This window comes from Ictidomys tridecemlineatus, unplaced genomic scaffold, assembly GCF_052094955.1.
Source record: "Ictidomys tridecemlineatus isolate mIctTri1 unplaced genomic scaffold, mIctTri1.hap1 Scaffold_3954, whole genome shotgun sequence".
In the NCBI taxonomy this organism is placed as follows: Eukaryota; Metazoa; Chordata; class Mammalia; order Rodentia; family Sciuridae; genus Ictidomys; species Ictidomys tridecemlineatus.
Window position 1 is genome coordinate 357 of NW_027522580.1, and position 72,089 is coordinate 72,445.

Below are 72,089 nucleotides of genomic sequence, written 5' to 3' on the forward strand. Positions count from 1 at the left end.
ATTTCATTGTTGGGCATTTCCTTCATAGCCAACAGATGGTTTTTCACTACACTAGTTTACATCTAGGAATGTCAGGAATTGTCCAACATAGCAAGGATCAAACAAAACTCTTGAGAATCATTTTGACCATAAAATCTTGCTCCATTTATTCTTTCAACAAATATTTATTGATCACCTACTGTATGTCAAATGTTATTTTTGACACTAGGAAGATTGCCCAAAACAAAGTCCCTGTTTTTAGGGTTCCTGTAACCATCCCTAAATCAATCACAGTGAGATGGAAGATAATGGTACATTCTGGACCATTTTTGCCACTTCTGGACCTAGAGTTAGGGTCAAAGCCAATCAAACCACATGCCTACTACACAGTGGTACAAGTTATAGAATAGATCCGTTTGCTTCAAAGAAAAGGAATTCATCTCCAGCTGAGTAAAAACATTCATGGGAAACTAGAATTTAAACTTGATTTTAAAAGTTGAAGAAGTAGAAGAATAAGAAAAGTCTATTTGGGAATTTGCAAATATTTTGATTGGTTGAAATAAACAGCAGTGTTTATTAGTCTCACTTATTATTCTGGTGACGGGTAGTAATAATCAATTAGCTCAATTAATGCATAATTCTATATGAGTTGAAAAAAGAGATCTATACTCAAGTATTTTACATGGAAATAACCTGCACCTTGGGGAGAGTGGAAATTATCCCTTGCAGTCATAAAGTGGGCCACAAATCCAAGCCACAAATAAGATGATGACACTTTTTTGTTTTAGTAGGTTCTCCCCACTACTAAAATACCAATCACCTAAAAAAGTAGATTAGCCATGCCAGTGTTTATACCACCATGTCAGGAAAAATTTTGGAAAACTTTTTTTAAAAACCATATAACTTTGGAAAGTAAAATATCAGGTAACTCCAGGTCAGGTGTGATGGTACACACCTGTGATCTCAGTGACTCCCCAGGTTGAGGCAGGAGGAGGATCTCAAGTTTGAGGCTAGCCTGAGCAACTTAGTGACACCATTCCTCAAAATTAAAAAAAAAGGGGGGGGGGGACTAGGGATATAGCTCAGTAAATGAAGTGGCCCTGGATTCAATCCCCAGTACAACAACATCATCATCATATTTCAGATCAAACCTACAAGGTGTCCCTGTCTCTTTAGTCTCTTCCATGACCAAAGCCTTCATCTCTGACAAGGTCCATTGGCTTATAAGTGTCCACTAAGTACACCTGAAGAGAGGGTGACCTTTTCAGTTCAAAATCATTCTACCAAAAACCCCAAAAGAACAAAAATGCATGTCATACTCATGATAATTGAGAGAAGTCTATTTGAAATAAGGGACACACAAATATACTGAGCTTATTGATAAGTGCCTATGGAAGATTTCACTTTCAGTTCTGAGCTCTGGGTCATTAACTTTCATGAGTAGGGTTTACTTAACATGAAACTTTTAGGCTTAATCACTGAATATAAGATTCCAGAGTCATAGCATTAGGAAAGTCACACTAGGTGTGTCTATACTAGACATAAACTAAATAACCAAGGAAATTGCCCAATTTAATAAATGTGTGAGCTCAAGGAAAAAAGAAATCAGCTCCAGCTGAGTAAAAATGCTCATGGAAAAGGCAGATTTAAACTTAGATTTAGAATTTGAAGAAGGAGAAGAATGAGGAAGGCCTGTTTGGGAATTTGCAAATATTTTGATTGGTTGAAGTAAACAGATTATCAACAGCAGCAATTAGCCAACTGTAGCAAATGTTTAAAAAATTCAGAATTGCAATATTTAAAAACAGAAACACTTAACCTTTGTAATTTCAATAATTTTGCGGAATAGCTTTGCTTTAGGGGATGAGTGCCATTGTTTTGCTCTTATTTTTTCCAAGCTTTGAAGAGTACCATTAAGTATATTTCTCATTTAGTTACACCTGGATTCATACTCTGAACTGGAATCAGAATTCACTTTTCTTAAGACAATTTGATTAGCTTTGAAGAAGGCAGTCCTTCTAGCCTAGAGAACAGAGTTCAGCCTCAACTTCATTTCAGCAAATAAACTGTAATATGATGGAACTCTAACAGCAGGGATAGAATTTGAAGAAAAATATCTCTCTGGAGGAGTGTCATAACTACAATTTCAAAGCTGGTTGGAGAAAAGCTCTTGAAAAACCTGTGAATGGTAGTTTATCACTAAAAGCTATAAAGATTTTGAAAGAGTGATGATAATTTATCCCGATGACCTAATCTCCCCAAAAGACTGGGAAACTGGGGCTGAGATAGTTAAGTAGTTTCCCCAAGGTCATCACACAGCTAATAATTAGAAGGGCTGAAGCTGAAGTACAGGTCAGCAACCTCCAACTAAGAACTTCCACTTCATCATTCTGCCTCTCCAAAACACAAAGGGTTGGAGAAATGGAAAGAATCAGAAGTGATACATATGACAATGCGCAGTAGGAGTCAATTGATGGTGTAAACAGATCTGTGATTATGGTGTGGGGGCGGGCAAAATGAGATGCAGTATCCTCTAGAAGGAAAGCACAATACAGACTCGTTCCCCTAACCATGATTAGACAGAAGACAATTAAAACGCAATGTTTCCTCAGGGGTAAAAGGCATCAATTAATTCAATCAAATGATTGCTTCTTTCTTTCCTGAAATTTTCCATCAATGTATAAAAGAAGAAAATTATACTTTGATCTACAAAATAATGAGAGATAGTAACTTAAAACTTTGTGTAATTCTTGTAAATGCTTTAAAATAAAACCTTCATATCTAAATTTTGTTACTCAAAATTCCTAAAATGTTCTATAAACAAAAACTTTCAAATTTTTTAAGGTAAAAAAGTCTTCTGCTAAGTTGTTTATCACCAGTGTGTTTGTGTGAAAAATACACTCAGCCTCCTACTTTGGGATTAATAATTTCCGAAGCTAGCAAATGTATGTTGGAAAAATTGCAAATATTGGCTTCAGTCATTCATTGTCTTGAATGATAGTGTCTAAAGAATCTTCCTTTCCTCCCTCAATCATCAATGAAAGTTTTTACCAATAAAATTATAGAACTGTTTTGTAGGGGAGCAAGAAGGAGAAGGTGGCAGGGGAAAAGCTGTTTCAAATTTAACAAACCACAAAATTATCTATCCCCAGTACTGCAACCAACCTCTACTACTCTTTCAGCAGATTCCACAATACACCAAAGGATTAACTGTGATGGAAGACTCAAAATAATTGACCAGCTGTTTCAGGAACAGCATGTTAATTCTGTCCCCTTCTTACACCTGAAGAAGTACCAAAAAAAAAAAAAAAAAAAAAAGGTTATCTCAAGGTCTAAAAATTAATGTTCAGTAGGGTTTCAGGGATAGTTTGCTTTTGTTCCACACAAATAGTAGCCTTTAAAATTTTCAAAGCATATTCTAAGTATTATAATGAGATTATCTGATACTTTACCATTTGAAAGCCTAAGGTGTAGATAGAATCATTATATAATTGCAAAAGGATGAACTGGTTGTATTTTGTCAGTATCCTTATTGGATAGGAAATTTTCTGAGAGCAAGGACCACCCATGTCTTATCCTTCTTGTATCCCCAGCACCTGGTACATTGCAGGTGCCCAAAACATGCCTGATGAATTGAACTCAAAAGACCTGTTCAGTTTTCTTTCAATAGTCATTGACACTCATTTTGCAGCTCAGTTTCTTACTGATATAACTGCAAGAGATCTTTTTAAAAGAGAAAATGCATCTAGTTATTTATTCTTCCAATTCCAGATTTTATGAGACTATAACCATGAACTAAATATGTGTAGGAAAAGGCATTAGACCTTAAAAAGGCACATAGAAAATGGTTACAGAACTCCAGATTGTCTAAATCAGGTTTGTTATTTTATCCATTAAATAGTCTAAGCAAATTAATTGGAACCAGACATGTGAAGATTCACAAGGTTTGCTTTTTAGTAACATTAGCAATTTAAAAAGACATTTATGAGTTTCATTTCAACACAACCAAATTAACAATTAAGGGATTCTTGATAAATAATTTTTAAAAACTATATGTAGGTATAAACGTTATGAGACTTTTTCTTTAACAAATGTATCTCACAGTAACAAGGTATTCAATTCCAAATGCCTTGTATAAATAATCTCAATTATCCACATTACTGTGGAAACATTTTATTTAGAACTTAAATACACCAAAATAAAATGCTGTTTTCTTAAATAAACAAATGAAAAGAATAACTATGCATCTCTAAGTAGTTATTTAATGGACATACATTCCAACATTATCTGATTAAAGAGCAATAAAAGCAGCCTAGTCTAGGTAATATCTAAAAGAATATGATGACCTACCTATTTTTTGTAAGATCTCAGTCAAAGGAAATTTTTTTTTGTCAATTGAAGAATGTTTAATTCCAAGAATTAATGTCAGAGGCTTATTAACCCAAGTAACAAAGTTGATATTTCTGAGCTTATATTTTAAATATCATGAGAAATTACATATGTGTGTAAACAAAAGAAGTCAGTGTATCAGCCAAAGTGTTGCATTCTAGAAAAGACTTTAAACCACACAGCCAATATTCACTTTTTCAAGCCAATTCTAGCCATGCAGTTATTCCACTATTTAGATATAAATAAAAGGCTCAGAAGGGAGCAACACTGCCTGGGTCAGCATTTGATAATACAGGTGGAAATCTTTATGAGCAGCTACAAGATTAAAAAAAATAACAATAAGTAAACACCACTTAAGATAAGCTCAAAGATTTCTGTGTTACATTTAATATATAGTTAATACAGTCACATTACAACATTATTCTGCTTTATTATTTTTCAAATCAGTTATTATACCTTTAGAATAATGTCAAAAATATAAATTCCAACATTTAATACTTAAAATGAAGATATACACGAATCATTAGAACTATGCACTAGTTCCAATATTCAGGTCCAGATTCTTTGTGTGTGTGAATGTGTAGAGCAGTTGTTTATTTGGGTTTGATTATTTGATTTTAATTTCATAGTTTTGTTTCCAAATATTTTTCTTTTTCAACATCTTTACTATTTTAATATTGTGCTTCCCATGCAACACTTAGCTTAACTGTTGTTGACCTGTGCAAATGTGTTTCTGATGTCTGTCAGCAAGTACAAAAGCTTAATTTCATTAAAGTATATTATATATGCTCAGGACTGAGAGAACATTCTAAAATGAAGAAGTTTGGCTAAAGTTCAACTGGGCATCAAATAGCACCAGCAAGAATTTTCTTAAACAGATGGTGTAAAATCTTGCTAACACAATAGTGTGTGCTTAACACAGGAATAATATCAGAAACAGATGTGCTCCAAATGACCATGGTACCAAACAGAAACAACAAACATGGGATATACATTAAAAACGATGCCCTTGCCAACCGGGGGAAAAAGAAATGACTGAACAAATGCATGTGCTTGTCAAATAAGAAATGCTACTGATATTTTTTTCCAGACAAACGTTGGCATACAAATATTTTCCCTTTGGCTTCCCCTTATACATTGGTATTAAAATTCTACCAAGGTGGCCAAAATTAAGGATACAATTTTAAATGCACGTTAAAAAAAAAACTAATCATATAAAAGGGGGAAAAAAAGACTTTGATTTAACCTAAGAAATAAAGGGGACCTACGGGTCCCGTCCATCATTTGAGACAGAAAATATTCTCATCAGCCCAAAAGAACCAAATTCTCTATTTTCTTTCCTTTTCCTCCCCTCCTCGCCCAGAAGATCTGTACACACGTGATTTATCAGTTCGGTCCATAACTAATTACCTAACTAATTACCATACCTTTATTAAAAGTACCAAAGATCTAGTGGCTTCTGGTTAGCATAGGAACTAAAACCAAGTGCAAGAAACACGCACCCCTGGGGCGGCCCTTCCTAGGGAGGGTAGAGAGACAGGCTCAGTCCGCTTAGCGCCTCGCCCATCACAACCATCGCTGCAGGCACAGACCCAGCGCGGGGAGGAAGGCGAGTCCTTCAGGCCACTCGGAATCTGCAGCGGGTGGTGTCTCTCCAGCTCCCGCACCCAGAGCGTCACCGCTCCACAGGACGTCCCAGGCACGCGTCGTCCAGGCCTAGTCAGGCTTTGCCCTGTGCCCTTGATGTTTGTGCCCTTGGAGTTTTGACTTTCCTAACAGCTTTCTGTGGGTCGCTGGGGTGTGTGCTTTGGGGCTTTTGAACTGTTAAACACGAAGTACCTACCTATTTACAGGCAAATAAGGTTGGGGGGAAGAAAGGCTTGGGCCTTGGGCATCCTCCGGGGCGCTGACTTTCTCAGAAAAGTCATAACATCCTCTGGCAGCCAGATCTCCTTCCAGGAGAGCAATGTTTTACTTTGCACATCCAAGCCTCCGCCCTGGGGTCACCCACGAAAAAGGCCCCCGGAGAGCGTGGTGATCAGAACCGCCAGGGACACGCTGGGAGCCAGACTCAGCCTGGCCTGGGTGAGCATCTGGGCGTTCAGAATCCCGACCACCCTCCCAGAGTTTGGATTAGTGATGGGGTATGCACAGTCAGGGTCCCCCCACCCCGCCGGCTTTCGGATCAGAACATGCTTTTCGGGGGCTGGCGGTGCTCACCCGGCTTGCCCTGTACCCACGCACCTCGGAACATCGGAGCGCACCAGTTGGTGCACAGATCGTGGCCTGCCAGAGCAGCAGCCCCACTGGCGGGGAGACCAAGGGTCCTGGAGAACAGGGGTCTGAAAGCTGCCAGGACATGCATGGCTCTGGGGCAGTTCTCATGAGGTCCTCTGCAAAGGCAGGCACTGGCCTAGCGACCCAGGCAGTTAGAGAAGAGAAAGGGCGTCAACCCACGCAGGAGGCGGCCTGTGAGCCTGGGGTGTGGAAGTTACCAAGGAAATGCAACAATATTTATGACCAGCAGACTATGAGAAAGTGTTCGCCCAGCACGAGATTTATCCCCTCCCCTTGCAGCCTGCCATCCCTCTAGCAGGATTCCCCTAGTTGAGAGTTGTCCACACAGGTATCTGACAAGAACCAACAGTGCCCCGTGCTACCTCTGAGGAATCTCAGAGGGCTACCTCTGAGATTCCTCAGAGGTAGCAGAGGTAGCCCCCACCTCCTGTCGTCCCCCAGATCTCCTAAGAGAATTAATTCCCACTTCTATTTTTCCAAAAGAAAGGAGCCAAATATCCAACCAGCTAGAAAGGAAAACTTTGTTTCACTTGATGAAAGATCACTAAATAGTTAGACGTAGCACAATGGTTAAGATCTTAGAATGGGTTTCTGTCCACCCTCTGTACCTAATCTGCCATGAAAATTTGAGCCGCTTGTCTGAGCTTCAAGTTCACCATATGTGAAGTGGGCATAATATCTACCTGGTAGATAATGCTGAGGAATGTATGAGACAACATATGTGAAAGCTGGATCATGTTAAACAAAAACAGAGTGAACATCTTTCTTATTAAAAAAAAGGAGGGGTACAAATTCATCTCTAAAATTAGTAAGTTTTTCTTAAGGAAAAGCTTATCTCTGCATTGGGGTGGGGAAGAACAGTTTAAAGAAGCAAGAATTGTAGTTAACTATTTTTTCACCCTGGCCTTTAAAAGACAAGTTTACGTGAACTGGTTCAGTTTTGTTTTGTTTTGTTTTGTTTTTAATGAAAGCATTTTATTCCCTCTGTTATCATCCTTAAAATTACTGACAAAGGGCAGAAGTATTCCAAAAAGAGAAAGAAGGAAAAAACACCGAAAGGTTATTATATTTTAAAGGTATTTTATATGTGTAAGTGTGTGTGTGTGTTTGTGTGTGTGTGTGTGTGCGCGCACATGTGTGTATCTTCAGAAGAAACTGCTGCCTGTTATTTCTCATGACTTTAATATTCAAAAGTAGTAATGAGGGTTGTAGCTCAGTGGCAGAGCACTTGCCTAGCATGTGTAAGGCACTGAGTTCGATCCTCAGCACCACATAAAAATAATCTGATAAAATAAAGGCATCCTGTCCATCTACAACTAAAAAAAATTATTTTTAAAGAAAGTAGTAATGAATGCAAACTATAAAACACTGAGGTGGGTTAAGGTGTTATTCCCCAAAGGTAGTGCAACATGAAGCATTTTTGAAAAAAAATGCCAGTTGTAATCCCTCCTGAAAAGGGGGAATCTACTCCACCTAAGTGATTGGGATTAACCACTCCTAAAAAATCAATTTTTACCAAGCTTCTAAGACTACAGCAATCAAGGCTGAATTTGCAAATCTTACTGTGCTGAAGAGAAAAACAAGTATACAGGATAAAGCCTTCTTGCTTTTCCTCCTTAGAGCTGAGTAAACTCAACACAGCCAAGTTTAGTGCAACTATTCAGTGTTGCAAGGACTCTTCCAGTCTTTTTCCAGGACTTCAGAATCCTAGGCATTGAATCTCAGTAGTGAACCCTGGGCAAAGACCTGTTCCAGCTTGATATAGGCTGAGTCTCAGCAGAGATCTAGCTGAGCTGCAGAAGCACCCAGGAGAATGTAAGAATATGACTGTGTGTGTGTGTGTGTGTGTGTGTGTGTGTGTGTGTGTGTGTGTGTGTGTGAGTATATGCAGATGTGTGATGGGAGGGGCTATCAGTATCAAGAATTAAGAACTAAGAGCCCCTTTCTGGTTTTCCTTCTTTTTGTGGACTGTAAATGAAGGCATATTTCCTGTGGACCCTATGCTGTAGCACCTGTCTCTGAAGACCTTTGCTGCCATCCTGACGGTTCACCCTGGGTACCCTTTTTACCCTGGAGTAAGCCAAAACATGTCAACATCTGACAATATGCACATCATTTCCATGAGTGCAAATGTCTCCAAAGAGGCTTACCCTTCTGGATCCAACACTTTCCTACAAGAATCCTCTATAACCTCCTTTATAAAAGACTCACACTTGGATGGTCTCTTAGGTATCCAGAGTAGATGTCAAATTTAATTGTAAACACTGAGGTCTGAAGGACTCCCAGAAGGGACCCAAATGAAGCACGATACTAGAGGATCCATTGGATGTTATAAGTCCCTTGTCCTAGATGAAAAAAAGTGGAGCCTAGAATTTCCTGCTATTTTGTCAGAATTTCCACTTCTTTCTCTCATAGGCTCTTCAAGGTATTAAAAGTCCTGGGCAAGAAGGTACCAATGAAAAGTAGGAAGCACTAGAAGAAGGTAGAAAAAGAAATGAAAACCTCTGTGCCTCTTGGCACACATTTTCTCTCTCTCATTCAAAAAGCAGAGGTTTATTGTATAATGCCAGGCTTTAAATTGAATTTCAAACAATGGGAGCAGTATGTGGCTCCTGCCTCCGTGATCTTTCTGGCCTAGAGCTGTGGATAGAACTGTTGGAGTGGACTTTCTTCTGTTTGTGTTAGGAAAATTATTTCTGAAGACTTCTCCCAAGCTGTGGCAAAGGGTGAGATGCCTTGGCCTGTGCATAGCCTTAGCCAGGCACTCTAGTTACAGAGTTACAAAGTATTGGTCAAGGCTGAAAGGGAAGTTCCAGAAGTGAGCCAAGGCCTTTGGACCTCTGCTGGCTTAGAGATGGAGGCGTCCTTTGTTGAATCTGGGCATTAGTCCACCAGTCGATAGTTAGACATCAGACTCTGTCATCTACAAAGAAAAGGGGAGAGAAAGATTTTACTGCTGATTTGAATGTTCCACTCTTTCCACCTTGACTGTTTTATTTGACACTCAAAATCATTCTATACTACTAAACCTTGGCCCAGCCATAGAAGAGGTGGGAAAGTAGATGCCTTGTGATTGCTAGTAGCCAAAAGTCCACAGTGGTAGCAAGAGGCTGACTGCCAGACCACCTGCAGTGGAGCCACAAACCCAAGTCACCTGGACTCCATAAAGAACCTTGTCATGAATACCATTAATTGAAAGTGTCTGAACTCACTAAAAACAGCCATGGAGTTGAAACAGCAAAGTGGTTAAAAGTTTGTGTTTGGATTCAAATTCTGACCTGGTCTGGTAGAATAGGTCTTTGGCAAGTTAAAGTGGGATTGTGTAGTGGCACTAATGGGGTGTTAGGCAACAAGATACAGCTATGATTGCTGCCATTTTCTCAATGTTCATGAAGTTGCACACACTTACAGAAGTCCAGCTACCAAGCATTTTAATACACAAGATTAACCCCAAAGTAAATCCGTGATAAAGGAGAAGGTTAAGTTGTTCATTATCCATCCTGTATCTGAGATACCACAGTAGAGAAGGCTTCCTTCTGAACATTCTGCTGGAACTTGGGTTAGAGAGGACTTCAGAAACCAGATCTGATGAACCCTAGAAATGATCAACCTGAATCCTGGCAAACTGAAGACTATTGGCCTACTCTGACTGGGAAATGAGGCCTTAAAGAGCCTCTACATCCAGAGCAGCAGGATGTGAAAAGGGAGGAAGAGGATTGTATTGATTCTAAACCTACTTTGTTGGTGAACAGCTGTTTCAACATCATTTTGATTTATAGGACAACCTATAAGTGGTGCCCTAACTCCATTTTAGATGAAAAAAACTAAGGTGTTAAGTTAAACTCCTCAGAATTATATCACAAGTTTTTTCTAACTTCAAATCTTGAGTTCTTAATGTAATAAATAACATGTTCCCTAGCTCTTAATCCCTGAACTCCCTTAAAGGAAGAAAAGAAGGCAAGCAAGGAAGGGAGAAGGAAGGGAGGGGGAGGAAAGGAAGAAAAAGAAGAAAACACTGCTACTACAAAAGAACTGTCTCCTAAAGCAAAAATCCACATAATTTTTTTTCCATTTAAAAATATAGATTAAGATTATTCCATACTCCCCCTCCCCTGCCACCCACTTTCTTTGGTAAAAGCATCAGTTTACAGGATACATAGGATAAGCAGCAGCCAGACCTGGAAGGGTTGCCAGGGAGAACCAGAAACACCAATGTTGTGGGCGGGACAGCTAGAGCTTGCTGGGGCTCACTCACACTAGTTAACAATCAGGGTGCGAGTTGCCCTATTAAAATCGTATCAAAGCCTGGTAATGGGAAGCCCATAAGGTCTCCTGTACACAGGTCCAACCCAGGAATACTGTCTGGCACCCGTGTTTTCAGCACTCAGGTTAAGTTTGGCTTTTCCTGCACTCTGGCTGCGTTTTAATTAGCCACTCAGGTATCTCCGAGGAACTGGGGATGGGGATCCATCAAGCGAGAAGCCTAAACCTTCAGGGATGGGGTTTCCATCTTCCTAGTTTAGCAAGCCCCAGACTAGATCTACACGGTGTGCCTAGGACGTGTAGGGAAAGGGGGGGCGGGCAAGGAGACCAAGTTGGATATTTTTTTCTCTCCACCTTCTACTTGGGCTTTTGCAGTTATGCGAGGGCAAAATTCTATAAAAATGTTGGAATCAAATTTCCACTGCTGCTGCTTTGTTGCTCATTGAAAAAGGCAAAATGCATACAAAACCGGCAGCTCAAAACCACAGGCGTGCTTAAGGCGAGATTGTCGGCTTGGAAATGTCACAATGAGTAAAAGACGTAATGAATGTACTTTTGCGTTTTTCTTTCTCACTGTACTGTTCAGCCTGGGAGTATCTCAGACTGCCCCTTCCCCTAATTTCGGGCTTTCCAAGTTTATTTCTTCCACCAAGTGGGAATCGCTTCTTCTGACCTCTTCCGCAGCAGACAAGTCAGTTTACTGCGCTCAAGACGGCGCGCACTCGTGGGCTGAAAAGAAACACCTAATACACGTGTACATCCTCCAGGGCTCAAAACCTGACTTTCGGTTGTTGGATATTCCGAATCGCCTAAGGCAACTGTTCCCAGCTGGTTCGCTTGACCTGACTTCGAGATAGAGGCGCCCCTGCAGGGGACCGGGTCTATGTGCTGTGCCTTGCCGAAGGTCTGATGCTTGCCCAACCCGCTCGCCTAGTCGGAAAGTCTACCAAGCCTCCGCGTTGGGCAAGCCATGCGAAGCGAAAACAGTAGGTCGCAGACGAAGGCATTCTCCACCATTCGGCGACCTCCTTCTGGATGAATAAACGTCCTTTCCCTTGGAAAACTGCAGATTGATGAGGTCTAAAAAGGAAACTGGGACCGGTAAGTCCCAAGGTGAGTGGGTTTCCAACTCCATGATCTCTGAGGGGTAATTCAGATTTTGAGCAGCACAAGTTTGTACCTCTAGAAGCTATCTCCTTCAGTATCTTTCCAGACTAATACAATACTTGGGGTAGGCAAAAATCCAGACACTTTCTGAAAACTCTGAATCAAGTGTGACATCCGCAGTTAAAGAACGATCTTGGCTGAGGTTTCACCTTCAGTGCTGGAAGGAGTCAACACTAGAATCAGCTGCAGGCTGCTCCTTCTTACCGGCGCGGAACACTTCCGTACCGCTATGGCATTCAACAGTCGTCTTGCTGGCTGTGCGCTTGGCTCGGTACCTGGGAGGTGGACCCTTAAGGTGGTGCGGCTTGGAAGCACTGTGCCGCAAAGCTGCAGGTTCAGCAGCTGTAGGCCCCAGAGTCTTGGCTGCGACTAGTTTGACCAGATTTTCTCCCAGGCCCCAGCTGTGCCTTGCCCAGGTTTACACCGGTCTGAACCAGGCGAGTCCTCGTAGTGGGGTGAGTGAGAGCTGGGAGCCAGAGCAGGCAGTGATTCAGGGAGCCAAGATTGCCTGAATTCCGTGGAACCTCCAGGTTAAGTTCTCTCAAACGTGTGGTTACTCACTGCGAGGAACTCAGAAGCAAAAGATTCAACCGTTAAGTTGGTGGGGACTTTTTCTACTTAAAGTAATAATTTGCTAATTCGGATCTATTGCTTTTAAATATCGAGTTCCAGAGACCTCTGTCAATGCAGGCTTAATTTCATCCCACTGATGAAGGATGTTTATAAATGGCGCCTGCGGTGCGAGCCGGGTGTGAAAATATCAGTTTTATGCCTTTTGATAAGAATTACCGAGGTGGAAGGCTTATTAGACGATTACAAATTTCGCAGCTGCTCACAGCCCAATTAGGCGGCTCTTCGCGGTGAGTGGAAGCTGTGGGGGTCGAGGCGGGTTGGTGTTCCCACTTTCCAGTCCCGGACCTCCAATCAAGAACTGACTCTAAGGGCTCCAGACCCTTTTCCTTACCCTCGGGTTTTAGGAAGCCACACTCCAGGAATCCCAGTTTACCCCGGAGCCGCACAGTCTGGGACAGGGACAGGACATATTCGGAAGTCCCTCTGGCTATCTCTTCTATCCCACCCCTTCTTGGAAAGATCCAGGTGGTCCAGGGGTGTTGGTAGTCCCCCTGGGTGGGCCTTCAACCTCTGGTATTTATTTGAGGAGAGGTGGCCATCTAGACTTTTCAATTTAGTAGGTAAGAACCAAGATCCCATGTTCATTCCTTTCCCACCCGCAGACACACGGGATGTTTTTTGTTCTGTCCTCGTTGGTTCAAAATTGATCTGAATTGAAGTTTTGGCTAAAATTTCTCATTATGAAGATAGAGACATATCATACACCCATACTTATACCTTCTGATTTTTAGCCCAAGTACCTAAAAGTGGGAAAAGATTCTCTGCAAAGCAGCAGGTGAACTTTTTCTTTGCCGGAGCCAAGGAGGAATGTAGGTAAGAAGTGTGAGGCCAACTCCGAGGAGCTGGGCTTCTATGCAATCCTCTTAGACTGGCCGCTCACAGGGGGTCATGAGGTCGTTGGGCCCAAGACCGGCGGGGCGATCAGCCCTAGCTTTCATTTGGAATACCTGCCCTTTCCCCTCCGCCCACGTCCACATTCAACCCTCACCCAAAGGCTTGCACCTCCCGCCATACAGAAAATGACTCACCACCCGGTAGCCTACCGAGCAAGCTGGGTGCACGAAATTAACACCGCAGGAGAAGTCCGTGTCCCGCAGAGTGCCAGAAGTAAAGCAGACGCCAGTCCTGGCTTTTAGGTCTTCTGCTTATGTGTGACGACCATCCTCCTTTCCCAAGCCCAGAAGGCTCTAAAAATGAATCATTTCCTCCACTTATGCAGAGATAGGAGCTCTTAGATCAAGATTAGTATTTTGAAAACCTGATTGAGAGCCGCCTGATTAGGCGAGGGTGGGTGAAAAGACCGCATAAACGCCAGCGCCCCCGCCCCACTTCCCCCAAACAGCTTTAGCGCTCTTGGCATCTCCAAATGACCCGCGTAAATGATTCTCGATCGTAGACAAATAGCACTCTATAGTACTTTGCAAACGGTTACACAAATATACGGTAATTAAATCTCCAAACTGGACCTCATTTTTAATTTCACTTTAAATGCAATTCTGTGCTATACACGGCCTGATGGCGCCAACTCCTGCACTTTCCATTCGGACCAGCCATCTCATGGAATGAGCTATCTCATGGAAAATGCATTATGTGGATTCCCGCTTGCCCCAGTACTGATTTCTCACTTGATGAAAAACACAAGTCTTTCTGATCCTCACGCACAAGTTAGCTTTTCTGGAAGTCGGTCCATCCCAATCCTTCAGTTCTCTACAGGGTCCCAGGTGAATCAGAGCTTTCTTCTCCCTCCACTCCTCCGGTAAAAGACTTGGTAGAGGGATGGCTGATATGAACTTGTGCACAGTTGCCAAAAAAGGAAACCAATAGCTGTAGGGAAATGTTTTAAAGACCCTCGTGTTTATGGGAGAAAAAAATATATATAATTGAGGAAAAACCAAATTTGCAGACATTTCTTGGCCCCAAACTCTTAACACTGGCTCACTTCATCACAGGAAAATCTGTCTATCCCCATCCACTCGCCTGCTAGCCTGCTACTGACCTGTCGAGAGAAGATCATTCCCATCTTCCTTTTCTACACAAATAAGGCAAGCAAATTATATGTGAGTGTATATATGTTTTTATAATATATATCTAATTGAAGGAATATTACATAATTTTGTTAAGGCCTTTAAGAAACAGAGACTCACAGATATTTTTAAAACTACCTAGCATATACAGAATGCTCTTTTTAATTTTAATTTAATCTTTTTTGTGGTGCTGGGTATTGAACCCACCGTCTCACTGCGAGTGCTCTACCACTGAGCCACATCCCTAGTCCCTCCCAGATATTCTTATATTGCTTATGCTTCAAACGTTTTCTCTTGTTTCTTAAAAAAGGGCGAGTTTGGAAATAAGATTATTTTAACATAATCTCTTACCAAATATGTCTTCATGCACTAAAAGTAACGAAGTAAAATTTATAAATAAGCTGTTTAAAAAAACACACCGTCCAATCCTACTAAATTACTGCATCTAAGTACCCCCACGCTGCCAGAATTCGATGCAGCAGCTAGCTGGCCGCTTCTAGGATTTAGATTCTGTCTAGGATGAGATGAAAGAGCAATACTCATTAGCAACATACTTCTGTCTTTCTTGTAGCCTTGATTTCAAATTTAGTCGCAAACCATAAGCTTTTGTACTGCTCAGATGTTCCTTCTTTATCTTAATCAGAAAACTTTTCTCAAATGGAGCGCGAACCGCTAGGTAAGTCAGCCCCGGGGCTGCCAGCGAGCGGTCGCGTTCCTCAGATGCAGAGGAGAGGAGATGCGCTTTTGGAGAGAATGACTAAAACGTTCAAGTCAGAGACCTTCACTTTCCTTTCTGCTTGCTGCAGAACGGGATGTAACCTGAATCTTTGTTTAGATTTTGCTTGGGGAGCGAGAATTTAAAAGCCAAGGCAAACGCAGAGAGCAGATTTTTAAAAAATCACGTTAACAGACCATCCCCCGTGGGGGGTTCCCCCCTCCCCCCTTTAATACTAAACCTGGAGTAAGTTGGCTTGTCCTGATAAAGATCTTAACAAGTAGAGAAGGCGGGTTTTCCTAAAGTAGGTGAGGCTATTCCTCCAGGAAAACTCCCCCCCCCACCCCTCCCTCTATGTAAAGTTCCACCCTCTGGAAAGCAAACACCCCCCCCCCCTTTCCTGGAGGGGCAGACTTCAGTGGAGTCAGAAAAGGAATCTCAAGTACGATCTGTCAGAGAGCGGTTGCGGCCACTGCGGCTTCTCTGGACGAAGACTCACTTGTGACATTCCTATCCTCCTCGGTGTTAGCTTTTATTAGTTCTTTGGGGCGGGGGAGGGGGAAAGATCTGTAGCCACGGGCAGCCTCTGATCCTCCGGAGTTGGTATGTGATAAGCGGCCCTAGCAGTGCCATGTATTGGAAGAGCGATCAGATGTTTGTGTGTAAACTAGAAGAAAAGGACGTGCCGGACCTGGCAGTTCCCCTAGAGAAGGTGAGCGAGCCGATGACTGGCCCGGCCAGTTGAATTGCAGTTTCCTTGGAACACGAGTTGTTTTGGCTTCTGAATGAGGTTCAGAAACTACCTGTAACCGGCCTCATCTTCAGACCTGGCAATTTTTTTTTTTATTACGTAGTAGCGCTAGTCCGTAATCATTGCCCCCCTCCGCACAAGCTCACTTAACCTGAGGCATGGAGACTGTAATTTGGGAGACGAAGCCTCCAGCCTAAGGCGCTCTCGGGTCCATGTGAGTCGTGCTTTTGTTCTATTTGCTATGGAGATCCGGGAGAGCGGGTCGGGAGTACAGGGCGGCTGTCGGGAGGGACCGTAGACTCCACGAGTTCGGCTGCGGGCTGACACTTGCTCGTCCTTAAGGGCCCCTGGCCGCAGGGCGACCAGCGCTACCTCTGCCCCACAACAAGATACAGGGAGATGTGGCTCCAGGAAGGCCTCGGGGATCCCAGGAAGGGCCAGAAGCATCGTTTTATTTAAAACACCAGTGGAAGCAAATCCCACCGCATAAAACGAGTCTGACGGTTTGTCTGGGTTTGGGGGTGGGGGGACTGACAAGCTCTCACTTCACTCTGGTGGCAAGACCTGTGGGTGCATCGCGATTTCAGTTTGAAAATCGTTTGCAGCCTGTTTGAGGGCCTCAGGAGGACCCGCAGCAGGCACTGATGTCTTTGGACGCTGGCTGGTAACACCCGGCAAAACTGGGGCTTTCCTGCTTGAACTCTTTGTGTACATCTTGGTGCAGCTGCGGTCCCTCGTAGGGAACGCACCCGGGGGTCCCTGATAGGGTCCGCAAGACCCCCACATTCGGGCAGAATCTCGTCTGACGCTTTCAAAGCACGGAAGAAAGCGGAGGGGAAGACGAATGAGAAATACGGAAACGTGGGCCACTCGGGTTCTGGAGATCCACTAACTCCCAGGCTAGAGTTTTCATACTGCGGCAGAAAAAGCCCCCAGAGGCTGCGTTTTCTTTTAAGAACAAAACTCCAGCAAAGGCTTGGAAACACTTTAGTAACGCGCGTTGTTGCTTTAAAACATTCTGACCGAGGTTGGGTGAGTTTTTCTAATGGCACAAATTAAATTCAGCTGGATATTTTCCATTATTCGACCCGCTTTTTGCGCTGGTTAAAAATAATCCCTTAGTAGCTCAAATGTTGACTTACTGAGCAATAAGTGGCAATTTACACCTTAAAGAAACGAGTGTAAATCACTCATGGCTCTAATTGCTATAAGTTTACGAAAGAGCTGCTGGCTCGGTTTAATCTGAAGCATTTTCATTCAAATTGTCATCGGAACAAACACCAGGCTTCTTAAATCCCGCTGTAATTAGCTTTCAAGTATCCTATTAAACCTCTTCACCTTTCGGGCTATCCTATTCAAAAAGCCCCCTTTAAAAAATATATATGTGTCTTGCTCTTTTAATTGAGGTTATTAAAGAAATCAAGTTTCTTTCCCCACCCCCTCCTCAATCGTCTTTTCTTCTCTCCCACTTCACCTCCCCCCGCCCTGCACCCCCTTTAGCCCGGTGTTCCCCGCTTCGCGGTGATTGACGTCTAGAAAGAAAACGCTTTGTGCGGGGATGATTGTTATTAACTTGTTATCCCTGGCGGGGGGGTCAGGGAACTAACGTGCTCGGGTGAGCACAGGGGACCCGGCTCCCCGGGAGCTCTGCAGCTCGCCCGGCGAGCCCTTGGCGTTCGGGTGGCGGCAGCCAGCGGCTGGCAAGAGAGGCTGCGCGCCCTCGCGCCCGCTGCGCTCGGGCTCAGGCGCAGGGAAGGCTGCACGCGCAGCCCGCGCGCTGGGGCCTTCATTAGCTCGCGCCCGGTGCCGAGTCTCTCGGCCGCGTGCACGTTCTGAACTTCTGATCTTGTTTCTCCCTCGGTTCCTTCCATCCCACCCCTCAGTGCCGGGGGCTCATGTCGGACGAGTGCGGGCGGACTGCAGCCCTGGCGGCTGGAAGGACTCGGAAAAGTCCCGGAGAAGACGGACTGGTGAGTGGGGAGGCGGGCGAAGGACAAGGGACAACTGTCCGCGAGCTCTTTCCTGGGCCAGTTGGCCCCACTGGAAGCGGGTGGAGGGCCGGAATGGGTGGGAAGTTAGCTGGCTCAAGTGGCCGGCAGGGTTGCATAGCTCCCGGGGTCGTCGAGGTCAGGGGTCAGCAGCCCCAGAGGGTACGTGGCCAGAGCTGGGACCTGGGAGAGAGAAGTAGAAATGAGACCTCATAGACGGGGTGGGGGTCGACTGGGGGAAGGGAGGGGAGGCGTTGGGGATTCCCCCGTGGGTAGGTGGGTTGCGAAAGGGTAGGAGGGGTCTAGAACTGCCTGCGCGTTTCCTGCAGGTGAGCCCCGAGGGAGCTGGGGACGAGGACTCGTGCTCCTCCTCGGCCCCGCTGTCCCCTTCGTCCTCGCCCCAGTCCATGGCCTCGGGCTCCGGCTGCCCCCCTGGCAAGTGTGTATGCAACAGCTGCGGCCTGGAGATCGTGGACAAATACCTTCTCAAGGTAGGATGGAGCCGCGGGGTTAGCGTGGAAGCTCAAGGGAAAGAGAAAAGCTCCCTGACCGCCCTTTCCATCCAAGTTCTCAGTAGTGATTGTAGACCTCAGAAAATTAGCCCAGTTTAGGGCGACTCATACAGTGAGTCAAGTGTGATTAAAAAAAAAAAAAAGGCTCTTTACATGTTGCTGCAAAATAGTTTATGCGAGACATATCCTGGTGTAGAAATGCCAGTTCCCTGGGTGAATGTACCATAATCAAACTGATTCGTAGACAGACGTGAAGTTGGGGAAACCCTTGCTCAGTTTGAAAGGCTTGCCTTCTCATTTCTTTACCAAGCCCCAAACCATTGCTTTCTTAAACATCTTGGTTTTAACTGATCCCTCCACCCAAGTAACGCCCACGCTCCTGTCTGCTTAGAAGAGTTCCAGGTCAGTATGTGGTAACTGATTTCCCTTTGCAGTGTCTCCTTTGGCGTAAGCCATTGTGAAGTACCTTAAATTATTTTTTTCTGGATACTTTTTAATATAGTCTTATATTTATTTACAGTTACTTGAAACTCTTCCAAATTAAGAAAGTTTATAGGAGCATTTAAATAAAAAATTTTTTTTCAGTACCTTCCTGCTCTTAAGCCCACCCAATGCTGTTGTTATGTCCTCTCCAGTGCTTAAGGAAAAAGATGGAAAATGATGTGAAGTTAGACATGCACACACACGCACACACAAGAGCCTCCGATGAAGTGTTTCAAGTGGTTTCAGAGTTGACTGTCTTAATTTGTTTTACTTTTCTCTTGAAATATTGTGGGGGAATTTTGGAGTAGAAATTCTGGCAGGCCCAGTTATCCATGTCATTGCAGGCTGGATCATGGTCCCAAGTGTCTTAATCCTAATACATTAGGTTTTCAACTTCAATAGCTTTTTAAAACCACTATGTAAAATAATAGTTTCTCTTAAACTGAATTAGTTGCAAACCAGTTCACTTTCTATTCCCTCCCCACAATGTAAGAGGTTCAAAAGGATTAATTATGGAGAGTATGAGTTCAAAAAGTGAATTAGTGGAACTCTGTAAATTTCTGTCATTGCACAAAACTGCTTTATCTGTAAAATGGGAATATTACCCTATACAACCCAGATACAGTACCAAAAAAAGTTTTAAAGGTTTTAAAGTTTTGAAGGAAAGGTTTAAAAATAACTAAGTCTGTCCTACTTGGTGGTTGATCATTATAGTTGGCAAATTAACATGGCTTTCTCTTTAAATCTGCATTCTTAAAATTCCAATTTCAATGTTGCTAAACCTGAGCCTTTTGATATTTTAAAATCATCTTTTGAACCAAAACCAACTGCTTATTTTCAATGAGCCCTCCCAATAATTAGCTGAATTTTTAAAAGAATTTCTCTGAAATATGTTTATGAAGACTTTAACACTTCATAACAGAGAAAATTAGGATGAAGTAACACTAATCACATCCTCTGGAATAGTTTCTAGTGTTTACCTTGTATAAATATATATTTACATATCTTCTTTGTATTATAGACAATACCTGCCATCTGAGTTATGCAAAGCTTTTTTTTTTTTTTTTTTGTAATGAGACAGGAGTCTGCCCAACAAAATCTTCCACATGAATCTTATTCTTGTAGAATACTTATATATGAGTGTACTGGCACCAAATTAAGTCTGATACTGTATGACTGTCTTAAAACTCCAAGTTCTTAACTCCATACCTCCCCACACTTTGATTATTCTTCCAGATAAATTTGAATTCAAACTTGGCATTGGCTAAAAAATAGACCTAGTATAGGAATAGTATTTAAGGGTGTATCTAATAGAAAAACACTGTCTTGTGAGGCAAGTAAAACGGAATTAGAACAGAAAAGTATAAAAGGAGTTAGATATATCTTTGCCCCATTTATTACTTTAGTGTTTTGTGATTTTGGTGGTTTTCTGGCTTGGTCCTACTCCTATGTTTAAGCATTTATGCTGATTGTATCAATATTAGTCATCAGTAAAGGTTTATAGTTTCCAGAATCTTCTTTCTTTACTTCACTTTATTTACTCCCTGCCCCCAAAAAAGGAAGATTAAGGGACTTCATTTTTTTGTTGTTTGTTTTTTGAAGTCAATTTTGAGGAAAGATGCCAAATCAGGTATTAGGTTTAGCTTTTGTAGACCATGGCTCCACCCTAAAACCTTGCTTTAAAGTACAAAACAAAACAAAATAAAACTTGGATGTGACAGAAATACAGAAGTCCCTGAACAGTAGAATACTAAAAAAAATCATCTACCTTTAAACTTTATATTAATTGGCCACATTTTAGGGGGCAAAGAAAAAGGGAAATATATCTTTACCTCCAGGACAGTATTCATCATGGTTAATATTTTAAATTTCAGTTTTCTCTGATTTCCCCCTATTATTGGCTTCTTATTTTCAGTGTTTTCTATCGTGCATATATAATTCTTTTAAAGAAAAAACCTAAAGTATAAAACTTAAAACCTCATAAAAAATGAGCATCTCATTAATGCTTTGGAAAGAGGTATTTCCCTCTAATTAGAAGCCAATAAATCTTTTTACATTAAGTATAAAAGTTTTGTATTTTGTATCACGGAAAAATATGTTGAACAGTACAATCTGACAAGATCATTGGATAGAAAAATCTTTATTATGAAATAGTATAGCAAAAGCCAAACCTCATGGTAATTTACTTTCCTGTTTTAGTCATTAGATCCATTTGTAGGGTGCAACTGGTGTTTTTGCATCATTGCTCTTCTTTTACATGAAATTTAATTAAGCATAAATCTACTTGTTGTGTCTGTTTAACAGAGCAAACCTTATGAGCAGCCCAATTCAACTAGCACACATCTTCATTCTTAAAGGCTAAAATTGTGCTTATGGTATTGTGGCAACAGTGTAAAGTGAGAGTAATTATGATTTGTTTTCCTGAATTGGTGATATTTCTTGTTGCTATTTAGAAAGTATAAAAGTGATGTGTTTTTTTTTTGTTGTTTGTTAAATACCATGTTATATCTTACTACTTGAAGTGTAAATGGAAAATAATGCTGTTTGTTCCCCTGTTGCCAAATCGTTAAGTAGTCTTACCATTGTTTTACTCCTTGGCTCTATTGCCAGGGCTACTGCTTTATTACCCTTTAGAGCTTCCTTAGCAATTTCTGGTTTGTAAGGGAAATGGATTGCCTAGTTTCTTTATTAGTGTGAGTATCTTATAAAGCAATTTTCCACTTTCTTTTTTGCTCTCTTTAACAGGTATACAGTTTATAATTGTTTGGACAAAAAATAGGTTGTTAGTCTTGACTTCCTTAAATACCAGGTTTCATTATAGGAAGAACCTAGGAAAAGAAAAACAAAAAAAATCTCTACATAAGACTTTAACCAAAATGTTTCTGGTGCTCAAAGAGGTGGGGTGAGAAGAAAAGAAAAAGAAAGAATAAACCTGAATTCTTTAGAGGAATTTAAAAAAACATAAACACAAATGTGGCGTATAGTAGTGTGATTTTCTAGTTGGAGTCTAAAATAGACTCTATCCAGATGCATATTTATATAAATGACACTGTTTGGATGGAAACATCCAGAGCATATGTTAAAATATGATAGGGCCAGTGTTGCCTCACATACAAAACAGTGAATGGGTTCTTCATTGTAGTGTCAGATTGCTTCTCATCTGCCCTGCTTTCCTTCCCAGGTGAATGACTTGTGCTGGCATGTCCGGTGTCTCTCCTGCAGTGTCTGCAGAACCTCCTTAGGAAGACACACCAGCTGTTATATTAAAGACAAAGACATTTTCTGCAAACTCGATTATTTCAGGTACATGGTGAATATTTTTCTTAGTATACAATTCAAGAAATTTTATGAAAACAATTTTATAATGATTTCACCTGTTGGACTTTTTCTTGTACAGTTTTATTTATTGAAGCCCTATTTTTTTCAAATGATGGATTTCAAAATATTGGGGTGTAAATTATATTAAAACACAATAAGTATGTTTATATGGCTTTTAGGAATTTAGAATACAAAAGTTAATTCAAAAAAGATTTTCACTCTGGAGAACGAAAGTTTTATGTATTACCAACAGAAGCTTTGCTGTGCATGGGTATAAAGTATAAAATACAAAATGACTTATTGTGACAAAGTTCTTTCTTTGGGGGAAATGATAAGATGACATAAAATCATTTCGGGGGGAAAAAACTGAAAAAAAGCTTTGAACAATTTACCATAGAAGGATCCCAGTTATACACCTATAAGATGACAAGAGTTTGGATACTGTGATCAAGTACATTGGCCAGAAGTACATTGGTCAGGATTGTAAGTACACTCCATTGAATTATTCTGCCTAGAAATTCAATTTCTTTGTCTGTTTTTGGATCTTTAGTTTGTGAGATTATATTTTCACAGGATATTAAATGTAACATTTTCACACTCTGATCTCCTTATAATTGTTTAAATGTAAAGTTTTTTTCTAGGATATAATTCAATTCTTTATGGACAAGCTGTTGGAAATTGAAATGGTTTGTAAGCATGAATTTTGAAATTACTATATTTCTTTTTATTTGCATTTGCAAATGAAGAGGAATGTTCATTGTGAAATTAGTAAATTAATACTATGTAGCAAAGTTTGCAACACTTATTATGTTGTCATACTCCATTTATGGATGTTATATTGTTTATGGAGTGTATGTTATACTGTATACGTTATACTTCATTTCAAAAAGTGATTTCACCTGTAATCCCAGTGGCTCCAGAGCTAAGGCAGGAGGATCTCAAGTTCAAAGCCAGCCTGAGCAAAAGCAAGGCGCTAAGCAACATAGTGAGACCCTGTCTCTAAATAAAATACAAAATAGGGCTGGGGATGTGGCTCAGTGGTTGAGTGCCCCTGAGTTTTAATCTCTGGTACCCTCCCCACAAAAAAAAGTGATTTTTAGACAGAGTGTTTAGTGATTGATTTGAATAAAATTGCTGGGTGATTTGAAGCACTTCGTAATACCCAGAATCATTTATTCTATGAAAATCACAGAATTTATGATCACTCAAAATGTATATTTCTTATTAGGTTTACTCTCCATTTCTTCTACAGTAGTAAAGTTTACCTTTCTCTTTCACTTATGATATGCTGATCTTACTTTTTTTTATGGTAAATTAAAGCCCTTTGAAATACTTGGTTTTAAGGTTGAAAATCTTGTTCTTCAGGACTTTTAAATACTTCATATTTTATTATATTCCGAAATTTATTTTTAGGATTCAGTTTTAATATTTTTTTTTAAATAAATAACATCTGGTAGTTTCTCCAAAGACACATCCAGGAGGCGGCGCATGTACATGCCCTGCTCTAGTGTGATCTGGGTTGCGGGGGCTGGTGATGGTGACAGGAGTCATGACAGCATCCAGTCACTCAGCCTGGAAGAAAAAAAGAAATATTTACACCTATCTCTGGCATTCTGTTAAGACTGATTTGCATCTAATATTTAAATATGTCTCCGAAGTTCTAGATAATGTTTCTTCCCTTCTGTGGATAGCAATGCCTTAGCTTTTCCGGGGAAGGATACAATTCCAAGTTTTCTTCTTCACCCACTAGGATGAAGAATTTCTATTCTGTGTATCATTTGATAATTTCTATTTTAAATGTTCTAATATCTTCTTTATGGTATTTTTATGGCATTTTCTAATCTCAACTTCCCAGTTTAAGATTTGTTTTGCTTTTTGATGCTAGAGATGAAACCCAGGACCTTGTGCATGCTAAGCACATGCTATACTACTGAGCTACACCCCGGCCCTGAACTTGGTTTTAAGAAGTCAATATTTATATCTTGAGTTTGTATACTTTTGCACTTTTACTTTTTCTGTCCATTTCCCCTCCCCCCACCTTGTGTATTTGTATCTTGAGTCTCTAAATAAATTTATAAATGCTTTGATATTTGACCCAGTAAGAATATTAAAATTCATGTTTTGTTTATTTTAAAAGAAAATTCAGTCTTCATTTACAGCAGTCATGAGGTTTTATTTTTAAAAATAGATCTGAATTGTGATCTTAAATCTTGATTTCTTACTATACTGACTTTTAGAAAATATTTTTATTTTTTTCAAAATGTTTAAATGCCAGTGGAGTATATAATGTGTTTAATATTAATCTGATAAATATCTCATGAAAGCATTAAAATCTTTACTGTTCTGCCCTTCTCTTTACTGTAGAAGGTATGGAGCTCGCTGCTCTCGATGTGGGAGGCACATCCATTCTACTGACTGGGTCCGGAGAGCCAAGGGAAATGTTTATCACTTGGCGTGCTTTGCCTGCTTTTCTTGCAAAAGGCAACTTTCCACGGGAGAGGAGTTTGCATTGGTGGAAGAGAAAGTCCTATGCAGGGTGCATTATGACTGCATGCTGGATAATTTAAAAAGAGAAGTGGAAAATGGTAAATATGTACTTAAAATACTTTTGAGTCTTTGGGGACAGTGAATACAGGGATAAAAATGATTTTTCCCAAAGTCATCTTAATGCATTATTTTGTGCAAAGTATAATTGTGGTAAAATTCATTAAGCACTCTTCTGTTAGTGATGGTCTCCATCTGTTTATTTATAGGAGAAACCATGGTGTATGTATAAGCTTTGTGCCATATTTTCAGGCAGCAGATTTTAGTTAAGGTTCAGGTTTTCTTTTTGAAAACAATTATTTTGTTTTATTTGCCTTCCAAAGAATGGGCCTTAAATGTGACTTCTAAATTTTTGTACTTTTGACTGAAAACATAAGTCTATAAGTGGAATATTGTTTCCGCAATATGTTTACAGTGTGTTTTAAAACTTAAAGAGATTTTCAATCTAGAAGATATGTACAGTTTCACAATAAGCCAAGAGATACAAGAAAGCTATTACTGCATGATTGGTGGACTGATTTGAGTTACCAATATGTATGGTACATTTTTAAAATGCAGGTAATGGGATTAGTGTGGAAGGTGCCCTCCTCACAGAACAAGATGTCAATCATCCAAAACCAGCAAAAAGAGCTCGGACAAGCTTTACAGCAGATCAACTCCAGGTAGATGTGACAATGAATTTAAGATTTCTGGAGCCCTTCCCCACCAAGAACAAAATTCCAAAACAAAAAGCCAAATTCATGATGCCTAAAAACATTCATGTTTTCTGAGAGGTTATCCTATGCTTTTTTTTTTTTGAGAACTTAATGAATGTATGAATATATACTTATTGCCATGAAATGTTTATCAGTATTCCAACACACTGTGTGTATAGTCTAGTCATGCAAGTGCTGTTTCCTTGGAGTCTTTTGGTATCAGCAGCACAGTAGAAACAAAATGTTGATCTGTTCTGATTTCATGATAACATCAGTCTAATCTAGCCATATATGTTATGACATGTAATCACAACAGGAGACAAACTATTCTGAGACTCTTAACAGAAAGAGACAGCATGTAGGTCTATGGGACTCTAATGTGTTAGTCTTTTTAAAAAAATTACAATGAGCCTCTTAATGGACAAGATTGTTATATTTTTTGAGTAAGAAAGAATTGAGTGTTCCTTGAAGTAAATAGTAACATGCTGCTGGTTGACTCCAATCAAGTAGTCCGTTTCTTGTTTTTAAAAGGTGTAGAGGAAGTAATTATATAATTTGATGTTAAAGGTTGGCTATACCCCTGAAAAGGATGGGATTATTTTCAGTTTAGTTGTCCTAAATATAATTGTTGTAAATTTGGTTGATCCAAATTGTCAAGAAGATAAAAGTTTATATTTAAGTCTATACATATGATGATTATTTCTGGCACTTTTTCAGATAAGAAAATAACTTTTTCTAAAAGATTTATGTCGCTTAGGTTATGTGTTTTATGTTAAGGTAATGTAATATTTATTGGGCACCTACCATGTACAACTGGGTACCTTAGACACAGCATCCATTTTAGTTCAGACTTCAAAAGACATTTATGCATTTGTTAATGAGTGAAAGTAATATTTTGAAAAATCATATGTAGCAAGACTTGCTGGTATTGAAGATGGATGCCATATAAAAGTGTTTTAAGAGAGAAGTTTTTATTTTGAGAATGATTACAAACATTCTGAGGGAACTTGGCAGTGGGAATGACTTGAGCATTAAAATCTAGGACCATTCAGAAAAAAGTTCCAAATACATCATTGTTTTGTATTTCTTAGGCATAAAGTTACTTGATCAGTAAGTAATAAATGAAAGATAAGGCAATTAGAAGAAATATCTCTGTTCAAACCTTGCTTATCTTGCAGTTTCCATGAGTTAAAATGGAGATCACACAAGTCCTTAGAGACCCAGTTGCTAAAAAGTGTCTGGGTTAAAGCAGAATCTCTAATACAAATGTACTGTTTTTAAAGTGGACAGTTCCCATGACGAATTGTCTATAATTTGAAAAATTACAAAGGTTGATAATTTTAATTTGAAGTAAAAATTTATTTATAATTGTGTGAATTTGAAACCCCTGTGTATAGACATAAGGGAATATCTGTGAAAGCCTTGGTATGACAAGTCCTGTGCCAGGCATCTTATCTGTATTATCTCCTTTAACTCCTATAGTTATTCCTTGATGTAGGTAGCCTCTCCAAAAGATTCAGGAACTCCCCTGAAGACAGACCTCCAGGAGAATGGTAGAAAAGACATCTGAATCCTGGTTCCCTAATCTGGTCTTTTTGTTTGGTTTGGCTTCCCAGTAGACCATGAGAGAAAAATGTGCCTTAGCAAAACTCCATCTAATGGCAACATCAACAGCTAAAACAGAGTGGGATTCTGGATCTTATGGGTAGTCTTACAGTTTTAAGTTGTTGCAAATGTGCGTAAAATATTTAAGCCTTGTGTTATAGAAAAATGTGATCAGAATTAAAAGCGATTAACATGTATATTAGAATCATAGGTTTTAAAAAATGAAAGCATATTGATATGCTTTCAAAGGATGTTCTCATTTACTCAGTATGTAATAGTATTTATCTTATGCCAGGGATGGCTGAATCAAATGAGATACAATCCTCTAGAGGTTCTTTATAATTTAGGAATATAGGATAGCTGTGGATAAAAATATATATATATTTATATTTACTTTGTCAGAATCTCTAATTGTCGATTGTTTTACCTTTCTTTAAGAAACCTGAATATATTCAAGTATTTTTGCTTGAACTGAGCAAAACAGTAAGATACTATATGTGCACAGTAAGTCAAGACTGTCCATACAGTGCCTACAGTGCACAGAGAAGAGTTAAAATAGGATGAATAAATAATTTCCTGAAATTCTTTAGAAATTCATGGAGAGAAAAATAGTTTGACTCAAAAAATACATCTGCAAATACATATCAGATATTGTCTCTTTATAAAAATGATATTTAAGAAATTCCTACTAATGTTATGATTTTCCTATTATAGTTACAAATATTGGCTCAAAGATTATTACTATTAAACATGCCAAGTTTAGCTCTTACTTTAATTTTCATATCAAATTGGTCAACTGTTACTTTGTCGACTCCTGACATTGCCATAAATCTCTTGGCCTTAAAATAATGTGTCTATAGAGACTCACCCCTAGACCATGTTAGAAGAACTTGAAAAAAGGAGTGGAGTGGGCTTCAGAAGCATCTGGAGAATGGTGAAACTAAAGTAGAAATTAAAAAGCCCTTTTATTTCTTTTCATGAGACTAAATACTAATATTATTAAAAGGAAGATCAATAAGTATTTCTTAAGAATATTCCAATTCTAAATGATCACTGTTGATTTGTTTTATTCCTTGATTGAAAAATTGCTTTATTAGATATAATTTGGTCTCATTATTAAACTTGAAAACTGGATATGCATTTGTGAAAGCATGCTGTTTATTTTTTAGAGATTATCAGTAACGAGCTTCTTAGCAAACACCCAAATACTTGCTCAGATTTTTCATTTTGAAAAATTAAAACACAAAGACATGATTAATTTGGTCATTCTGTTTGTTTTTGGGATGGTACATGTCAAACTATAAACACCAATCCTCATTCATATAGGAATATATTAAAGTAACACATTTGGAGTAGGAAAGGAATAATAAAATGAACTGAGTGAGATTATAAACATTTAGGCCATTTTGCCTATAGTTATGTTTTATTATCAGTGTATAGGTTGAGCATAGCTGGATGGGAAGCCAGGAATACGTAAGTCTAGAAGAGCCACTAATCAAATCTTTTTTTTTTTTTAATATTTTTTTAGTTGTAGATGGACTTAATACCTTTATTTTATTTATTTTATGTGGTGCTGAGAATCGAATCCAGTGCCTCGGATGTGCTAGGCAAGCACTTCACAACTGAGTCACAACCCCAGCCCCTCAAATCTTAATTGAAAATATAGCTTGTAACCTCAGAAGGTTTCCTGGACATTAGCCTTTTTCTACAGACTTTAACCAGATTTTACTCACTGTAAGTCTCATTCTGTCATGAACTCCCAGTGCACACTGTGTGACAGGAAAGGAGTTAACTTGGCTGTAGCCCATGAGGGTTATGAAGAGTAAGTCACTGCCCTTGTCCTCAAAGAGCTCACTTTCTGCTCTGGACAGTGAACTTGCAGATGAATTATTTAGCTACCCTGTGACAAGTGCAGATGCAGATGATAGTATTACACGAGGACAATAGTGGAGAACACAGCTGATTTGCCAGTTGGAAAGAGCATTGAGGCGAGCTGTGCTCTATGTGCTTAGGTATTTTGGGCACTCATGCCCCACACTGTAGACGTGTACTACATGTTGGATGCTTCCCTGACTGTTTGCAAGACATCCTTTATGTTTTATAATCCTCCCCTCAGCTGATTGACTTTTAATAATTAAATTCAAATATCTTACTTTATTCCCATAACGATTCCCTCTTCTGGAATAATCCAGAGTCCTTGGCTTGTGCTTGTATTCTGATATTCCCTACTCTCCTCTACTTTTCTCCCTTTACTTCTTATTTTAGGTCATTATTGGCATGTCTGTATCTTTCAGGAAAATGAAGACCAGGGAAGGTTTTCTTCATATCTCATAGCACTTGACACAGGGATTCCAATCCAAAAACTCCCATCAGAATCACCTGTGAATTGTTTCAATATAGAGATGTTTAGATCCTGATAAATTCTTTTTTTAGAGAGAGAGAGAGAGAGAGAAAAGAGAGAATTTTAATATTTATTTTTTAGTTTTCGGCAGACACAACGTCTTTGTTTGTATGTGGTGCTGAGGATCGAACCCGGGCCGCATGCATGCCAGGCGAGCGTGCTACCGCTTGAGCCACATCCCCAGCCACTGATAAGTTCTTATTCAATGGACTGATGATGTCTTTTTTTAAAAAAGATCTTAAATAGTCTTTTGCATAAAGTGAATGATCCCCAAATGTTGGCATCATTACAACCAAGCGGAATTCATCTTTGGAGCTGTTCACTATCTACAGATGCATGAAAATTATATTACTATAATTATAGATATTATACCTGTTTATATTATAGATATTGTACTTGTTTAGCTCAGTAGAGGTGGCAGATAAATGTGATATGATTTTTATATTTTATTATGTTTTCGAATGCTGGGAAGTTTAACAGAATGAATAAAATAGTGAGAATTCCATACTATTTATGCATTTCATTTATGGGTTCTAAAAATGGAAGTAAGAAAAGGTGAGTTTATTTCTAACAGCATAATTGAGAGACCAAATTTTCTGTTGAAGTGGGTTATTTTTTAAAGAGCTCAGCATAACTTTTGCATAGCAATTCACAAAATATGCCTTTTCACTTATATATACTTCCCATATTGATTTTCAAGTCGTAGAGTATAAGTATCACATTTTCTTGTGCATATCTTATCTTTTCTGTCATCAAAATTTAGATTGATCTGTGTATTTTTAACTATTTGCTATGTACATCTTTTATAAAACAGGTCATGCAAGCACAATTTGCTCAGGACAACAACCCAGATGCACAGACCCTCCAGAAACTGGCAGAGAGGACAGGCTTGAGCAGACGTGTGATACAGGTGATTATGTTAAAGGTCAATCAAGAGATACAAAAATTTCCAATTCAAGATCTTTGAGTGTGCATTGTTCTTTTGTGAAGAAATCTTATAATATTACCTTCCTGCTTTAGGTCTTTTCACACTCTAAATCAATTTTTTAAAACCTGATAAGTAGTCTACCTTGGGTCAGGCTGCCTTTTGCCAAATGACTCTTTGCATGTTTTCATTCAGTGCTCACAGCAGCCCCAAGATCCTCGGGCTAAGAAAGAGAACTGAAATTTCAAGCACAATCTGGTTCTGAATTCAGTGTTTTCTACTTTTTTTGACTGTGTGTGTATGTGTGTGTGTATGTTTGTGTGTGTGTGTGTATGTATGTAGGTGTATGTATGTTAAGGGTATTAGTGGGCTTTGCTAAAAGATCCAGGAAGAGGGAGTTATGTAAATGAAGCTAGGGAGGGATGAATTAGAGTAAACTTATTAGAATGTAGAATTGAGGTTTAGAAATTATGGAAGATGAAATTGTTGTAGTTGCAGAGGCCTATGAATGCAGAGTTCTTTTTGGTCAGAAAAGGGCCATTATTTGTGACTTGAGGAAGAGCTTGTGACAGCATATGAGAAGAATCAGAATCCAGAGAAGACTAGTTAGAAGCAGACAACTTAGTTGGGATACCCAGCAAAGTAGTGATTTGGGGGGGGGGTGCTTGGGGGTGTAGAGTGAGTTAGTGGGCCTAGGATTTGTTGGAGAAACATTTTATTAACTAGAATTTGCTCAAGAAATGTCAGGAGCTGGATGATAGGGATACCAGAAAAGGACTTGGGGACTATAGTAGAGAAGCAGAGAGAATCAAAATATCAATAGGATTGGTACTCTTAACAGAAATAAAGTTAAAAAAAAAAAACACCTGGTTGGTTGTTTGGAGGAAGATGAAGTCCCTTTTAGTTGTGTTAATCATTCAGTGATGGTGGCAGTTGGATATGAAGACATGTATTTGAAAGGATGAACAGTACTAGAGCAAAGAGATCCTTTGGGTTAGATCCTTTAGAAGGAGATCATAGAGCATAAAAAATGAGCTGGGAGGCACCTGCCTGTAATCCCAGCAGCTTGGGAGGCTGAGGCAGGAGACTCCCAAGTTCAAGGCCAGCCTCAGCAATTTAGCAAAGCCCTAAGAAATTTGGTGAGACCTCATCTCAAAATAAAAAATAAAAAGGGCTGGGGATGTGGTTCAGTGGTAAAGCACCCTTGGGTTAAATCCCAAAGGTGATTGTACCAAAACAAAACAACAACAACAACAAAAACCGAAAAGGGTGGGCGTTAGAAAACATGTCAGAGGTACTGCCATTTGAGTGGCACATAGTATTACTTAGAATCAAGGAAGGAGCCTAGTGGAGAAGCAGTGGGAAGCTTGGAGAAGAGTGGCTGCTTCAGGAAGGAGGCAACCAACTAACAAAATGGTATAAAAAGAATAGTGAAGTAGAAGGTAAATAATACTTGAGGTTCAAAAAAGTTTAAGGAACTAAAGTAAAATGAAATTTATTTGGGGGTGGTGGATAAATACCTTCATTGTATTTGTATTTTATTAAGTTGGGAGGTTGATACACAGGTATATATTCTTTGAGAAGCTAAAAATGTTTTACATTAACAAACTGTCTATATAAAGAAGCATACGGGAAAGACCTAAGAACACTGCAGCTTCTCTAAAGATTAATTCCCCAGTGGTTTTAGTTGACTGCAGTATGAGGCTCTCTTGGGAGGCGAGTCCCACATCCTCTGCACATTTCAGATGTTCAGAGTATTGTGTTTATTTTAGTATTGTGTTTGGCTTGTTAGCCAATCTGGAAAGAATGCTGCCTTTAAGAAAAGCTACCAAAGTAATAAAAAAAATCTTAAAGTTGCTATAATATTGAAGGCAATAAGGATAGTTAACTGGAGATGGTCAGGAAATAGGAAAGGAACAATTAATACAGAATAGGTATCTTTAAATGTGTATAAAGATTGGTCTGCAAAAGAATATTAAAAAAAAACACTGATGTTCACTCATAATGAACTTTTTCATGTAAAAAAAAAGACTCAAATATGGTATGGCCATCACTAAAGATCATTTCATGTGCTTGGAAATGAAATTTCCTTTGAAGGCAGGTCAGACTCAAAGGTCCAGTGTTGCTTCTAATCTAAGACTTTGCACATTCATAGTAATGAAGGCTACAAGAAAGCCAGATTCATTGACTGTTAGGATTAGACTATTTTGGTCAGAAGCACAATAGAATAGAAGGCCTTCTTAGAGCATTTCTTATTATATTTGAAGGACTAAGGGTCCCAATCAGACATTTGTCTTGTAATTCTCAGGTATTTAAGTCCCAGTATTATGTGTATGTTAACTTGATCTCAAATGCTAAAACTCACAGAATATAGTTTTGATTTTGGCTTTTTAAATGTAAAGATTGCATGTTGGATATTTTTCATAAGCTGACAAAGAGTACTAGCAAGCAAATGTATATATTATTTTTATATATACATATGTATATATTTTATATATACACATATGTATATATAAAAATAATATATACATGTAATTTAAATATATAGTTCTTCACAGTGTTTTTGAAGAATTAAGTACTATGACTTCAAATAGTAATTATGTCTTTCCCCCAACCTCCTTCCTAATGTTGGGCACAGCACTTGAGACACATTAAGGAAAAGAGTTTTTATTACTAGATCTCTGTTGTAATATGCAAACTAGGTCATCCAAAGATGAGGTGGAAGCAATGGTCTGACACATGGAAAGTCTCAACTTCACTAGCTTCAAGTCTGCTTAGTGGGACATTTGTAATAGCAGATTGTCATTGTGCTAAAGTCAGAGAATAAAGATGGATGATTTTTAATACTTTTCATCCAGAGCCAATCATTATTCATATACCCTTTCAGATAAGTTAATTATGAGTTGTATATTTTACAGAAACAGGGTAAAACATTATTGGTGTTGTTTTCAATCAGTGTGATAGGATTGCCCTTCCAAAAGCTGAGATGCACATAATTTTTATTGCTGAATATATTGAGCATTGGATAATTTATTTTGTGTCTAGTTTTTCATTATCTTAAAATGTTGCCATTTTAAAGCAGGGAGCCAGTGGTGCAAGCCAGTAATCCCAATGAGTCAGGAGGACCTCAAGTTCAAAGCCTGCCTCAGCAATTTAGCAAGTTCTAAAGCAACTCAGACCCTGTCTCTAAATAAAATATAAAAAGGCTGGATATGTGGCTCAGTGGTTAAGCACCACTGGGTTCAATCTCCCCACCCCGCAAAAAATGTTGCCATAAGCAACACTATATTTTGTTTGTATATTCAACAGTTTCCTTAGGATAAATTTCTAGAAGTGAGATTGTTGAACAAAAAGATAGGAAGTGAGATCGCTGAATAAAAAGAACATTTTTAGAGTCTTTATGCAAAAATTGCTTTCTAGAAAGTTCATACCATTTTTCTTTTCCAGCCAGTACCTATATACAGGAGTTTTCACAGGAGTAAGATTGTTAAATATATTTGATATGTTTTTTTATATTTTTATATCAATGGAGGGCTGGGGATACAGCACAGTTGGTAGAGGGCTTGCCTTGCATGCACAAGGCCCACAAGATTGTGTTCAATCCTTAGCACCTCAAAAAAAATAAAAATAAAAATAAAAAATAAAACAATAAATGGAATTGAACATGTTTGCTTATTTCATAATTTAAAATTATTTATTTTCAATCTATATTTCTGTGAGTTATTTCTTCTGTCTTCATCTTACTAATTTTTATTAATCCTGTTTGTTGTGTTAAACTTTCATGGTCTATCATTTTCCTTTTCATTTTTTTTCCTACATAGAACTTTGTTTTTATGTATTTAAATTTCTTAATCTTTTGATAGAGAAGCATAGCACAAAGGCCAAAATTATCTGAAAAGTATGTTATCAATATTGGCTTTTGTTTTCTTAAAAATTCATGGTTTCAATGATTTGTACCTAAACTTTATCTGGATTAGTTTCATCTGAGGTAAAGATTTATCTGTATTTTTCTTTTGAATTGTTAACCAGTTTTCCCTAAATCAGTAAGCCATGCTTTCACAATAATACTAAATATCATCTTTCTCATATACTAAATTGTTGTATTTGTCTTTTAGTTCTTGCATTCTAAAGGATTCATTTTAATGTTTTTTCTTTTGCATGATGTCTCCATGACCTGTTTTCACCTTATGTAGTTTATGATTTAGAACTCCAAAATTTTAAATTGTGTTGTTCAGAGAAATTTTTAACTCTTGTTAGCAATTTGCAAAGCAGGAGGAAATTGCAAGTAGGTGAGGAGTCCAAAGGACTTGTATTTGAATTCTGAAAGTGGATAGCACTTTTTTTTGTTTGAATTAATGTTAGTGTAACTATTCTTCCATTTGTCACACATTCTTCCAAATTTCCAATTTATTTCCAAAGTCTGACAATATTTTTTGTTTCAATGAAAAGATAATAATTTTGTTGTTGTTGTTGTTTGTTGTATATTCCATACAATTTACTAGAGACAAAAAGATATTTTGAAGAAATTCCAGGAAGCACAGTGCAAGTTTATGAGGCTGTATGTAGTTCTCTGGAGTGTGTGACTTCTGGAAAAGGCAGGTGGCATCACTTCTCTCCACCCACTTGCCAGGAGGACAGATGTCTTTTGGGTGAGACTGGTGACTGCAGTGACATCATCGACTGTTTGCCTGTGGGCTGACTGGAGAATTTGAGTAGGGTCTCTGTACAGTTATCTCAGGGTCTATAACTCAGAGAGTTCTGGGGATGGCTTCAATTCTCACTCCTTTTCCTTGGTGCATGCCAGAGACTTGTCCTGGAAACCTTCCTTGGGTGCTGCCTTTTAGCCACCTGCTCAGAGCTGCTTATACCATTACATTGTTAACTTTTACTCTTTTAGTTTTAATCTCTTGAGTTTATACTTCACCAGCCTTCTATTTTTGATTGCCAGTGGAAGGGTATATCTTTGAAATCAGGCCAACTTGTTCTTATAAATTCTTTGTAGCCCTGATTCCCTTCTTCCTTCAAGTTCCTACCAGCCAACCCTGAACAGACCAGAGATCTTGGCCATTTCTTCCCTGTTCCCCAAAGTTTCCCATCATAATTCTCTTGACATTTTGATCCCTTCCCTTATTTTTCTTCTTATGACAGAATTTTTTGGAATGATGGCAATTTACATATATATATGTATATATATTATATACACATGTATATGTACATGTATGTCTATGTGTATACGTATATATGTATATATATGTGTATATGGATATATGTATGTATATTTATTTTGCAGTAGCTGGGGATGGAACCCAAGGTTTCACATAGGCTAGGCAAGTAAGTGCTCTACACTGAGCTACATCCCCAACTCTGATATAATAATATTTTAATAGAGCAAAATTCTGTGGTCAAGATTTATTTCATGGCGAGGACTCCAAACAGGCTGATTAATTACTAGTAGCATTATGGATAGTCTAGCCTCCCTTACCCAGACCTGAATGTAAGACCTTGCTTCCCCTGAATTCGCTTCATTTCTGTGGATAGAATGGAAAACAGAGTAGTTAGTGCTTTACGTTTTGTGAACATTTTAATCAGTGGATGTGTTTGTATTTAGTTCTATTTAAATATTACTAGCTTTTTCTTATTATACACCTGTCCTTAACATGCTTCCTAGGAAATAGTCTATGTATTCACTAAGAGAAATTGAACTCAGCAGGTTAAAATGTTAACTGGAATAACTGAATCAAGAGGCTTATAGAAAGCTTTAAGTTCTCTGTAGGGATTTTGATCATTTGAACAAGGGTTAGAAATAAGTCCAGCAGGTGTCTAAGAATACATTTAGTAGCATTTTTTTAAGTTCTTTTAAAAAAGACTTTTCTTTTACCTCCAAATGCCAGTAGTTAAACCACGGACACTTTTCTGGACCTTTTCATCCCTTTTTCTACCCATTTTCCTTCTTCTCAATGTCATTTTGTCTTTTTTTTTTTTTTTAAAGATATTGGTTTAGTACAGAATCAGCTTTTAAAGTAAATCACCAGAGAGCTCTTATCTGAGGGGGAAAATATAACTGTGGTTATCTGGGTTAAAAAGTGTATTTTCTGTCTTCAGAACTTTTTTAACAGGTAAAGTGGTGTTGAATTCATTTTTAAACTGGGTTGGCAATGCACTCAGGGTGACCTACCTGACATGTGACCTTCCAACCTTGACCTACTAACCTTGCTCTTCTCCCCTTAAGGTGTGGTTTCAGAATTGTAGAGCACGCCACAAGAAGCACGTGAGTCCCAATCACTCTTCCTCAGCCCCAGTCACTGCAGTCCCGCCCTCCAGGCTGTCTCCACCCATGTTAGAAGAAATGGCCTATTCTGCCTACGTGCCCCAAGATGGGACGATGCTAACTGCGCTGCATAGTTACATGGATGGTAGGTATCCCAACATCTAACAGGTTTCTTCCAAGCAATCACTAACTGTTAACTTCTAATATTAGGTTATTGATACGACTTATATTTGGAAATATTACCTCAGTAGTAGCTGAAAAATATTATAGGGGGTACAGTAGACAGCACAATTGTCCCCCAATTTTTATTTCTGTTATTCCATCTTTAGGAGACAAATTTGACACTCACTTTAGCTAAAAGTGCAAATATTAATAATGACTCTTACTGCTTGATTTTTACTGTTTTTTTGTTGTTGTTTGTTTGTTTTTATCTGGTAAATATTTAAATAATTTATTTTCCTACAATCAAAGAAGGTATTCACACTTAGATCTTTAGATTGGGGTTTAAGTTTTGTTAAACTTTTTATTGAGGCAAATCTTACCTATAGAGAAAAGTACATGCCTAAGTTTTCAGCTAAATGTGTTAAAACAGTGAATGTGCCCCATAAATACTACCCAAGTGAAGTAGGAGAACATAATTAGCACCCCAGAAGCCTCCCTCATGTCTCCTCCTAATTATTCTTTTCTTCCAAGTAACATAGCTCTGACTTCTAAAGCCTTGCCTTAGTCTTTTTTTGAGCTTTACATAAAGTGAACCATACAGAATGTATTCTTATGTGTCTAACTCTTCAGTTACCTTGGGAGATTCATCTGTGTTGTTGCAAGAGTCAGTGATTTGTTTATCTTATTGTTATAAAGAATTCTACTGTAGGAATCTTAGCACAGTTTATCTGTTTTATGGTTGATAGACATTTGTGTATCCTCTAGTTTGGGTACTTATGAACATGCTGCTATGGACTTTACTGCACATGCCTTTTGGTGCACATTAATTCTATTTGATACATACCTGGGAGTGGGACAAAGGGTCTTAGGCTATGCAGATGCTCACCTATAGTCAGTTCTTCCACTTTTCTGTAGTGGTGGAACCAGTTTGAACTCTGAGCAGCCATACAGAAGAGTTCAAAGTGCTTCACCTCCCCCATAATACTTAGAATGCTATCTATAACTTTCTAATTCTAGCAAATTTGGTGGTGTAGTGCTCATTATTTTAATTTACTTTTCCCTCATGACTTATGAGAGCAAGTATATTTTCTCTTGGGTATCTGTATCTCCTCTTGTGAAAAGCTCACACATGCCTATTGATTTGTTTTTTTATAAATTGATTTTATTCCCTGGTATAATCTGCATACAATGCTTTGTGATAAATATGTATTGAAAGTATTTTCTCCTCAGTGGTTTGCCTTTTCCTCTCTTTTAATGGAATGTTTTGTTGAGTACAAGTTCCTAATTTTAATGTAGTTCATTTCATCTGTGTTTTCCTTTATGGACAGTGCTTTTTGGATGACTTAAGAAATTATTCCAATTCAAAGATAATGAAGATATTCATCCTATCATCTAGAAACTTTATCATATCTTTGACATTTAGATTTACCTTGACATTCATTTATACTTAGAAATAATTTTTGCATGTGGTGTCAGATAGGAAGTGAAGCTTTTTTGTTATATTGATGAAATTTCCCCCTCCTCTTCAGAGCCATTTTGTCTTCAATCATATGTTCATAACTTTTATGCATCAATTTCTGTACACTCTATTCTGTTTCATTATTCGATTTTGCTTTGTATTAATACCTAGTCACATTAATTATTCTAGGTCTGTAATTCTTATTAGCAAATAGTACAAGTCTTTCTTTGTTGTTATTCAAATTTGTTTTGCCTGTTCTTGACCCTTTGTGTTTTCATAAATTTCACCAGCTTGTCAATTTCCATCCTGCAAAGAGAAAACAAGATTTTGAAACAATAATCCAGTAAATATATAGATCAATTTTAGGAAAACTACTATCTTAATAATGTCAATTTCATATCATGAACTTTAATATGTCTGCATATTTAATTCACATTTTAAAATTATTTCTTATATTTCAGAGCTTTTTAATAATCTTGCATGCCTTCTATTATTACATTTATTTCTCAACATTTCCTATGAAGCAGTTGTAGGAGATATTTCCTGTGTATGTAGAAATCTAGGTTATCAGTTATTTCCTTACACTGTACTTTGAAGATATGACTACATTCTTTTCTGATTTCCATTTTGTCTGTTTCGAGTATGGATAGCCAATTGACCTGACATCATTTATTGTTGGTCAGCTCTTATCCTTATCTTGCTCCTTTGCAAGTAAATGGCTTTTCCCCCCAGATTTTCTCTTCATGTTTGGTTTTTAAAATTTTTGTTTTGTGCCTGAGTATGCTTCTTGAATATGTAGTTTGATGTTTTTCATTATGAGACACTCTCAGCTTCTTTCTCTTAAAAAATTGTTTTCTGCCCATGGGGAAAAAAATCAAATTTTGCAATCTTTTTACTCCCCATGCTTTAATCTAGATATTTTCTTCTGACCTATCTTAAAGTTCAGTAATTCTTTCTGTATCTAAGAACCCATAAAACTCATCCATTGGCTTCTTAATTTCAGTTGTCGTGTTTTTCATTTTGAGAATTTCCATTTCTATACAGATGCCTCTTTTTTCACTATCTTCCTTATTTAAATTATTGTTATATTAATTACAATTATGCTAAGTTCATGTGTGAAAACTCCAGCATCGAGGTCTTTTGTAGGTCTGTCCTGTTTTTGTTGTTTCCTGTTTGTTTTCAGTCAAGTCATGTTTCCTTATTTGCCTTGTTATCTTTTCATTGTGTTTCAGATGATGGGTCTGAAAAAAACTAAAAAAAAAAAAAAAAAAATTGAGGCTCTAGATGATATCTTTCACCAGAGAGGATGAGTTTTACCTTGGCACAGTGTTGAAGTAGGGGGAGGTAAATTTAGCCCAATCAGTCTTCATGAGGCTGGTATATTTGTTTTGCTGCTTCTTGAATTTAGCACTTTGGTATTCCAAATAAAAGCCTAAGTTTGTTTTTGTTTGTTGTTTTCAACAACTTTTTTCTCATTAGTGGGTCCTAATCTTTTATTTTTGTATCCTATCATTCAGCCAAAATCTAACTTCTAAATGTTACTTTTATTTTAAAATTGTCCCTTAGCCTCATATTCTCTCCTTCCTCTCTGGTACTTGACTTTGCAATTTCTCACTACTTTGGTATCTTTCAGATGCTTTCCAATAGATTTTTAAAAATATCATCCAGCATTTCTAATTGTTAGGTTTGAAGCAACACAGCCCTTGCTGAAAGTAGGACTTCATTTTAAGTTTTGATTAAATAAAAAAAAAAATCCAAAGCTATACCATTGTTGCCATTTGTTTACACTAGCATTAACTTTGTGTGTGTTCATATGAAAGATTGTGGTACTGCCTGAATCAAATGTGTTTTGGTGTATGTTTGGGGAGGTGGTACTAAGGGAACTTGGGAGGACATTCTGTACAGACTCCTGCATGTTAAAACCAACAATATCTCTGCAGAACAAGCTGTGTGGTTTTCTAGCTACAGTGTAAAGTGCAGTGAATGGGGTATGGATGGAGTACATTAAAGTGGCCAAAGCTTGTGGCCCCAATAAATATTTTAGGGGTAAAATGGATTCTTGTTCAATACAGTACCACTATGCTGAATAAGTTACTGTTCCTGCTGAGGTCTGTGGAATGAGTATAGCTTGGTGCCCTCAGCTGTAATGCATGAAGAAAACACATTGCTTTGAATTGTTTTTGTTTGTTTTTAAATCAGTTTTATTCACTCTTAAAAAAAAAAAAAAACAAAACACCTGATCCTCAAATTTCTTTCTATTTCTATTTTGTAGCTCATTCACCAACAACTCTTGGACTCCAGCCTTTGTTACCCCATTCAATGACACAACTGCCAATAAGTCATACCTAATTTCTTTTTTCAGGGATAAAAATGATTAAGGATATAACTTGTCATTTATTATGTATAAAATATCATTGAAAAGATATTAATGTTAATTTTTTTATTTAACACCAAAAGCATTTCCAACATCACTTTGCTGCCCAGGTATGTATCTATAGTTGGCCTGCAAGACACTTTTATTCTTCATTTTTTTTTTTTTGGTAAAACTTATGTTTACAAGAAGAAAACAAAACAAAACATGTTTTTTTGTATTGTCTGGAAATAGTTCACTCTAGTGTGTATCTGTTAATTTATTTGTCATCAAAAGAGCACTTTGCCTAAAAGAAAGGACTGACAAATGTGCAAAATGTTTACAATCTTTTGTGAAATTGTAGTTTATCATTAGTTTGTATCTGTAAGTTATTGTTATAAATATTACCTGTATTTTTTTGTTATATACAACTTTATACTTTGAAGCTTGTATCTGTGAATTTGCAACTGAAATTATTTTGCCAGTGTTTTCTGAATGAAGGGAGTAAAGCTTCTGTTGCAGCATGCCAGGCAAACACACTCTGGTGTTTGTGGTTGATGAATTATGGCTGTAAATAACACTATAGTTTAATAAGCCCGCCATTCTAAGTTTATTAAACATTTTCCATTCTTGTGAAACTTTCAACCAATTTGTCCTTTTTTGTGTGTGTTTTCAGCAATAAGTTGTTTTTAATGTCTTTAAAATCTACCCTTAACTTTAAAAAGTCATTTTATTTTGAGCTGTGTTGTAAGTGCGTTCTAATAGGAAACTCATTTGTAGATGATTGTACTCATTCAACAAAAGAACACATGAAAACATCTAATTTGGCAAATAGTCTCTTTTAAACTAGGTAATAAACTTAATATGAAGAAAAAAAACATTTTTCAAAATGACCTACAGTGTATTCCCAATCCCGAAATGAAATACAGGCTTTAAGAATCTATTTCCCCGGGGACAAAAAAGTAAAACTGGAAGTATTTGGAGTTCCTAAACAAGGAGTCTTCACTTTTTCTCCCTAGTGAATACTATCTGGGATTGTGGTTCTTAGAGCTCAAATTTAAACCCTAGTATTCTATTCTCCATGATACTGGATCTTTTCTCTGAATTATAGATGGGAGTAATGCTGCTCTCACTAATTTTTATATTTAAATAACTTAATCAGTATTCACTCCTTGTTGGGACAAAAGGTAACAAGAGAAAATTTTGAAAATCTTAAGTTTAAGTTTTTGTTTAACTTGGCAGATTCACATCTGGCTGAGGACTGGAAGTAATATTGAAGTATTTGTAATTCCATCCTAGTAATCATAAATGCAACCAGAAAGCAGTCATGTGGACATACCTAACAATCTGCCTTAAACCAGAAGCAATAAACTTAAGTTTCATTATGGGAAAAGGAGGAAAAGAGCTTTCTAGGTTTTTGTTGTGTTGTTTTGGTTTTTTCTTTCTTTCTTTCTTTTTTTTTTTTGCTTGCTTGTTTTGCTTTTTGTTGTTTTTAAACTTGTAACTCCAGTTGGAATTCTTTTTGACCAAAAAGAAAAGAACATAGCCAAAGTCGCTCTATCTGATCTTGTGAGATTGATGCTAATCTTCCTGGGTTCTTGTCTACCTGTCCCAGACATGAAGTGGTGACATCAGCTTAACTTTTCCAAGATGTCAAGGAAAGCACCTGTAGTCTAGCCAAATTCAGCATGATTAGCAGCTTTATAGCATTTCTCAGCTGAATATAATCGGCAACCTTTAGCTTGGGAGATGTCTGATTATGAGTATTCTTTTTCTCACTTTTTCCTGTGCTCACTTACCCACTGAATCTGTACAACATTTTTTCATGTAACAAACCACATTGTCATACTTTTAGTTTCAGAGATGAACTCCAAAGTTGAAGGTTCAAAGATAAGAAATTTGTGATTTATATATCCTGCTTATTAAAGTGTTAATAATGACAAGAGATAGATAATAGAGTACTAAGAAAGGGACACTTAACAGCAGTATATGGCCATTCTTTTGCTTCTATGGTGGAAGTCAAAGGTGCTAATTTTAAAATATTAGGAAACATTGAAGTTTTCCATGTTAGTATATTCGACATAAGCATGTAGGTATTTATTTGCTTGAAATTGGTCAAACACCTTTTGTTTTTATTGTTAAGAGTAGAAAGACCTGGGTAAAAAGTAGTTCTCTCTTAGGTATTAAGAGATTCATACACTGAAGAAGGTAGAATAACATTTTTGCAATGCAAACTAAGAATTCTATTCAATATCAATAGCAGTCAATACTCCTTAAGTGATTCTTGTTAGAATGAGGTAGCACTAACAGCAGTAATTTTACATTTTACAAATGTCATTCTTAAAATTCCATATACTTCCATACTTATAAATAAGCACATCTGTTTTGCATATCCTCTAAGAAAACATTGTTAAATAGAATCATAGTTCAGACTTTAAAAAGTATTTTAGGCATTTGAAAGCTGATAGCTGTAATATTTCTTGGTATATTATGTATATAATTACTGTAGTAGAATTATGAGATTACATGGGATCTTAGGACATTTTTTATGGCATGGAGGACTTTACCAGTTAGTAAAGAAATGCTTCTGTTTTATTATAACAAGTCACTTAGGTTGCAATACACTGAGTACCAAAATATTTTAGCACAAGAAAAATTCTTAGTTGTGCCAAACACAGGAGGTGAAAAAACTGAGATTAGCATATTGGATGTTTGCTCTTCTGAAATACAACTATATTTTTAGAGAGAGAAATGGATCTGAGTCAAAAACAGTTTAGGTACACTGATTAATGTCTATTAAACATCTACTAGTATTCAATCATGTAATATTATTTTATAGCCTGTTTTCCCCTTTTATAATATCTTTCCAAGTCATATATTCATCTGTAATACTTGATATATAGTATTATGGTCTAAATGTATTCCACCTCTAGATTAATATGTTGTAACAATCTGTAATGCAGTGGTTTTTAGAGGTTAGAATTTTGGAAGGTGACTAGGTAATGAGGACAGAACCCCTATAAATGGAACTAGTTCCCTTAAAAAAAAGACACATGGGAGCTCGTTTGCTTCTTTGTTTTTCCACCTTGTGAAAATGCATAGCAGTTGCCATCTATGAGGAGTGTGCCCTGAACAGATGCTGAATCTGCTGGTGCCTTGATCATTAGGTTGCAATACACTTAGTACCTTGAACTAGCCTTAGAACTATGAGCAGTAAGTATCTATTTTTTATAAATTACCAAGTCCAAGGTATTTTGTTATAACAACCCAAATGGACTAAGATAATATTGCTTTGGATGAGATGATGCATTAAATATGCAGGTGCTTTCTAATTTTTCATTATTAGTATTGTCTCACCATGTGAGTACTTTCAGTATGCCCAGATGCCTCCACTGTATTTTATTAAATAGACACAGCAACCTCATAGAACAGGTTGTTGTTATCACTCGCATTTTACAAATGTGGAAATTGAAAAGTATGTCCAGGGTCTCAGTGACCAGTAACAAAGCCAGGATGTGCATCTAGAAGTTCAGTGATTGTAGATACTACATTCTTGATTCTATGCTTTACTCTCTATTTTAAACAATATTGTGATGGGCATTTTCATAACTACCTTTTTATAAATAAAAGAATGTTCACTTTAAAAATTTTTCACTAATATGAATTCTAAGAAGTGGAATGGATGTGAGTGCATGTTTTAAGTCTGTTGAAATGCATTCATTTCCCCTGTATAATGTTGGACTGTTACACCTCTACCAGCAGTGTTTGAGGTTTTAACTGAACCCTTGTTTATCCTGTCTGCCAGTGAAATTGTTAATATTTTAATTATTCTTTCCATTTTTACAGTAAAAAGATGATATTTTAAAACTTTATTATTTGATATAAGGATTTAATTTGCATTGTAAAAGGGATAAAATTAAGCCCAACAGTCACCTTCCCATGTTTTTTTCCCTTTTAGTTACTTTGTATATAAGATTAAAGCAAACATTCTTTAAAATTTGCTCATTCAGTTGATATCAGTTATACCTAGCACTCTTTTATTCTTTCATATTCTATTATCTTTGTTAACAATTATAGTGGTACCTTTATTACATGCTCCTTTGCATTTTTTCAAATGCTTTTCTGTACATCACTATGTATCCAACAGATGAGGAAACTGAAATTTAGAAAACATTGATTAACATAATTAGCCTTTGGGTTTTTAAAATTTTTTAATATACATTTTTAATTGTAAGTGGACACAGTACCTTTATTTTTAGGTGGTGCTAAGGATCGAACCCAGTGCCTCACACGTGCTAGGAGAGTGTTCTACTACGGAGCCACAACCCCAGCTCCCAATTGTTTTAAATATATATTTTTTAGTTGTTGATGGACCTTTAATTAATTAATTAGCTTATTTATATGCAGTGCTGAGAACTGAACTCATGCTAGATGAGCACTCTACCACTGAGTTACAACCCCAGCCCAGCCTTTGGGTTTTAATATGCAAACACCAGATTACTTTTATAGATATCTAGAGATCTTAGGAGAATGAATTTATAAACCCTTCTACTGTATTGAGTTTTGTGACAAATGGCAAGGATGATAGACTTTCTTCAGCTCAGAGGAAATGGAAAGCACTGCAGGAAACACCCTTCTCCCTTTCTCATTTTGTCATCACGTATAGTACTTAACCTTCAAGTTCAAATTCTTTTTCAAAATGTGGTTAAGAGTGGAGTTGAGGGGTAGACTGTACATTTATTTGTGAGTTTGAGGGGTGGGGGTAACAAAGAAGGAGGTTAAGAAATAGGAGAAGGATAATTGAGTCTGGGAGGGTAGAAACAAAATATCTCCTTGCTTTCCATTGTGTTCTACAATATTTGCTACAAAATATTTGCTATAAAAAAATAGGCCCCAGGTAAGTGCTCAGTCTATTGAATGAGAGTTGTAGGAAAACAATCAGAATAATATTTCATGCTTAAGTCCACGAGGGTAATTTCAAATTTCATGAGAGCTCTTGCCAAATGCTTAAAATGTTCTTTTTCCTTGCCTTTAGCACATACCTTACATACCTGTGGCAGTCCATATATTTTTAATGCTATTTAGCATTGGATGTGAAACACCTAGGCTTATATTTTCCATATTCTCTGACAGGGGTTAACTGTACAATAAGGACATTTAGCCTTTTTTGATGCCATTTTCCTCAATAGCTAAAGGATGAGTTGAACATGGGATGGGGAATGCAAAAGGCATTGTAAAAACATGAGCAATTAATTTGGGAGGGTGGGCTAGTGCCAGGAAATAAGGCAAACTGACGCTAAGCTGCTGAAGTACCAGAAAATTTGCAAGCACCACCCTACCCTAGGGAACTTCATGATCACAGTGTTTTATCCATTTATTTTAGTAAAGTCAGAGATGGAAGGAACATCTAGGCTCTCAAGGGGGAGTTCCCTTGTTCTAGCTGCAGTTCAAATGGAAAACATGAATTACTTTGTGCAAACTCCTTTCTTGATCTTAAAGAGTCAGTGGAGGTGTCACCTGTGATTTGGGTATAAAAAATTATGAATTTAGCTTGCAGAGGTAATTAGAATGTTTGCAATTTATTTAAAACACAAAGGATGCAATATTTGAAAATGGAAACCATTGTTACAAATTCAGTTTCAAAATATTTACTTCCAGGAACCAGGGTGAAGTCTCCAGAGAACTACTACTAGTTATTAGCTCATTTCTTTTATATGCACTGTGATGAGTCTGCTATTTGCCACTATGGTTTTGAACCACAAATTTCATCTTTGGTTGAAAATCCTCCAAGCAAGACCATGTGCAATTCTCCTAGTCATCACTTATCTTTCAGAAAACAGTCTGGTGAATGGTAAAACTGTCTCTGGAGTCTTGGTGGGCAAGGATTTAGCTTCACAGTTTGCAGCAGAGCCTGGCACTTGCAGGAGACCAGTCATAGAAACAATGAAAGAAATCAGGAAAACTGCACAAGACATGAATGCAAACCTATGATGGGCTGCCACTCCTGTTAGGATAGAAGGAGACAGTGGTAAAACTAAGCTGTGGCAGCTACAGTGTGTGAGGAGTTCATAGCTCCAGCAGCCACTGAACTCATGTAGGTAGAGGACAAGATTTAAGGGACCAAGGAGGGCAGAGGAGAGGTGGCGCTAAGCAGTGCCTTCTCTGGGAAGCATTCCCTGATTCTTCCGCCCCCACACCCCACCCCAGTATGGATTCATTGCCACCTTTGAATTCCCAACATTTTCTCAAATGATCTCTCTACACAATGTATTTTATTATAATTTTCCTCAAGTTAGTCTCAAGACTAGACTTTGAGATATGTCAAAATAGGGACTGTTCACATGAGGGTCTCTGGAACCTAGTGCAGATTCCTGATGGAGCTGCCACTCTTCCACTGTGAACTCTCCATGCCATCTTGATAGCAGGCTCCAAAGGTCGGCCTTTCTCATGTGGGCTCCTCAGCCCCACAGAAAGTCTCCGCCTTGGTTTGAGACCTGTTTCTTGTTCTCTTCAACTAAGCAAAACAGACAGTTGGGCCATTATCGAGTAATTCAGGCAAGAGAAGCAGCCAAAGCACATGTTTTTATCTGAGTTACCCAAATTGGCCGACTCCCCAGCCTGCAGTTACTGGGTAATTGCTCAATCTTCCACTTGGCTTTTGCTGTGTAAATGTGGCCACAGAGTCTTTTCATTTCTTCTGAGTGGCTCCTCCCTTCTTCTATCTAGTGCAGCTAACAACATAAGATTTACCTTTCGCCATGTCCACTGGAACTGTTCTGGGCCTTCAAGTCACATGCTCTATTAGTCTTCAGAAGGTACTGACGTGTTTGGGAAAGAGCTTGGTCATTGTCCTGTGTGTTCTGGATAACCTTGGCCAACTTTTTGGAGAGAAACAGCCAAAGTCCTATAGGATGCACACACATAACTCAGTCATAAGTTCAGCAAAATGGGGACATTTTTTCTATTTGGGCCTCAGATACAGAAAAGCAGAAATACCTTTTCCAGTGATCTGTGACTGTGGAACACAGCAGTCAATGGAAAGATCACAGAGTTTGGTTTTCAGGTAGTTAAGGGATTTATCTAAATTCTGTCTATCCTCTTGATACCTATGTGATCTGGAACACATCATTTACCAATTTATTACATTCTGTTTATTTACTCTTGAAATGTGGCTGTAAGCCACTCACCCACTTTTCCACATCTTACTCCCTAGTACAAGTCACCATCTCTAGTTGGGACTGCTGAAATGGCTGCATAAACTGTAGTGATCACCTATAGTCCCAGCTGTTTGGGAGTCTAAGGTGGGAAGATCACTTGAGTCCTGGAGTTCAAAGTCAGCCTAGGGCAACATAGTGAGACCCCAGTTCAAGCAAAACATAACCCCAGAGATTAAAAATAACAACACAGCAATTTTTCTTCCTGTCTGTCCTAAAATGCATTTCACACATCAATTAGAGCTACTCTGCTTAAAAACCCAGTTGGCTCTTTGTATTCAGAAGAAAATATGACATTCTCCCTGCCTTTGAAGGGCATTTGTTTTGGGTGACTGCCATATTACTGACCCCATTACTCTCTAGTTTCCTCTCACACTCCCTGGCCTCCCTCCATGTTGGCCTCTAGAACAGCAGTGATCGAGCGGGATAAAATAGGGTTCACCTGTTGTTTTCTGGCTCTGTGACCTTGTTGCTTTATTTCAGTCTGTTTTCTATAAATGAGCACACCAATACCCATCATGCAGGGTTATTCTGAAAATTAAATGCAATCTAAAACATAACAGCAAGTAGCACAATGTCTGGCATACTGTCAACCCTGTACCAAGAAGTGGGGGCTGTAGAGGTGATGGATGGGGTGGGAGGCTGTGAAGTGGGAAAACTGCATTAGAGTTTTCTCTAAAAAAGAATAACCCTCTCCTCTGCAACCAGATTTTCAATTTCAAACCCCAATTTCTGCTGAAATTCAGCCTGAGCCTTTTCATTTGATGTTCTTAGAAATACTCAAACTCCTTCACTTAGCTATCTAGATGTACTGTTAATCCCTGCCCACAACCCTATTCCACTAAAGCCTGGAGAAGCCAGTCCCTTGAAGAATTGAAGAATTTTTTTTTTTTCATTGGAAACCCAGTCAGTCTTGATTGCCTTCCGTGGTTGCTCTCCAGGTTCTCCATATCACTACTTAGCTCAGGGTCCCATTTAATAAGGATTCCTCTAGTGTCGACCAGGAGCTCCCAGTCTTTGCCAGAGAAATTGCCACACATTTCTTGGACTTCCTAGTGCTGCCCTAATTTCACTGCTAGATGAACACTGGGATAGCCTGCCAGCTCTGCCAACTCCATTTTTGCCTTTTCAGCAGTTATCCCAGGTCAGTGTTGGCTGTCTGGAGTCTCACCTTTGTGCACAGTGTGTCACATAAATAGGATAATTTTTTTTCTCCTCCAAAAGCTCAAGTCTCCACTGCCCCTGGTTTAAGGGTTTCTTTTGGATATGGAATATGAGAATGAGTGGGTTTTAGACCACACACCTTCTTTGGTAATTGGGATTTTATTAAAACTAAATGAGTAAAATTCTGCTTAATAGCAGAGGGAATTGGGTAATTGCTGCATTTTGGGCCTAAATAATAGCACAAAATTACTCAGTTGGCCAGCAAATCAAGCAAAAAAAAAAAAAAAAAAAAAAAAAAACAAGACAAACCCAAAAGACCAAACCAAATGAATAAACAAATAATGTAAGCGATCTAGCTTCCTTATGAACTACCTTTGCTAGCTTTTGAAACCTCTCCCAAGGTTCCATCTTATCTGATCTGTCAGAGAATATGTGAACCCCAGGACTCAGGATCCACAGAGAGTACTTAAGAATCATTGACACACACGAGGAGCCACATACTCCTTTACAAATCAATGACTAAAAATAAGTTTTAAACAGTGTCTGATTCACTGGTTCTCAAATTTTAAGATACTCAAGAGTCATCTGAAGATTAAGGAGTGTTAGAAATGGTTCCCAGAGACTCTGATGACACATAATTGGAGTGGGGACCAAAAGTCTCTTTTAAGCCCTCAAGAAGGATTCTGGCAGATGGTCAGAGATTACACTTTTGAGAAGCCCTGGGACAGTAGGAGGTATTTTAAACAGCTGCCTCATCAGGTGCTAATTCACATTATGTTTGCCCTCATTAGTCATTGTTCATTTATCAAGGATCTACTATGAATTGTGGGGCCTAACATACACTATGCATACTACTCACAACAATGCCACAGAGTAAATTATTCTCATTCCACTTTACAGATGATACAGTTGAGGCTCAGCATGGCCAAATCACTTTCCTAGTAGGCTGGATTTAAACCAAGGCCTTGGGTTTTTTGGGTTTTTTTTGGTTTTTTTTGTTTTTTTACCACAATATTAGTAACAGTGATGGTTGAGAAAGAGTGAAGGGCAGGTGGCCTGGGAGCAAACCAACTAAGGCGCACTCAGAACTTTAACCAACTCTGTTGTTTCAAAACATAACAAACAATTGGATCTATTTTGTTTATACCAAAATTCCTTTTTCTGCCTTTATAAAAAAATATCCATGGAATCTTTGGCTGAATTTCTATTTGGCAGGACTCAGTTGCCAAGATGTGAGTCAGTCACTTGGATGAGTATACTTGGTACCCAACATCCACATATTTTCAAATATTCAGACATTTTGGCTAGTCATAGAGACACAGACGTGAGCCGAATTTTCTAATTTTCAGGTAGGAAATCTGAGTCACTGAGTGACCAAGAGAGGGAGCCAATTTTTTTCTTTTTCTTAATATATTTCTATACCGGGTGTGCTACTCTACATGAATGCAACCATTTCTTCCAAAATAGTAAGAATCCAATAGACTTGGTGTTTTCAGAGGTTGTTCCCCTATGAGAACCCCTCTCCTGAAGTTGCTGACATTTGAAAATAAAAGGAATCCATGCTAAAACAGATGTGTCCTTGTGATGGGAGGGAAGATTGTTCACACTGGAGCCATGGCATAAACACTATTGAACTGTGCTGTATTGTTAAAGATGGTAAAGTCTGATGTGCACAGGATGGCAATGCCCGGAGAAGAGTGCAGCCTCAGATTCCAGATGACACCCTCTGAGTTTTCTCTTACCACCAAAGAAGGATGAAAGCTGGGTGACAAAGGCTGTTCTCGAGACTGAGTGGCAGAGAGAGAGAAGCAGCATGATAGTCTGAGAATTTGCTAATATGATGGAATGGCTTTAGTTCCTACATTGTATGCTGAGCCAACAGCTTGGCAGAATGATTGGTTTTTGTGTAGGGTAAGAGATCCTGAACTGGAAACCTCAGGGATGCTCTGGAAGAATAACAGCAGAGATTTGTATAGCAGCTGCTTGTTTCATCTCTGTTTCTTGCCAAAGCTACCCCCATCTTTCATCTCTTGAAGCATAAATATTTCTCTCTAGCAACAACAGTTTAATCTCATTTTAATGTCCTTATTTATTAAATGGAGTATGACAGCCTAATTTCACAACCTCATAACAAACTCCACAGCATATCACTGATATGTGAACTGTTTCTTAGGGACACGTGGGGCCATTACGCTATTCCCGAGATTTCAGGCAGCCTCACTTAAAAAATAATTCATGAATTATTTTACCTTTATAAGTCAACACCTAACACCTACTGCCCATATAGGAGATTTCACAAGAGAAGAGGCCAATGTTGAACTGATTGTGGCCACTGTTGAAGTTGTCCATCCAAATCCCTTTGAAGCATATTTTGATCAACATTAACTTTCAGCCATGGTGAAATGGGTCAAGAAGCTTGTATCACCACCAGTGTAAGATTTCCCCCCAGCCTTTTGGACTTCATTTTGTTTTCCATAATTTTGGGTATGACATTCACATCATTTCCTTTTCCAAGGATTTTCTGAGGTTCAGCAGGAATTTGGTTGGGGCTGATTTTCCTTAGCATCTGTCTGAATTCTCCTGCCTTAAATACCTTTTAATCTCCCTTCTTTTAGTCCCCCTCACAGGCTCAGTGCTTTGCACAATCTGAAAAGAAAGCAAGCCAGAATTCAGTTTGACACTGTTTGCTGGAACAGTGTTCAAAGATCATCTCATTTTAGTCTCTGAATCCAAATTCCCCTCCTTTGCAGATCCTCCTTGAAATGGGCACACAAATAAGCCAGTTTGGGGTCCTCTGCCTGAATCTCCTGAGGAAACTGCTGGGCTCTCCCAGGTGATTTGCCTGCCAGTGAGTGGAGTCTCTCTGTGGGGTGACTGAGCTGCTCTCCACCCCACCCCTCCCAATGACTACCTAGTTTTACCTTAAAATAGCATTCAGCTGGAAACTAAGGTCAAACTGAATTCTGGCTTGCTTTCTTTTCAGCTTAGTCTCTTGAAGAAAGGCCTCAGGTAGTAAGTGCTGATTGTGTGCATGCTCAGTCAGTCTGGGGAGCCTTTTGGAAGTCTCCACTTTTATTGGTGAAGTCAAGATCTCTAAGGGGGGGGGCGGGACATGGGAAGGCGGGTGCGGTGGCAAACGCCTGTAATCCCAGCAGTTCGAGAGGCTGAGACAGGAGAATGGCAAGTTCAAAGCCAACCTCAGCAAAAAGCAAGGCGCTAAACAGGAAGAGACCCTGTCTTTAAATAGAGACAAAAAATAGGGCTGAGGATGATGTGGCTCATTGGTTGAGTGCCCCTGAGTTCAATTCCGTAACCCTCCATCCTCACTGCCCCCACCAAATGGCAATATTCACATACATAACCAACATATTTAGTGAGCACTAAATAGTATGTGCCAGGCCCTGTGCTGATGTTTGCATATGTAAACTTTTCTTGAATCCTCCCTACATTCCTAGTTAGTATCATCCTTATTTCATATTTGAGAAGACTGAAGCATGAGTCACAAAGTTTTTTGCTTTTTTTTTTTTTTTTCCTTTCTCTCTGGTTCTGGGGACTGAATCCAAGGGTGCTTTATCCCTCAGCCACATCCCAGTTCTTGTTAATTTTGAAACAGGGCCTTGCTAACTTGCACAGGCTGGGCTTAAACTTGCACTCCTCCTGCCTCAGCCATGGAGTATCTGGGACACAGTGTGCCACTGTGTCTGGCTTTCTTAGAAGCCACAATGCTTATAAGCAGCAGGATCAAGATTTAAATTTAGGTAAACACCATAGTATATACTCTTAATCATTATGCTGTCCTATCTTAGAAAGAAAGAAAGAAAGAAAGAAAGAAAGAAAGAAAGAAAGAAAGAAAGAAAGAAAGAAAGAAAGAAAGAGAAAGAAAGAGCAGGAAACCATTTTTTTCCAGTGCTGGGATTAAACCCAGAACCTCCTGCATTGTAGGCAAGTGCACTCCTACTGAGCCATGATGTGACCCCCAAGCCATCTATTATCTCTGAAGAAAACAAAACCTGATCTTTTAAAATATTCTAATAAAATAACTCTGAGCCTTCTCCCTAACAAGTGTGTTCTTCCTGCCATAGTAGCTTCTAAGATCCCAGTTATCCTCCCTTGTCTAAGGAGCCAATCTTTATTACGATGGTCCTGAAGAGAGAACACTTTTGTTCTGCAGGAGAGTCTCATTTTGGCTCCTGTGCCACATGTCATCGCTGAAACACTAGCAGCCTGATGGGCTCCCATGTGCCCCCACCTCTCAGCCTGGCAAATGAGACCCTGGCACAAGCCCTGTTCACTGAAAAAAGGTCCTGGTGACATCAGGCTCCATTTCTGCTTCTGGTCCAGTGTGTGTGTGTGTGTGGGGGGGGGTGTGCTCTCCAGGTATAGAAGAAAAGAGAATGTCTCTTTTCCTATACCCCTGCCTAGGTATGCTTAGTTATGGCACCTCTACCCCCATAAACCCAGGTTCTCAGTCATTTTATATGCTTTGTTCTATAGCCTCTGTATTTTACACATACACACCCCAAAGTCATCCTTCCCAAGATACGTTCACAAGGACCTGGAACCTAGAACCAGCTTCTTCCCCTGTCTTTGCCATGTGGTCTTGAACTCTCAGTCCCCACAGCTATCCTATTTCCTGTTTCTCGGTAAATGACATTTTCTCTAGTGAAATCCTCCACACCCACCCCAACAACTTATTATTCATGGTGGAACTAGATAAAGTACCAGAGTGCATGGCAGCAGATGGACTGTGTCTCTTCCACTCCTAGTTTTCATGAGAAGAAACGTTCTCTCAAAACTTTTGGGCCATTGCTCCACCTGTTACTTCTCCTTACAAAATAAAGATACTGGATGAGTGAGGTTAGGAGACGTACCGGGGCTGGCTAGTTCCTCACTGCTCTTTGTTTTAGGGGCCAGCTGCCCTTGGGCAACGGGTGTTCTACCTTGTTGCCTTTAAAGTCCTTGACGACGTTTCTGTGTAGTACTGACAGGTTTCCTGTTAGTGGATCCTAGATTGGCATAAACCGAGCCACTCCACCACAGACAACACTGGAAAGCTTTATTCCCCCCCCCCCCCCCGTTCCTTGTGTATCAAAAATGAAGAAAAAGGAGAAGTGAGGCAGGGAAGGAAAGCAAATCCAAAAAGGTAATTTACCGAGCTGGTTATAGCTTCTGCCGAAGGCCCTCATTGCCTGGAACGTCTCTGGGGAGTCTAGACCTCCATATGCAACCACTGCCACTGCGTCTGAACAACCCATCCATGGAGGACAGCAAACAATTCATCTGCTGACTCCTTTCTATCTTCTATCTTACAGCATCCACGCCTAGTGGTATTAGATTTTCTGCAATAGCAGTTTTTGTCACCTGTTTTCTCTTGACAATTATTTTGGGAAGATGACGTCTGTATGGGTCCCCATGGGTTGGACCTAAGTGACTTCTGGAGCCATTGTGACTTCTGCCATAGAAGAACTCACAAGGAGGAAGAGGGCCCAAGTGGTGTTAGAATGAAACAACCTGGGCATTTTGTTGCTGAGTTGCTGAGGACTAGGGACAAGTAGACAAGAGGACAGGTAGGACTTAGAAGATTTGGGGCAATACAAGAGGAGCCTGGTATAGGTAGTAAGTGGTAGGGAAAATCCAGGAAACAGTTTTTTCCATATATAATGCTTTTTTTGGGGGGGGCATTTATGGCTACTATATATACTTCATGTCCAAAGAATGACCAGATGTATCCCTGAAAAGACACTTCAGCCTTGTGCTAGTACTGTGAAGAGTACCAAGATGGGATTTTTATCACAGTGCAACAAAGATATGGAATTGATACTTTATCTATCTATCTCCCTGCCTATGGTGAACCTCAATGATTAAATAGATAGGTAGACAGACAGTGATCTACTGAAAGAGATTTATTTTAAGCAATTAACTCACACAATTGTGAAGACTGGTAAATTTGAAATTTGCAGGGCAAGCTGGTAGCCTAGAGGTTCAGGTGAGAGTTGATGTCGCAATCTTGAGTACTAAGTCTGCTGGGTGGGACAGGGAGGCTGGAAACCCAGGCAGGATTTATAATTGCAGTCTTGATGCTGAAGTCCTTCACAGGGATACCTTGAGTTTTATTTTTTTTTTAAATATTTATTTATTTTATTTGTAGTTGGACACAATATCTTTATTTTATTTATATATTTTTATGTGGTGCTGAGGATTGAACCCAGGGCCTTGCACTCACTAGACGAGTGCTCTACCCCTGAGCCAAAACCCCAGCCCCTCAGTTTTAGTTTTGACAGCCTTCTACTTATTGGATGAGGCCCATTCACATTATGGAGGGTAATCTGCTTCTCTCAAAGTTTGACTTGCTATGTATTAATTACACATAATATAAATGTTCTCAGCAGCATCTAAACTGGTGTTTAAACAAACAAATGGGTATCATAACCTACCCAAGTTAGCACAGAAAATTAGCCATCATGGGATTCATACTTCTTTTGGGTTTTATGACATTGAGAATTACCCTCTAGGTACTAGGGAATGTTCAAGTTGGTAGACAATCAGAAACGGCAACTTCCTGGCAGAAACCATAGGAATGCATTGATTTTTATCTTCACAAAGCTTCCTTCTGATTTCTGTGTGGCTAATCGGCGTTCAAGTTGTGAGGACATTTGGATTATCCAGTGATGAGGTTGCTCAGGTTTCTGGTTAGGAACAGCTATCCAGTTGGACCCTCTGCACACCGTATCCAAAATAAAAGATTCTCACTTAGGGAGCAGGAGAAGGAATGGTTTGAGAGGACATCGTACGTAACCCTTGTCACCTGTATCACTAGAGCAGATTCCTTCAAACTAATGATAAGACAAGGTGACTTCTGGGAACTTTTCTCATTAATTTCTTAGGCAGCTTTGAAGGGGCATAGAACTGTGATGTGGAGAGTCCCGGCAATCATTACAGCACTGTGTTAAGCATTTGACAGACATAATTCAAAAAGTACTACCAGCTAGGTAGTTAACAGCTGTGAAACCAAGATGGGAAGGAGAATTTCAGAAACTCCCCTAAGTTCTCACAGTGAGGAAGTGTCTGACCCAAACAGTTAGACTGTAAGTGGAAACTCTGCTGCTGAGCTCTAATAGAGTCAGAGTAAAACTGTACTTAGATAGATGTCTCGGTCATAGGAGGAAAGTGAATGGCTGTATCTTTAGTTGAGTTGCTTCTGTCTGGCAAGAAGCCCTTTTTGGGGGGAGCAGCATCACACTTTCCCAATGAATTTACTTAAAAATTCAATATGTAAGAAACAAAAGCAGAGCCGCTGCAGTTGACGTGAGGTGGAAAAGCAGAACACCAACTGAGGCTTCCTCTTGTCCCCCCTACAGTCTCCAAGGCATAACAATGCAAAAGTTGGTCACAGTAAAATTTGAAAACTGTTAAAATGAGTCCTGTCCCTGACTCAGCTTGACAAATAGTATTTATCTGAAAAAAGTCCTCCCTTGAGTAATCGGGTGTTAACATATGGAACTCTTCTTATTTCAGTTTCTGTTGACAGTAGATGCCACAGTCCAAATGAACTCTGAGATAGACCACTTTGGCTGAAAATTTGTTACTAGACTTGTAGGAAACACAGGGTATGTAAGGCTCAAGTTGCTGGAGATGAGGAAGAAACTTCTGGGGAAAGTGTTGGAGGGTCCCTCCATTATCTCAATTCAGGGAAGAGCTCTGGTGGCCAAGTTGGAGAGTTGGGCACTTGCTCCCTCTAGTTGGTAGGCACAGTGGACCTCTAAGAAGGTAAGAATGGAAAGACTTGACTGGGTACTTTGGCAATGGAGTGGAGAGATGCTCTTGTGTTGCAAAGGGGCTGTGCTTCCAGATTGTGTGTGTCAAAGCACGCCAGCACAGAGGATTTCTCAGATTGTGTTCAGTAGGTTTACCCAAAGGGCACTAAAGACTCAACAAAGAGAAGCTTGAGGTGAGGTTCCTAGGGACAGAGGGGAAAGAAACAACCGGCAGACTAAACTCATTCACCTTAGGTCAAGGGAGCTGCAGACAGGAGACCATCAGGAATAGGGAAGGACTCTTGAGGAACACAACAGAACCATCATAAACTCCTGTCTCATCCAGGGAGCTGAAGCCATTGTTATAATGAAGCAAGGCCAGAAGTCAGTGAGCAGCTGGGGCCCAGAAAAAATATATAGAAATGTTGTGCACCATTATTGCCACCCCCCAACACACTTTTCTTTGGTACTGGGAATTAAACCCAAGGGTTCTATTCCACTGAGCCACATGCCTAGTCCTTTTCATTTTTCTATTTTGATAGGGGGTCTTGCTAATTTGCTGAGGCAATCTAACTTGCAATCACCTGCCTTGGCCTCCATCATTGTCATTTTTAATTATTTGTTTGAGGCTGTGATTTTCACTTTTAGTGTCTATTAAGCTTTCTTTTGCCTCAAAAGGAATAGAAAAGTCGTGGGCTTACCCAACTTTTCATCCAGGGCAAGGAGCATGTTTAAAGCGATAATAGATTTAAAAGTCACCTTTGGTTTATATTTATACCAAAATATTTTGCTGTCCAACAATCTGGCTTTATACTATGTTCAGATAAAATAGCCACCTGTGACTTCTTCTTATAGATTCTAGTCCAGCCCTCGGGAACTTCTAGATCAAGACTTTCTATGAAACACTTCTTGAATCATGTGAAGAAAGTTTGTCTTTTCTCCCCTGAACTACTTTCCCCTGTGTTCATTTTTTTATGGGCCAAACTTCACAGTTCCTCTTCTCCTGTGCCTCTTCCTCTAAACCTGCTGCTGTCTGTCTTACCTATCAACCATATGAATCCCGTGTCTGGGTCCTGCCTCCATATGTTGGGGCGTATTATTCCTCTTTGATGACTGTGGAAAGAATTCCTTAATTTCCTCATTGGAAATTTAACCTAATGAAGGCATGTGAGGTCTTTTGGTTTCTCTTCCCTCCAATGTCAAGTTCAGATCCTATTAGATCTTAGGTGTTCCCCAAAAGCTCATGTGTAAAATGATGCAAGAAAGTTAGAAGTGAAATGATTTGTCTTATGGAAACCTTAACCAATCAGTGTGTTAATCTCCTGATAGGAATTAACTGAATGGTAACTGCAGACAGGTAAGGTGTGGCTGGAGGAGGCGGGGCGTTACAATGTGCCTTTAGGCTATGTATTTTGTTCCGGGTCTGCAGTCTCATTCTCTCCACCCCCTGCTTCTTTGTGCCCTGTCCTGAGCTACTTTCCTTTGCCACACTCTTCCACCATGATGTCCTGCCTCCCCTCTAGCTCACTGCTATGGTGCTGGCTGTCTATGGACTAAGACTTGTGAAACCGTGAGCCTCTGATTGTTCCTCCTCTAATTGTTCTTCTCGGGTCTTTTGGTCATAGCAGTGAAACAGCGGACTAAAACAAATCCTGAGGACCTCTGTTATAAAAATGTCTGCTGAGATCTGGGCATAGTCAATGTGTTGTAACTTGGAGCTTTCAGACTCTTAATCAAACGGTTTACTCAATATCCTCCGGCTCTGCAACTCTATGTGCACTGCTTGCTTCTAACCATCTTTTGAACCTTTCCTTTCTGCCTCAACAAGGATTTTATTCTCCTCTTATTTTGTATTGACTTTGGCATATGTCAGCACTAACCATTCTTGACATCTCAGCCTGTTCTCTAGAAAAACCCTCCTACAACGTTTCAACAGGAACTACCCCCTAGAAATGGTATCAGATAGCATCTGCCATTGTAGACAGCACCAATGCTATTTTGAAAGATATCTTTATGGGAAACAGCTGGCTCTTGCCTGCGCCATCTGACAGATAAACAGCATTATCAAAACATAAGCAGGCTGCTTCTTTCCTGGGATAAAGGAAAACAAGACACCATCAAGTAAACAGAAAGTTATGATCTTTTCTTTCCCCTTATTTTCTTGTATTTAATCAATCCACTTTCTAAAGAGCAAGTTTGCCATCAAAATTTGGATGCAGGTTATTAGATTAGTCAAGCAAACCAGTAATTTATAAAAACATCATCACAAATATAACTCAAACCTTAAAGCGATGAGGAAGGGACTAGCAGCCTGGTCTATTGATTTCAGTACAAGTAGAACATGCAACTGGTGTGTAAAATGCAATTTATGGAAAGGGTGTCAAAAGGCAAGTTTTCAGCATCAAGACCATTATCAGCCAGTAACGGAAACAAACAAACAAACCTCAAAAAATAAAAGCATGCAACAAACAGCTACCTAGTATGCAGTGAATATGGGGACCAAAATACTAACCCAAGTCTGTGTACCAACAAAACTTTTGAGTACCTGGGTAAAAGTTATCAAATTCTTACATTTCTAGTAAGCATTAACATGTAAATTTGGAATCCAGAAATTCAGACTTCACTTTCGATGTCTTACGTATTTTAACGTTACCAAATTTTACCATAATGACTAACTTTCTGAACATGATACTTTGTACATGTGGAGGCATATCTGAAATGTAATTTCCAATAAATGTGATTTCTAAGTTAAGAAAAAGCATGCAAACACTTTATAATTATGTTGAAGTCATAACCTAATAGCTAATTATGTTGACATCATTAACCTAATGTTAGTGATATCATAAGAACGATAATGAAAAATATATCAATCAAGAAAAAGATACTCTCTTTAAAATTGATGATATTAATCATTGTTTTCTCCATAACCAGGCTGTAATCACTGTGAAGACGAATACCAGGTTGATTTTGTTCATTATTGTGGTCTTAGAAATGTGCAGGCCCCCACTAAGGGTCATAATTGAATGAATATGAAATATTGACCATTTAATAACTCTTTGATGATATTTATTTAATTATTTTTCATTCATTAACAAGAAGGTTCTTTGCTAGGCCTCTGTCCCAATAAGGATCAATAGGTATGGTCCTTCATCAAGTGGCCTACAGCTCAGGGAGGAAGACAGATGTGTAAATAGAGGACTGTGACACGAAATGTTTACTATTTCAGGAGATATTTGAACAGAACACAGAGGAGAGAATGATTACATCTGGCCTGGGAAATCCCAAAAATCTTTTCAGAGAAGGATTCTGTGAAGGTGAATCTCATGGAATGAGAGGCCAAAGCAATAGTAGAGTGTAGGAAAAACATCTTTAATAAGTACATCTGAGAAAAACATCTTTTTTTCTTTAGAATTTAAAGGTCAAGCCTATCTAAATTGACTTTTGGGGGGCTTTTGTTTTGCCATTCAGAATCATACAGATTGTTCTCCATTAATCAAAATTATTTTTTTCCCTTTTATTCTTGGCTTCAAAGACAAAGCCACAGGCAGATTCTTTCTCTCAGTCTCACATTTTCATGTTAGGATTACTTTCTCCCAAATCTGGAACTTGTGATTTTGAAGTAATAGTCAAGCTTGACATTTGTGTCCCTCTACTTATTTTGTTTTCACAACATTGTTTTCCACATTATGGAATATAAACACAATTTTGCATCCAGATATCATTTATTTTGTCCTAAATAAATAACTACTCAAAGAAAGTAATAAAAAATCAAGATCCTTTAAAACAAACCACCCAAACACCGTTAATGTTAGACCACAGAGAAGAAAAATGTGAAGATATACTTGATGGACTGAATTGTATTAAACCATGAATATGTTGATCTTGTCCTTTTTATACCCAATGTATGTAAGAACGAGAAGTTTATCTCTTAGAGATAAACAAAAACATTGCAATGTTTAAAAAGATGTCTTAATGAATAACATAATCCTCTTTGGGTGAAAAAGCCACTATGTCCTGTGCCAATAGTAGTTCTGTTTTATCAGTTGACGTATTCGCATGCTTATTTAATATTTTGTTCAAAGGAGTTAAAAAAAAAAAGCAAAGGACTGATGATGGTGGTGATTACATGACTCTATACATTTGTTAAGAGTCATAACATAGTACATTTAAAAGGCTGATTTTTATCGTATGTCCACTTAAAAAAGTTTTAACAAATAAAAAAAAGAAAGAAAAGAGAGAGTGGAGAGAAAAAAAACAGACTCTGAGTTTTATCATTTGGAAAAAATTAAACTTTAGGTCCTTCCCTTGACACTGCTCTGGATTTCTTCCCAAAAGGCAATCACTTGGTACATTTTGAGCAGAAAAATTAAAACCGATCACCCACACAGCTAGGCCAAGAAAGGAGAGAAAAATTGGGATTTGACAAGATGGAAAAAAAGATCCAAGACAGGAAATTGACTTGGTCAGATGTGTGGAAAACCAAGGCAACCCACCAGGCCATTAATGAAGGTCCCCATAAGATGACCTTGCCTCTGCACCCCACCCTTGGCTCCACACTCTGCAGCTGGAAGGATTTATTTCAGAGCAGTCATGCCAGCACCTTCCAAGGGAAACAGGATCAGGGGATGCTGCAGAAGAGGCACAGGTGGCAAGCTGGAGGCTCTTCCTTAGGGGGAGGGGGCGGGGGAGGAGGAGGGAGGGATTCAACCATAGCCAGTACCCTTTATCTCTGACTAAGGAAACTGAGTCACACTAACAGAAATCACAGCTCCAGAGAAGAGAAAACCCAGTTAAGGAGGCTTCTTTAGCCTTTGAAACCAGTAGAAGCTGCATCTTTTCCTTTCTCTTGTTACTGAAACATGTTGAAAGGTAGAGTTTACTCTGAGGGTGATCATTAGAAATGACACAATGATAACAGGATGGAAATGTGTTAAGAAGGATATGGCAGTAGCTCACTGTCACTGGACAGAAGCCAGTGTTAGATCAATATGGCACAAGGATTAGCCACAGGGAACACAAACAAATGCAAAACCAGAAAGTGCCCCAAGCAGAGAAGGGCTTTTGGCATAACTGATTGGGAAGGATTCGAACTGATTCTTGAAAAAAAATGTTTTAGACTTTTACATGGAAAAGGGGAAATATATATATAGCCAGTCTTGCATACAGAAAATAAAAAATAAAATTTCTGCACGTTTGAATCCTATCTCTGCCATGAGCCAGGTGGTATTGGATAAGTTCATTTATTTATGCCTCAGTTTCATGATCTGTAAAATGGGAGAGAATATTAGTACTTATTTCATATAGTTGTTATGTATTTTTTTTTCAGAGTGGAAAATTAGAAGTTTATTAAAGGGCAGCAGAAAAGACTTCTCCCTGAGGAAGAAGGGGACCCAAGAGGTGGAATCCGTGGAAGTGCGGTTGTCTCTCCATTTTATAGTTTTCGGTGATGTACTGCAGGTGGGAAGGCCCGAGGGGTTGGGACACAGGTGGGCCAAAGAAGTCATCTGGGCACTTCCGAGTCAGCATCTTCAAGTTTGCTGTTCATTAACATTTCTTTGGGATGGGCTATCTTCAAATCTGTTGGGGGCTGTTTCCTGGACTTCCATTAACATTCCGAGAGTTGCTCAACTTTTCTGGGAATTCATTCTCAGCATGGCCTCCAGTTTAGATTTTACTCAATACTAGACCCTATTTACCTCACTACACTGACTACCTAACTTTAAATCTGGCTTCATTCCCCCCTCTAATTGTGGGAACTCCTTACTGCTGTAAGGAAAGGGGACAAAGATCGTCTGTCTTCTTCAGGCTGAAAGGGGATGATGTTGGGCAAGCAATTTGGAGTCCCCTTTAAAAATCGGGTCTATCGAGTGGTCCATGATAGAAGTCCGATTGAGAAGCAATAGGCTGGAGGGCCATTCAAGTGGATGAGTGGTCTACAAGAGAAACAAGAATTCATTAGTACTGGAACCAGATTGATGTAGCAATAAATGTCACAGCACAGGAATATGTCAATGAGTATGATGCCAGAGACAGAGACTAACAATCTTTTCCACCAGGAAGTACCAGAGAACCAGGAGCTAAGATATTGTTCCCATGACAAAGTTGGTGAGGACATGGCTTTTATCTGAGCATGTAAATCTTTAAGGATATTTGTCACATTGCCAGAGTTGTCAGGGATGTAAACACAACATTTAACTTTTAGGGTTATAGATGTCCTTTCCCTTAAGATATAGTTTAATAATTTAAAAAAATGTCATCTGATCTTGCAAAATCCTTTTTCTAGTATGACCTCTGTGTCTAATAGAGAAACCTTTAATTCTGTTACTTAGGGCTGGATAATCATACTAGCAAACAGGAAGCCTACCTGTGTAGGTTGGAAATAGCTGTAGGCCTTAAACTAAAAACTACTCTGGTAGTTCCTCTTGATAGTTTCCTTTGATAGTTATCAGGCATTCTTGTCTAAGAATCTCTTCTTTGTAGCCTCCAGTCTTACTAATTTTGGGAGGCTAACATAAAGTGTATACCTTAAAATATTATTATTATTATTATTATTATTATTATTATTATTATTATTAATCTTGACAAAAAACAACTTTTTGAACACAACTTTAAATATAATGAAATCTGGCCTACTTCTTTCATAGTCACTGTCACATGTAGTGAGATGGGACACAGAGCCTTATCTCAGGTAAGGCGGGGTTCTTCATAAATCTTAAGTACTATAGTTCTGAAGCTGATCTTTGCTTTTTAGACATCATTTTATAAAGCCTACATAAATTGTTGCTCAAGTTCACATGAATATTGGCTAACAAAATATAACATCACATCTAAAACATGAATTAAAGAAGGGCTGAAAGCTTTTAACCTTTTGTAGAAAAGTAGTAAAGTACTTTTGTGTTTTGCAATATTAACCTTCACACAGATTAGGCTCTCATTAACTCAAAAATACATTTAAATTGAATCTCAGTGTAAAAAGTAACATAGAACTTTACATATCTTATTGATAACAAGTCCAGTTATAGAACACAAATTATATAAATACACCTCCAACATGTTTGTCTTTTAAGCCTAAAATTACCATACAACTTAAGAACACCAGCTTGATATAATGCTCTTTTAAAGCTTTTACCTTACAGACTTGTATACCTGGAAGATATGAACACATTAATAGCACCACAATTACATTGATATTTTTATATTAACCAAATTTAGTTCTTAAAGAAATAACATAGCAAAATTCTCTAAAACAACAGTTCTTATTTAACCATAGTTGTACAATTTTTTATTTCTTTAGAATTATTTGCTCAAAAAACTTACACATATAACCAACTTACACAGGCCTTCTTTATCACTTACTTAAACCCTCTTATTTAATTAATCACATAGACTCTTATACACAAACACATTTTCCCTCTATTAAATCCATACCTAGAACCTTCTAATTTCTCTTTTCCATCTGTTAACCTCCTTTTCTGTTCACATTTTGAAACAATCCTTGTAAATTTCTGAATTTAGGCAGATTATTTCTGAAGTTCCTAAAGTAGTATTCAGTTACATTAAAGCACCTGAAAAAAATTTCAAAAGAGAACCACACACTACCATGTATATCCAAAATTAAGCTTTAAAAATTTCCAAGACTGTTGCTATTCAATGTCATTCAATAAGCCAGACTAACATCCCAATCCAACACTTTCCTTTCCTAAATCCTACACACGAGGGTAAACAGATACCATATCATAATTTACTATCCTTGCCCAAATTAATGTACGGGTACACCTAGTGAAATTCAGGCTACCCAGTTCAAAAATTGATGAAAAAATAAAACTAAATGATTGGGAGTTACTTGCCAACTTGGAAGTAGAGTTTTTAAATTTTCCATCCTAAGTATTTAAGTTCTCTAGCATGAACTATCAGAAATCATAAACTACACAATTACCTAAACCCAACTTTTAACTGCAAGATTGCGCAATGCTTCAAAAACCCATTCAGATACCAGATTGTTACAATAAAAAATCATCTTCAATCTATAATATCAACACATTACTGCATTAACTGTCCCTTCTTTTTTTTTTTTAAGTAGACAGAGGTGGAGTAATCCTTACAGTGCAGGGAAGGAAGAGGAAGTTCCCCAAAGCAAAATGGCTTCGGCAGCTGCTGGGAGTCCCTCAGTCCCTCCTTTTACTTACAGGATTAGCTCCTATGATTAGTTCAATCCCAGGCAACCTGGCATATCTCCTAACTTTCCAGTAGTCAGTTTTTATCTGCCTTAGGTCTTGAAGGGGGAATAGGGTATGTACTTTGATCGGCCCAAATTTTCCTCCTGGCATCTCCTGGAGAGGTAATATATTTGGTTTGCCTGTTGGGGCAGACGCAGAGAGGCCAGGATATGGGGGACAGGAGAGCTGATGGAGATTTTGTGGGTTCTCCTGATTCTTTTTCCTCAGTGAGTCCCCAAGATTTTCTCTCTTCATGGCAGATATCATAGCTAAGTCTACTTTACACTGTTGGCATAATTCAGGATTTTTCCCTTAGAGCAAAGAAAACCTGAACATACGGCACCTCACACCATTTCCCTTCCCTTCCTTTTTTGCAAAATTTATCAAGCTGTAAAATTGTATTAAAATTGATACTTCCCTCTGGTGGCCAGGTTTCTCCATCAGGGAGTTTGTATTGAGGCCAGGCCAAGAAAATGAGGCGCTTTTTCTTGAGCGTTCGAGGGTCAAATCTATCCCAATTTTTCAATACGCAGGTTAGTGGTGCACCTGGCGTATTGGAGAGAGAAGCTCCCATCTGAGTGAGAAGAAAACAGGACTCAGGCACCCGCGCCAGAGAAAACTTTTCTCATTAGAGACGTCTCCCTAAGCTTGAGCTTCCCAAACGGTCCAGAAAACCCATCTCTCACCTTGCTTTGCCAAGGGTGTTTCTGGTCCCCTTTGGCAAAGTGCTAGGGTCTCAGTTTGCCCTGTTCCAGAGACCCTGGGAGGATTCAGACTTAGGGGCATTACTGCTTATCCTCCCGGCCACTAAAAACCCATTGCAAAAGAGAATCATGGGCTCTTTTGTTGCCTTTGCCCTGTAGACTAAAGGATCCGCCTAAGGGTGAGGGAAATCTACTGGTTGTAAGGTAGCACTTTCTATCAGAGAGATTACCAGAGGAGTTGATCTCTCTAGCAGCTTAAAGAGAACACAGCACATTTTAAACATTAGGGTGGTAAAACAGACTAGTGAAAGTTACCTATGCACCTTAGGGAACCTGGGCAGATTTTACTAATTATCCCATGCCTTTCTCTCAGTCCTACAACCTGAATTGCTAACATTTCTGACCTGTGAAGGAAGGGGGGCATCCAGGAGGAAATGGATGCGGGGTTGGGAGTGTTGCATAGCTCACACGGAGGCAAGTGTAACTGGGGCTTTCCCTCAGTGCCATTCATCTACCGATCACCCTAGATTCCCCTGAGGGCTATTGGGAGAGGGCTCAAGAGAAAGGAACCTTAGGAACATGTCTGAGTATAGCCCAGACCAGAATTCTGCAGTTGTTCCAAACTCCTTCCTCCATCTCCATGCATCTGAGGCAGATCAAGATTTAGGAACACTGTGTACTCATGCCAATTGCTCTCCGGGCCCAGACAGAAAAGTTGGAAGTGGCTTTGGCAAAACCCAACATGCCTGCTCTGTATTGAACAGGTGATTGAGAGCTACCTAGGCCAGGAAACCTCTCACCCAAGTCTTGAAGAGTGGCGGCTGCACTCATTGCATTTAAGTAGCCATTGGGTGCCCACCTTACCCTCCAGAAAGAAAGAGAGAGAAAGATGCACCTCAGACAGACATGGCATGCGTGGAGAGGTGCTTACCTCCGTGTAGAATCTTGGTTGGGAACCTCCAATATGTTATGGCTGTTGACCGGTGACGAGTCCTTGTTGAAGAATAACACCAGAGAAGCACGCCGAGGCAAGGTCAGAGTGGAAAATTAGAAGTTTATTAAAGGACAGCAGAAAAGACTTCTCCCGGAGGAAGAAGGGGACCCAAGAGGTGGAATCCCGTTTTTATATATTAAATGAGTTAAATATATGTAAGGCAGTTGCAGCAGTGAATGACACATAGTGAACAGTAGGTAAAGGTTTGTTAATACAGTTGACATATAGTCAAAATTCCAGATTAGGTTTGGTTTTAGCAGTGAAAACCAAGTGTAATCAGAAATAACTCTGGTATCTGTCAAAGGTCTATCCACCATGCAGAGAGGTTTGCAGAATTACCCAAGCTGTCTTGCTGAGTCATTTGTGAAGACTTTCATGGATTCTGTCTGGATTTCAAACTATATTTTCCTTGAACCCTATGACAGTATTCTTAGTTCCCAAGGCCTAAAATTAGAATAATAGTGAAGTGGTATAAACCTTGGTTTGGCAGTCAGGTGATTTATCATTTGTCTATTAAGTCACCTGTTAAAGTCACTTTCTCTTCTTGGGTCTGAGCTAATCCTTCCATCACAGGAGAGGGTTGGACTAGACAGCATCTATGCTTCCTTTGAATTGTGACATATAGTTATTCTATAACATTTTAGGTGAATTCTTATGTTTTTAAAAATTTGAATGATGAGATGAAGTGCAACAGAGCTTTATTCTTTATCTAATATGCTCTTACAAATCCCTTTTGGGTATCTCTGCCTGAATAACCCTGCTGGTTCCTCGATCACTAGGTATGAAGGCACATTATCCCCTTCCCTGTAGTCCCAGGAGCCCTGCATTTTCCTTCTTGAGATCTGCCCAGCTGTTCTCCTCATCCTCAGATGTCTCACAAGTTGTTAGTAGTTCTCTCTACATGGTCGCTTTTCTCTCTCTCTTCCTTGCCATCTTCCAGGGGTCATGTGTGTAGGCTTATCTCAGCTCTCCTTGACCAGTGCTTCTTAAATTTTAATCAGCACTAGGATCACTTGGGAATCCTGTTCAAATGGGGATTCTGATTTGTAGATATGAGCCACTCAGAAGTTCCATATTTCTTTTAAAAAAATATTTTATTTTTTGGTTGTAAATGGACACAATATCTTTATTTCATTTTTATGTGCTGCTGAGGATCAAGCCCAGAATCTCACACGTGCTAGATGAGCCCTCTACTGCTGAGCCACAACCTTAGTCCAGAAGTTCCATATTTCTAACCTACTGCCTGGAGTGATGTCAAAGCTGCTGGTCCCCTATCATGCTTCAAAGAGCAAGGCATGTCGTTTTCTAAAATGAGCACCCAGATCCACATAAATACAGTTATCTTTTACTAGATAAAGTCTCCAAAAAACAGACACTGGAGAAACGATAGCCTCTTCAACAAATGGTGCTGGGAAAACTGGAAGTCCATATGAGGAAAATAAAATTGAACCTCTCTCTCTTGCCCTGCACAAAACTCAACTCAAAGTGGATCAAGGACCTAGGAATTAAACCAGAGATCCTGTGTCTAGTAAAAGAAAAAGTAGGCCCAAATCTTCATCATGTCAGCTTAGGACTTGACTTCCTTAACAAGACTCCTAAATCACAAGAAATAAAATTAAGAATCAATAAATGGGAGGAATTCAAACTAAAAAGCTTCTTCTCAGCAAAGGGAACAGTCAAAAACGTAAAGAGAGAGCCTGCAGATGGGAGAAAATCTTTACCACACGCACATTAGATAAAGCACTAATCTCCAGGATATACAAAGAACTAAAAAAACTTAAGACCAAAACAACAAATAACCTAATCAATAAATGGGCTAAGGAACTGAGCACACACTTCATAGAAGATGTATAATCAATCAACAAATATATGAAAAATGTTCAACATCTCTAGCAATTAGAGAAATGCAAATCAAAACTCTAAGATTTCATCTCACTCCAGTAAGAATTGCAGTTATCAAGAATACAAGCATCATTAAGTGTTGGTGAGGATGTGGGGGGAAAGGCACACTCATAGATTGCTGGTGGGACTGGAAATTGGTGCAACCACTCTGGAAAGCAATATGGAGATTCCTCAAAAAACTTGGAATGGAGCCACCATTTGATCCAGCTATCCCACTCCTTGGTTTATACCCAGAGGACTTAAAATCATCATACTACAGTGACACAGCCACATTAATGTTTACAGCAGCTCAATTCTCAATAGCTAAACTATGGAACCAACCTAGATGCTCTTCAATAGATGAATGGATAAGGAAAATATGATATATATATATACACAATGGAATATTACTCAGCCTTAAAAAAGTGAAATTATGGCATTTTCAGGCCAATGGATGGAGCTAGAGAATATCATGCTAAGTGAATGTTTTCTCTGATAAGCGCATGCTGATCCATAATGGGATGGAGGAGGGTAGGGAAGAGTGGAAGAACTTTGGATTGGGCAGAGGGGAGTGAGGTAAGGGGAAGGGGTGTTGGAGTAGGAAGAATGGTGGAATGAGGTAGACATTATTACCCCATATACATATATGATTACATGACCTATTTGATCAGCACCATATTTACCCAGAGAGGAATGAGAAATTGTGCTCCATTTGAGTACAATGTGTCAAAATGCATTCTACTGCCATATATAACTATTTTGAACACATTTTAAAAAATAAAAAAGGAAAAATAATAAAATGAGCACCCAGGAATACAGATATATTCCCATTTAACACAATTTCTGGATAGTATTCCTAAACTTTGCTTCTATTTTTCCTTGTTACAGTATCCCAGTTTACATAATTAAATAGTAACTAAAACATCCTCACAGTATAACCCTGACCTGTGTTAATACACTAATTTCCACAATCCCTAGCCTACACTTAATCCGGATGATCTAGGCAGTCTACATTGAATCTAACTAGTTGCTTTCAGTAGGCATTTTTCACTTTCTGCCTTCATGCCTTGCTTAGGTTCTATTCTTTTATTCTGGTTATTCCAAATCTCATAATTCCTTCAAAACATGACACACATACCACTTAGTGCTCAAAACATTTCTATTTCCCTAAAAGTCATCATCCCTTTTAAATATTCCTGGTGTTTTGCATACTTTATAGTGAATGACATTATGCTGTATGTTTTATATTTATGCGTCTGTTACCTCTGCCGTCAGACTGATGGCTCCTCAAGGAGCTGCTTCAAAGCAGGAAAGAATAGTTTAGAACAAATGAGCAGAAGCAGTCCTTTACTGATTATTTGAACTCTACGAGGCTGAAAATATGGAATAGATTAAAAAACAATTTGGGCAGCTTCATATAGCATTGAACTACTAGCCATGATTGAGGGTGTGGAGGACTTTGGGGGCGTACCTCCCACTTTTTATTCATTGACCCAGTATTCACTAGTGCTGCCTCTGTGTAACAGCCCACGCTGAGGGCTGTGGCAGGACTCAAAGGATAAGGCCAAAATCTGGAAGGTCCTTGCATCTGTTGGGAAGATGGAGAGAGGAGATACTGAGGGATTCTACCACAAATTGCTGGGACATCTTGCCTTAGGCAGAGTCCTGGACTGAAGGAGCCCTGATTCTGGTCTGTTACATTAAGTATGTTCTGGGAGCTTATGGATCTGGGGATAGAATGCTTATTAAAGGAACACCATGAGGATTTGCCTAAAAAAAATGTGCTTTCAACGTAATTCCCAGTCTCTGCATTTGATACCTTGCCTTTCCAATGTTTATAGCTACCACCTGTGCTTTCATTACTCACTCTTGTGTCTCAGTCTGAGGCTGGCACACTTAACTTTATGGTGCCTCAAAGAAAAATAAGGATTTAAGCCCCTCACTTACCCATGAATGACTCTTTCAAGAATTAAGGCTTTCACCTATAAAAGGAGGAAACTTCTTGGCCTATAGGATCAGAAAGTGTTGTCATGGGATCCTCTAAGCTTGTTCATGATTGTGACTTCTGTCTCTTCTTGAGAAATGGCATTGTTAAAAACAACTTGGGTATGTGATTCCCAGACATTTCTTTTTATAATCTGAGAATAAGAGGATTTTAGCACTTGAAGATAGTTTAGAGATTGCCTGGTCCATTGAGACTCATGATCACAAGCCTTAAGTTTTGTCTTCCAAATCTAGATAAAGGTACTAAATGGGAGGAAGAAACCACATCTACAATCTCTATTTCTAATACCATGATTAGAGAGAGGGTGCCGAGGACTTTGGGGACATACCTCTCACTTTTTATTCATTGACCCAGTATTCACTAGTGCTGCCTCTGTGTAAGAGCAGCCCATGTTGTTATATCCATATGTCTTCATTAATCTACTTGTTCATCTCTTCTCAGCAATGGGTCATATTTGGTGTGTTTAGGGCTTTAAAGCCTTCAAACACTAAGAATTTCATAGTCTCACCCTAATGCCAAGAGGCAGCTGTCATCCCAACTTCATAGACGAAGCATCTAAACCTCAGAGAGGTAAAGTTACTAGTCCAGGAGTGTGTAGCAAGTGTGGATGGTGCACCAAGCCCTGAGCCCGGTCTCAGAGGAAGACAACAGCAAGGGCCCTGCCAGTTGGAGTTAGGAGAGGGAGAAAGGGAAACAGTTCTCACCCTCTAATAAAGGATAAAGAGGTCCTTACTCCACCTTTTTGGGCTGTTGTCTATTGTGTCAGCCTCTGTGGATTCCACACCAAGCAGCTTCCTTGGTCCTCCTGCCTCCTGGCTCATACCCTCTCTTTGAGATGGAACACGCTTTTGGAGTTTCTGTCTTCCTGCTTTCAAACACTTGCTGTGATATATCAAGAGTCATCCTGTCTACTCAAGTGTAGTCACCCATCAGCAGTTTCCTGCTGAGTGTGCCCCAACAGTGCACAAAGCCAATGTTCAAAACATGGGCCTCACCCCTCCCCGTCCACCTTCCTTGTGGAATTCTTGCTCCCTTTCTGATACCTTTAATGTCTTTCTTTTTGCAATATCTTATTACCTACCTGCAATATCCTTCCAAAGACAATGCAAGTCCTATCTCCTTCATCATCCTTCCAAAGACAATGCAAGTCCTATCTCCCCCCATCATAATTCATTTGTTAAAGAAACATTTAATGAGCACCTACAGTGTAACAGAGCAGAGAACAAGA

At 38.9% G+C, this 72,089-nt stretch overlaps 1 protein-coding gene across 3 annotated transcripts; it reads left to right on the forward strand.

Annotated features, from left to right (window-relative positions):
- The first annotated feature begins 11,657 nt into the window (after positions 1-11,657).
- On the forward strand, positions 11,658-41,574 carry LOC144373432 (LIM/homeobox protein Lhx8). 3 transcript variants are annotated; one of them, XM_078036508.1, is made up of 9 exons: positions 11,658-12,042; positions 18,103-18,189; positions 18,537-18,698; positions 22,384-22,505; positions 24,885-25,105; positions 25,623-25,726; positions 30,580-30,675; positions 36,920-37,103; positions 40,852-41,574. In XM_078036508.1, the coding sequence occupies exons 2-9, from the start codon at positions 18,115-18,117 to the stop codon at positions 40,926-40,928; spliced, it is 1,041 nt and encodes a 346-aa protein (XP_077892634.1). In that variant the 5' UTR covers positions 11,658-12,042; positions 18,103-18,114; the 3' UTR covers positions 40,929-41,574. The 3 variants fall into 3 exon arrangements, with proteins under 3 accessions (XP_077892634.1, XP_077892635.1, XP_077892633.1); XM_078036509.1 differs by lacking the exon at positions 11,658-12,042 and adding an exon at positions 15,896-16,180; XM_078036507.1 differs by lacking the exon at positions 11,658-12,042 and adding an exon at positions 16,233-16,433.
- Positions 41,575-72,089: the final 30,515 nt, after the last annotated feature.

Bases quoted from the DNA above. Each gene is read 5' to 3' on its own strand.
- LOC144373432 (XM_078036509.1), top strand. From the start codon at position 16,100: ATGTATTGGAAGAGCGATCAGATGTTTGTGTGTAAACTAGAAGAAAAG. The intron at 16,181-18,102 runs GTGAGCGAGCCG...CCCACCCCTCAG, and splicing joins TGGCAGTTCCCCTAGAGAAG to TGCCGGGGGCTCATGTCGGA. The intron at 22,506-24,884 runs GTACATGGTGAA...TCTTTACTGTAG, and splicing joins TGCAAACTCGATTATTTCAG to AAGGTATGGAGCTCGCTGCT.